This window comes from Rattus rattus, chromosome 6, assembly GCF_011064425.1.
Source record: "Rattus rattus isolate New Zealand chromosome 6, Rrattus_CSIRO_v1, whole genome shotgun sequence".
Taxonomy (NCBI): domain Eukaryota; kingdom Metazoa; phylum Chordata; class Mammalia; order Rodentia; family Muridae; genus Rattus; species Rattus rattus.
This window is the reverse complement of record NC_046159.1, coordinates 67,908,092-67,980,180: the sequence shown is the minus strand read 5'-3', so window position 1 is coordinate 67,980,180 and position 72,089 is coordinate 67,908,092. Positions and strand designations below refer to the sequence as shown.

Genomic DNA, 72,089 nt, shown 5'->3' with positions numbered 1-72,089 from the left:
TGATTTTTCCTGGATATGGACATTAAAACTGGACACAAACTTTAAGCATTACTTCTGCGCCTTTCAGTATGTTTGATTTAGTAAAAAAAAAATAATCTTGTTCTATAAAACAGAGATGAAGAAAAGATGAACTCTTGGCCAGGGAATCAGGTCTCTGATTTTTCACTGTCTTTCCTAATTTCCAATTCCAATGGTCCATTTTCCCAAGTCATGTAGCAGTCTACCTGCTGACAGCTCCTATTCTTTCTTGCCCTATTCCCAGGGGTCTACATAGATCTTGGTTATACCCATCTTTGCTCCTATTAAACACCCTTTCCTTTCTGTCCATACCTATTCCTTGGTGTCATCTACCAATATCTAGAAACATATTCTACTTAGGACTTCTAGTGACCACACATAGGAGGTTCTCAGAAGCAGGCCACCACAGCCATCACACTATCTAGAAGACACAACAAAAACCAAGGAATAGAAAATCCACCCTACAGGACAACAGACCAGATATAACTACTGAGGGCTATAATCATCCTAAACCAGATGCCTAGATGACAAGTTAAAAACACAACCAATTATATCAAGATCATAATAACTGCACTAGAGTCCATCAACCATATTTGAGTAGGCCGTGAGAAATGCAACACAAATGAAGCACAAGATGAGACCTTCAAAGTAGCATTATGAAAATACTCAAGGACTTAAAGAAGATATAAATAAATTAATAGAATCTATGAAAGCATATATAAAAAAAGAATAAAGTGGGAAACATGTTCAATATACAAAAGTAGAAGTAAATTCACTAAAAAATCCAAAACTAAGGTAAAATTGGAAAGAAAAAAATTAAAAAGAATCAATAAAATAAGTAGATGAACATTTAATAAAATAAGACTGGCCAACCCTTACCAAATTAATTAAAAGACAAAGAGAGGGGATCCAAATTAACAAAATTAGAGACTAAAAAGGAAATGAAAACAACACTTAAAGGAACTCCAGTGTGAATCATAAGGACATACTTTAAAAACCTGTACTCTCCAAAATGAAAAATCTAAAAGAAATGAATAATTTCCTTACTGTATTAATCCAACAAAGTTAAAATAAATATCACATAAACAAGTGAAGGAGATCTAGATAATATAGGGAAATAGAAGTTGTAATTTAAAATCCCTCTCCCACAAAAATGCAGGCTAGAAAGTTTTAAGTTATTAACCCAATACTCTTTCAATTATTCCACAAATTAAAAACAGATGTAACAATACCCATACCCAATTCAGCTTACAAGGCCATAGTTCACAAAACCTCATAAAAACCTAACCAAAAACAAAACAAAACAAAAAAAACTACAGACCTATTTCTCTATGAACACAGATGTAAAAATTTTTATGGGATATTTCTAATTTACACTTCAAATGTTATTCCCTTTCCCAGTTTTCCATACATAAGCCACCTATCCCATTCCCCCTCCCTCTTCTTCTGTGAGGGTGTACCCCCTCCCCAAGCACCCCCTTCCTGTCCTGACATTTCTCTACATTGGGAGGTACAGCTTTGACAGGACCAAGGGCTTCTCCTCCCATTGACGCCCAACAAGGCCATCCTCTGCTACACATGCAGCTGGTGCTATAGGTCTGTCCATGTGTAGTCTTTGGGTAAGGGGTTTAGTCCCTAGGAGCTCTGGTTGGTTGGTATTATTGTTCTTCTGGGGATACAAACCCTTTCAGTTCCTTCAGTCAGATGAAACTAAGGGGCATTTGAGGGTTAGAGTGGAAAACTAAAATCTTACATCTTCTGAAAAATATATACATATTTGTAGTCAATTTAAATAAAATCATGGAACAACACATGAAACAGAGCCTCAACAGATATTTCTTGCCACTAAAGCTTCCAGTATCCAGAATATATAATATCTAATCAAGTTGTTGGCCAATGGGGCATATGGGAACCATCAAACAATCCAGGCTATAAAAACTATTGGTTGCTCTTCAAAAAACCAACCATGAGCCTATATTACATAATACAACATCCATACAATTCGCTGAATATAGAAAAGTTAAACTAGTACCTACTTAGAGACCCACCCCTATGGATTAGCGTTCATGGTACTCTGAAGTACTCTGGATGTTACCAGAGACAAACACCAACCCAGCTACAAACCCTTTGATCTATAAAATGATCTGCTTGCAAGATGTACTAATGCAATAGTTTCATAAAGTTTGTGAGAGTAACTACCAATAACTGACTGGATTTAAGGCCACCTTATGAGATTGAACCCATACTTGATACTGCTTGGGTGGCTGAGAATCCAAGATTTGATAGGCTAGGGACCTAGAAGAAAGCCAAATAATCCTGCTAAAGAAATGCAGCAATAAAATGACTCCTAATGATGTTCTGCTAAACCTTATATATCAGTGCCTTACTCAATCATCAGAGGAGATTTCTCAAATATTGTATAGAAACAACGGAGGCCCAGAGCCAGAAAATGTGTAGAGAGTAAGAAATATTGGCACACACTGTCCTAAATGGGATATCTCTATAAAATTCCTCCCCTCAGGTTTCAGAGAACCTTGTGAAAGAGGAGGTAGAAAAAGTGTAAGACAGAGTGAATGGAAGACACCAAGGAAAGTTCGTCCAAACACACCATGTCTCATGTACGGATCAGTGCAGAGAGACTGTGACAGCACACATAGGACCTGCATGTGTCTATGATAGATGAGATACCAGAACTGTGACAAGAAATGGACACAGTTCCCATCCCTAGCCCAGGGGATAACTACAATTGATAACAACTTACAAAGGAAACATTAGAAATTAATTTATTCATATAGAGTCTTACTTGAATTAAAAACTACTCTTTTTTTCAAAATAAATTTTATTATATATTTCTTTACTTAAATTTCAAAGGTTATTCCCCTTCCTGGTTTCCTGTCCATAAACCTCCATTCCCTCCCCTCCCCTCCCCATACAGGTATTCCCCCTTTTCATCCCCATTTTGGCCCTCCCCCATATTTCCCTGCACTGGGGTCCAACCTTGGCAAGACCAAGGGCTTTCCCTTCCATTGGTGCCCAACAAGGCTATTCTCTGCTACATATGCAGTTGGAGCCCTGGGTCAGTCCATGTATAGTCTTTCGGTAGTGGTTTAGTACCTGCAAGCTCTGTTTGGTTGGCATTGTTGTTTTTATGGGGTTGCAAGCTTCTTCAACTCTTTCAGTACTTCCTCTAATTCCGCATAAAGGGGGTCCTATTCTCAGTTTGGTGATTTGCTGCTAGCATTGACCTCTGTATTGGATGTGCTCTGGATATGTCTCTCAGGAGAGGTCTATATCCAGTCCCTTTCCACATGCATTTTTTAGCTTCATCAATCTTATCTAGTTTTGGTGGTTGTATATATATGGGCCACATGTGTATCAGGCTCTGAATGGCCATTCCTTGGGTCACTGCTCTAAACTTTGATTCCATATCCCCTCCTATGGATATATTTTCCCCCTTTATGAAGGAGTGGGAGCATCAGCATTTTGGTCATCCTTCTTCTTGAGGTTCCTGTGGTCTGTAGATTGCATCTTGGGTAATTTGAGCTTTTTGGCTAATATGCACTTATCAATGAGTGCATACCAAGTATGTTTTTCTGTGATTGAGTAACCTCACTCAGGATGATATTTTCTAGTTCATTCCATTTGCCTATGAATTTCATGAAGTCATTGTTTTTGATAGCTTAGTAGTACTCCATTGTGTAGATGTACCACATTTTCTGTATCCATTCCTCTGTTGAAGGGCATCTGGGTTCTTCCCAGCTTCTAGCTATTATAAATAAGGCTGCTATGAACATAGTGGAGCATTATACCCAACAGAGGTATAACAAGGTCCTCAGATAGTGGAATGTCCAATTTTCTGAGGAACCTCCAGATTGATTTCCAGAGTGGTTGTACCAGTTTGCAATTCCACCAAAAATGGATGCAATTCCACATCCTTGTCAATATCTGCTGTTACCTGAGTTTTTTATCTTAGCCATTCTGACTGGTATGAGGTGTAATCTCAGGGTTGTTTTCATTGGCATTTCCCTGATGACTAAGGATGTTGAACATTTGCTTAGGTGCTTTTTGGCCATTTGATAATCCTCAGCTGAGAATGTTTTGTTTAGCTCTGTATCCCATTTTTGATAGGGTGATTTGGCTCTCTGGAGTCTAACTTCTTGAGTTCTTTGTATATTTTGGATATTAGCCCTCTATTAGATGTAGGATTGGTAAAGATCTTTTCCCAATCTGTTGGTTGCCTTTTTGTTGTAATGACAGTGTCTTTTGCTTTGCAAATGCTTTGTAGTTAAATGTGGTCCCATTTTTCGATTCTTGATCTTACAGCAAAAGCCATTGGTGTTTTGTTCAGGAAGTTTTCTCCAGTGCCCATGTGTTCAAGATTCTTCCCCACTTTTTCTTTTATTAGTTTGAATGTATCTGGTTTGATGTGGAGTTCCTTGATCCACTTGGACTTAATCTTTGTAAATGATGATAAGAATGGATCAATTTGCATTCTTCTACATGCTCACCTCCAGTTGAACCAGCACCATTTGTTGAAAATGCTATCTTTCTTCCATTGGATGGTTTTAGCTCCTTTTTCAAAGATCAAGTGGCTATAGGTGTGTGGGTTCATTTCTGGGTCTTCAAATCTGTTCCACTGATCTACCTGACTGTCTCTGTACCAACACTATACAGTTTTTATAACTATTGCTCTGTAATACTACTTGAAGTCAGGGATGATGATTCCCCCAGAAGTTCTTTTATTATTGAGTATAGTTTTTGCTATCCTGGGTTTTTTGTTATTCCAAATGAATTTTCGAATTGCTCTTTTTATCTCTATAAAGAATTGAGTAGGAATTTTGATGGGGACTGCATTGAATCTGTGGATTGCTTTTGGCAAAATGACAATCTTTACTAAATTAATCCTGCCAATCCACAAGCATGGATGATCTTTCCATCTTTTGAGATCTTCCTCAATTTCTTTCTTCAGAGACTTGAAGTTCTTGTCATACAGATCTTTCACTTGCTTGGTTAAAGTCACACCAAGATATTTTATGTTATTTGGGACTATTGTGAAGGGTGTCATTTCCTTAATTTCTTTCTCAGCCTGTTTATCCTTTCAGAAGAGGAAGGCTACTGATTTGTTTGAGTTAATTTTATACCCCAACACTTTGCTGAAGTTGTTTACCAGGCTAAGTAGTTCTCTGGTGCAACTTTTGAGGTCACTAAGTACACTATCATATCATCTGTAAATAGAGATATTTTGATTTCTTCCCTTCCAATTTCTATCCATTTGGCCTCCTTTAGCTGTCTGATTGCTCTAGCTAGGACTTCGAGTACTATATTGAATAAGTTGGGAGAGAGTGGGCAGCCTTGTATAGTCCCTGATTTTAGTGGGATTGCTTCAAGTTTCTCCCCATTTAGTTTGATGTTAGGTACTGGTGCTGTATATTGCTTTTACTATGTTTAGGTATGGGCCTTGAATTCCTATTCTTTCCAGGACTTTTATCATGAAGAGTTGTTGAATTTTGTCAAATGCTTTCTCAGCATCTAATGAAATTATCATGTGGTTCTTATCTTTGAGTTTGTTTATATAGTGGATTACATTGATGGCATTTTGTATATTAAACCATCCCTGCATCCCTGGCATGAAGCCTACTTTATCATGATGGATGATCATTTTGATGTGTTCTTGGATTCAATTTGCAAGAATTTTACTGAGTATTTTCGTGTCAATATTCATAAGGGAAATCGTTCTGAAGTACTCTTTCTTTTTTTGATCTTTGTATGGAGTAATTGTGGCTTCAAAGAAGGAATTTGGTAGTGCTCAGTCTGTTTCAATTTTGTGGAATAGTTTGGACAGTATTGGTATGAGGCTTTCTATGAAGGTCTGATAGAATTCTGCCCTGAACCCATGTGGACCTGGGCTCTTTTTGGTTGGGAGGATTTAATAACTGCTTCTATTTCTTTAGGAGTTATGGGGTTGTTTATTTGTACCTGATTTAATTTTGGTACCTTGTATCTGGCTAGAAAAATGTTCATTTCTTCCAGATTTTCCAGTTTTGTTGAATATAGGCTTTTGTAGTAGAATCTGATGATTTTTTTAATTTCTCAGATTCTGTTGTTATGTCTCCCTTTTCATTTCTGATTTTCTTAATTTGGATACATTTTCTGTGACCTATGGTTAGTCTGGCTAAGGGTTTATCTACCTTGTTGATTTTTTCAAAGAACGTGCTCCTGCTTTTGTTGATTCTTTGTATAGTCCTTTTTGTTTCTACTTGGTTGATTTCAGCTCTGAGTTTGATTATTACATGCCTTCTACTCCTCTTGGGTTTATTTAGTCCTTTTTTGTTCTAGAGCTTTTAGGTGTGCTGTCAAGCTGCTGACATGTGCTCTCTCCTGTTTCTTTTTGCAGGCACTCAGAGCTATGAGTTTCCCTCTTAGTACCACTTTCATTGTGTCCCATAAGTTTGGATATGTTGTTTCTTCATTTTCATTTTATTCTAAGAAGTCTTTAATTTCTTCCTTTACCAAGTTGTTGTTGAGTAGAGCATTGTTCAACCTCCATGTATATGTGGGTTTTTTGTCATCATTGTTGTTATTGAAGATCAGTCTTAGTACGTGGTAATCTGATAGGAAGAATGGTATTATTAATATGTTTTCTATGTCTCTATGTGTTGAGGACTGTTTTGTGACTGATTATATGGCCAATTTTGGAGAAGGTTCCATGAGATGCTGAGAAGAAGGTATATCCTTTGTTTTAGGGTGGAATATTCTGTAAATATCTGTTAAATCTAATGGTTCATAACTTCTGTAAGTTTCTCTACATCTCTGTTTAATTTCTGTTTCCATGATCGGTCCAGTGATGAGAGTCGGATGTTGAAATCTCCTACTATTATCATGTGAGTTGCAATGTGTGCTTTGAGCTTTAGTAAGGTTTCTTTTATGAGTGTAGGTGCCCTTGCATTTGCAGCATAGATATTTGGGATTGAGAGCTCATCTTAGTGGATTTTTCCTTTGATGAATATGAGGGGTTCTTCCTTATCTTTTTTTAATAATTCTTGTCTGAAAGTCAATTTTATTTGATATTAGAATGGCAACTCCAGCTTGTTCCTTCAGGCCATTTGCTAGGAAAATTGTTTTCCAGTCATTTACTCTGAGGTAGTGTCTTTCCTTGTCTCTGAGGTATGTTTCCTGTATGCAGCAAAATGCTGGGTCCTCTTTAAGTGTCCTGTCTGTCATTCTATGTCTTTTTATTGGGGAATTGAGTCCTTGATGTTGAGTTGTATTAAGGAATAGTGATAGTCACCTCCTGTTATTTTCCTTGTTAGAGGTGGAATTACGTTTGTCTCTCTTTACATTTCATTACAAGGAAACTATATTCTTGCTTTCTGTACAGTGTATTTTCTGTCCTTGTGTTGGAATTTTCCATCTATTATCCTTCGTAGGGCTGGATTTGTATAAAGATATTGCATAAATTTGGTTTTGTCATAGAATATTTTGGTTTATCCATCTACGTTAATTGACAGTTTTGGTGGATATAGTGACTTGGGCTGGCATTTTTGTTCTCTTAAGGTCTGTATGACATCTGTCCAGGATCTTCTGGCTTTCACAGTCTCTGGTGAGAAGTCTGGTGTAATTCTTATTGGTCTGCCTTTATATGTCACTTGACCTTTTTCTCTTACCTTTTAATATTCTTTCTTTGTTTTGTGCATTTGGTGTTTTAACTATTATGTGACAGGAGGAATTTCTCTTCTGGTCCAATCCATTCAGAGTTCTGTAGTCTTCTTGTATGTTTATGGTCATCTCTTTATTTAGGTTAGGGAAATTTTCTTCTATAATTTTATTGATTATATTTACTGGCCCCTTAAGTTGGGAGTCTTTAATTTCTTCTATACCTATTATTCTTAGTTCTGATCTTCTCATTGTGTCCTGGATTTCCTGTATATTTTGGGCTAGGAGCTTTGTGCGTTAAAAATTACTCTTAAGGTCAGACCTCATGCCTAACAGTAGATGGCCAACACTAATCAAACCCAGTGGCATCTTGTAGGTGCTTTATCTCACAATGCTTTGTTAAGGCTATTTATTTGTTTGTTTATTAATTAATTAATTTATATATTTTAATTATAATGGTCCTTTGTGAACATAGTAAGTATTCTTTTTTTTTGTTTTCATGGGACTCCTGTGTGTATGAACATATGTCTTTGCATCCATGTTTCTTGTGCTTTTTCTTTGACTCGTTTGTTTCTGTTTTGTCTTGCTGCAGTTTGTTGGTCTTTGTTTATCTTACCTTAGTTTATTATTTTACAGATGTCTACTTTCTGATGAGAATACAGAAAGGATGTGGGTATGTATGAGAGGAGATGTGGAAAGGATCTTACAGTAGCAGCAGGAGAAGAAATCCTAATCAGAATACATCATATGAAAAACATGTATTCTCAGTAAAACAAAAAGAGAAAAATTTTCAATAAAAATATGGATGTCTAAAAAAAGGAAAATAAAAAACAAAACAAAACAAAAAATGGATGTCTATTGTGTTATTTCTTACCCTTTTCCTCTTTATTTTCATTGAAAAATATGAAGATACAAGTTGGGCTAAGTGACACAGGCTTATAACCCTGCTATTGAGGACAAAAAGGCAGGGGGATCACAAATTTTTAGTCAGCCCGAGAACTGAGTGAAATTCTGCCTCAAAGGTAAATGGTAAAATGAGGACTGGGTGTTTATCTGAGTACTTATGTGCTTACTTGGCATGTGCGAGTCCCTGCGTAACTCAAGAATGGTGGTAATATTCAATCACTTATTACTTTAGATTGTTCATTGTCAAATAATTTCTAATGAAAACAAAAGCAGCATGCTCAAGGAAGTACTTATTAGGCTTACTTTTATCTCCTATGGAAAGGTTCATTTTCAGAAATACAGAGTTAGGCTGACTTGAGGAAGCTGTTTAAGTAAACATGAGATCATGAGACTGAAACATAACCTTTGTTTTTCCTGAATGATGGGCATTTAATATTAAATCTAGTTTCCCTAAAATAAAAATGAACAATGTGCAATACCATTATAAAATATGTAACTATAGGTGTTTTCCTAGCATTACAGCTAACATGATAGATACAGTATGGAACTCTCCCAGGTTCAAAATATGAGTTAGAAATCAAAAGGAGTTGCCACAATTTTCTGATATAGACTTTATTGGCTTCAATAATGGCACAGGTCATGAGATAAGCACAGTTAAATGACTGCCCGTGACTGCCCCAATTCCAGTAATGAATGTCAACATTCCAGTTATTTACTAGCTTTGCTTATTGATCTCAGAGATTTTGAAGTCTATAACTCAATCTAGTTTTACATGGCTCATATAGCCTCATTTTCTTCTCTGTCATTTGTTTCTGATCACATTAAAACGAGATGAAAAGCCAAAAGTAACACCCTGGACATAAGATTACTATATCTCAAAGCAGGGTGTTTTTACTGGCCCCTGTTCAATAAAAACCAGCTCAAGGCTATTTTTGACGTGGAGCCTTATACAACATCTTCCAGTAATTCTCCACATATGTCATGCTTGGAATAAGCATATCAGGCTCTTGGTAAAAGGATCATTTCCCACTCATATTCTAAATATAATTACATGAAGCCATCCAAATATTATTTGAAATAGGAGAGAAAATATATAAAATGTACAAAGGGGATATCTTATCTTTTGACAGAGGAGACATTAAAATCTAGCTTTGGTCATTCCAAGAGCAAGGATTCCTTCCTTGCCAAGAACTGAACTGTAAATATCCCAAGGCCAATTCAGCAAGCAAAGAAATTGAACAACTTTTCATGTCTAGCTAGTCGGCAGTGGAACAAAGGCATTAAATTGCAGTTAGAGACATTATAAACAAAAGTTTTATTACAAGTATTATATTATTTAATTAAAAACAAAATTTGACTGAGGTTTTTTAAAATTATTTGTTGTATTTTTGAGATTAATTATGGGTGAACTTAATGAGTTCACACAGAAGAATCAACTATGCATATTGTTTTGAATATGTTTATATATATATATTTATATATTTTTATTTTATATAATTCTACATATTAAATATTACTCTGATGTATGGTTATTTTATTTATCATGGTGGTAGGAAAGCTACATTTCTCATTGAATAGGAGTGTGTATAGTAAATTGGAAGATTCTCTTAGGAAAATTTTAAACATACAGTAAAGTAGAAAACAAATATAAATGCTCTCATATCTACATTTTGGACTATAACATTTTAAAATTTAGGGTATTTGTTTTGTGTGTTTATTTTCAGTCCTACTCTGTCTCTTTTGTCTTGAACTGCTTGAAAGGCAAATATATCCTTTTTACCCTGTTTCATAGGTACAAGATATTTGAGATACTATTTTAATCATAAACATTCATAGTACAGGAAATTTGCTCTCCCTTCATAGATTCATATATATATATATATATATATATATATATATACAGATATATTTATATTTAGGGGATGAAAAGATGTGGATATGTGCTAAAGTAGGTTTGTATGTTTAAGTTGGAGGACAATGTTGTATGGGATGGTCAATTATTAAGATCTAACTCATGTCATTAGGCAAACTAGCCAGTGCTTCTATATACTGAGAAGTTTTGCACACTTACCTTATTTATCCACAAATTAATCACAATAGAGAAAATTTAAATTTTTAAATAACTAAAAATTGATATAATTCATAGTTGCTCAGAAGACATCTTGTTAAATAAAAACTCGGTGAGTTTTCTTATTAGATCTTGTTTTTGTATTCTTTAAAATCTTTTTGATCATCTGTGTATATATATGTCTGTGTAGTTTTGTATGTAACTGTATGCACATGCATGTAGTGGCCATTGGATAGCCTTTGGGTTGTTTTTGTAAGTGTCACGCCATCATCAGCCTTGTTTTTCTGGTAGGGATTGGACAGGGACTCACACATGCTAAACTAGCACTTAAAGACTCAGAAAAACACTTAGTCTTCATAGTACTATTTATTTATAAGCTATGATGTCTGAATATGGGACCTCAGAGATTCAGTTGTCTCTGCCTCCTCCTTCCCAGCACTGGGCTTAAAAGGGAGGATCCTCAGTCCAGCTTTTGTTTTTAAACGTGGGTTCTTGGAATGAACTCAGGTATTCATGACTACAAGTAAGGCAAGCACTTTGCTAGACCAATTCTCACCATACTAGCCCTTTGGGTTCTTTTAATCTTAAACTATTTCTGTCCTCACTGATCATTTTTAGTTTGCAATATATTCCATTCTTGCTTCATTTGCTAGTATTCACTTGTTCCAAAACAATTCTTTTAGTTATTTTAATAATTAATTGTTATTATTTCAATAATAATTATTAATTTAATAATTATTTTAATATATAATTATCTGAAACTATTTCTTAATTTCTTCTTATTACTTTTAGTTTTTTTTGTGTATGTGTGTGTGTGTGTGTGTGTGTTTGAAAGAGAGAGATGGGGAGGGAGAGGAGGAGGAGGAAGGAGGAGAGGGAGAGGGAAAGGGAGGGGGGAGGAGGGAGGGAAGAGACAGAGAGAGAGAGAGAGAGAGAGAGAGAGAGAGAGAGAGAGAGAGAGAGAGAGAGAGAGAGAGGTGTGAAGGCTAAAATGACAAAGGATCTCTTGGAGCTGTTGTTACAGACAATTTTGAGCTGTCCAACTTGGATATTGTGAAGTGAACTGTGAATCTTTGCATGATCAGTTTATACTTTTAACTTCCAAGTCATCACTCTCACTCCGTAATTATTTTTTTTTACTTTCTGAGAATTTAATGCATATTTGCAATGAAATGATTATATCTACCACCATTTCTGAACTCCCCGCAGATCATATCCCAAAGTTTGTCTTCTGATATTTTAGATTTTAAAATATCTCGACTAAGATTCTGCAAAGTTCATGACTACATTGCCTTTTTACTTATATAGTTCTGCATTTATTTTATGAAAATGTATTTATCCAGGTCCATCCCTCCCTCTACCTCTTGTGATTGTTTTGTTCCCCATTCTATGTAGGATTGTAGCATCTAAACTTTGGTCTTTCTTCTTCTTGAACTTCATGTGATTTGTGAGTTGCACCATTAGTATCTTGAGCTTTTGGGGTAATATCCATTGATCCATCCGTACATATCATCTGTTCTTTTTTGTCTGCGTTACCTCACTTAGGATAATATTTTCTAGTTATATCCATTTGCCTGTGAATTTCATGAAGGAGGAAGAGGCAAAAAAAGGGAGGAGGGCAGGAGTAGGTATGGGATGAGTCAGAAGAGAAATACAAAATGTCGAATAAATGAACAGGAGTATGTAGTAGTGGGGAATGGGGAACTATGGTAGCCACTGGAAAGTCCCCAGATCCCAGAGGTGTGAGATGCTCCCAGGACCCAGTGAGGATTATATTATCTGAAATATTCAACAAAGGGGAGATAGACCCTATAGAGACCATCTCTAGTAGATAGGCTCAGCCCCCAGTTGAGCGATGGGGCTACACACCCATATCAAAATTTTTAACTCAGAAATATTCCTGTCTATAGGAAAGACAGGAACAAAAAATGTAACAGAGCCTGAAGGAAAGGCCATCCAGAGACGACCCCACCTAGGGATCCATCACATAAACAGACACCAAACCCAGAAACTATTGCCGATACCGAGAAGTATTTGCTGACAGGAGCCCATGACTGTTTCCTGAGAGGTTCTGCCAGCACCTGACTAATCCATATACAGATACTCACAGTCAACCATCGTAGAGGCAAAGGGGAAAAGGGATTGAGTGGAGGATTTGCAGAGGGGAAAGTTGGAAGGGGGATATCATTTGAAATTAAACAAATAAAATGAGTAACAAAGAATGAATTTCTCCTCTTAGGAAAAGAATATGATGTCTATACTTATGATTAGATAACGTGAAGAGTTTCCTTGGACTTTGCAGACTTGAGTCTATAAATTATGAGCTTAAATTTATAACATCAATACAGATGTCTACCTTCATTCACAAGTTGCATTGGGAATAACAGTATGAGGGTCAAATTTTGCAGACATTCCCGTATAATCAAACCAAACCAAATAAACCAAATAAAAAACACACACACACACCCTCTCATTTAAGCACATCTACAATTTCGTGGCTATTTTCTCAATGGAAATGAGGTGGTAATGGTTTTAATCTTAGACAAATGACCATTTTGCAAGAGAGCTCAAGAGAGACTATGTCTTACTGAGGTAGAGATGTGCTTTATAGGGATGAAGCCTTGTGTATGCTGCTGTCTCTGACATTTCTTTGGCTTATATGCATTGCTCCCTCCACATATATCATTTCATTGTAGCCCCCATAAATGTTAAGTTCTCTGGATGGCTGCCTTTTTCTCAACAGTTTGGTCATTATGCCATTATTCATCAGAGACAGCATACTTGACTCAGCATCATTAACTCATCATGCTTGCTCTAAACCTTAGTTTCTCATGTAACCTTAAATGCTGCTACTAATTCTAAATCATTTGCTCAACTACAAATGAATTAGTAGTTCATTTGTATTTAAGATACAGAATTCTACATAAAGATCGCTTATATTAACTAAATTAAATATAAGTTCTTAAAATAATTGAGAGGGCATTTTTATATGGGCTTTGAATATTTAGTATAAGAATTGATGTCACACACAGATGAACAATAAGGAAGGAGCTAAGGAAAATAAACAATAAGGAAGGAGCTAAGAAAAAAACAATCCTCCCTGACCTTGGAAAAAGCTGACAAGCTCACTGGAAAGAGGAAGTATTCCTAACAAGCCAAACCTATCAGTCATGTAAATTTTCTGGAAGCAATGACAAACCTTACCCATGGCCTTATTATATGCATTTCTCTTATGCACATCAGTGCCTTTTCCTTACATACTCATGAAATAACAATACCTATCTTTTTCCCCTTAAAATTTAATCAAGCAATAAATAGAATAATCATCCAATGTGGGCTAATCGCCTAATCCTACTTCATATGCACCTAGTACCAATTTTTCATTGTCTGTCTTTTTCCTTTTCTTTTTTTTTGAAATTGGATTTTTTTAAATTTACATTTCAAATGTTATCCCATTTCCTAGTTTCCCATCCCTAAGCCCTCTATCCCATCCCTCCTCCCCCTTCTTGTATCAGTGTGTTCCTCTACCTAACCACCTTTCTGACCTCACATTCCCCTACATTGGTGGGTCCAGCCATAGCACTACCAAGGGCTTCCTTCTCCTCCCATTGGTGTCCAACAAGGCCATCCTCTGCTATATATGCAGCCGGAGCCATGGGTCTGTCTATGTGTACTCTTCAGTTGGTGGTTTAGTCCCTGGGAGATCTGGTTGGATGGTATTGTTATTCTTACAGGGTTGCAAGCCCCTTCAGCTCATAAAATCCTTTCTCTAACTCCTCCAATGGGGACACCATTCTCAGTTCAATGGTTTACTGCTAGCATTCGCCTCTCTATTTGTCATGCTCTGGAAAAGCCTATCAGGAGACAGCTATATCAGGCTCCTGTCAGCATGCACTTCTTGAAATCAGCACATTGTCTGGGTTTGGTGGCTGTATATTTATGGGCTGGATCCACAGATGGGGCAAGCTCTGGATGACCATTCCCTTAGTCTCTCCTCCAAACTTCGTCGACCTATCACCTGCTATGGATATTTTAGTTACCCCCTTTAAGAGGGACTGAAGCATCCATACTTTGGTCATCCTTTTTCTCATCTCCTCCCAGTCTTTCCAGTCATCCTCATTCAGGATATTTTCTACTTCCATCCATTTGCCTATGAATTTCATGAAGTCATTGTTTTAATAGCTCAGTAGTACTCCATTGTATAAGCGTGCCTGATTTTCTGTATCCATTCCTCTGTTGAAGGACATCTGGGTTCATTACAGCTTCTGGCTATTATAAATAAGGCTGCTATGAAAATAGTCGAGCGTGTGTCTTTATTATATGTTGTAGCATCATTTGGGTATGTGCCCAGGAGTGGTATAGCTGGGTGCTCAAGTAGTACTATGTCCAATTTTTTGAGGAACCTCCAAACTGATTTCCAGAGTGGTTATATCACCTTGCAATCCCACCAACAATGGAGGAATGTTTCTATTTCTCCACATTCTTTCCAGCATCTGTGGCCACTTGAGTTTTTGATCTTAGCCATTCTGACTGATGTGAGGTAGAATCTCAGAGTTGTTTTGACTTGCATTCCCCTGATGCTTAAGGATGTTGAACATTTCTTTATGTACTTCTCAGCCATTCAATATTCATCAGCTGAGAAGTCTTTGTTTAGCTCTGTACCCCATTTTAATAGGGTTATTTGAATCTCTAGAGTCTAACTTCTTGAGTTCTTTGTCTATATTAGATATTAGCCCTGTATCAGATATAGGATTGGTAAAAATCTTTTCCCAATCTGTTGGTTGCCCTTTTGTTCAAATGACAGTATCCTTTGGCTTATAGAAGCTTTGCAATTTTATGAGGTCCCATTTGTAGTTTCTTGGTCTTAGAGCATAAACCATTGGTGTTCTGTTCAGGAAATTTTCCTCAATGCCTGTATGTTTGAGGTTCTTCCCCACTTTTTCTTCTATTATTTTGAGTGTATCTGGTTTTATGTTTAAGTCCTTGATTCACTTGGTCTTGAGCTTTGTACAGGGTGATAAAAATGGATTGATTTACATTCTTCTGCATCCTGAACTTGAGTTGAACGAGCATCATTTGTTGAAAATGCTATCTTTTCCCCATTGGATGGTTTTAGCTCCTTTGTCAAAGATCAAGTGATCATAGGTGTGTGGCTTCATTTCTGGGTCTTCAATTCTATTCCATTGATCTACCTGCCTGTCTTTGTACCAATACCATAAAGTCTTTATCACTATTCCTCTGTAATACAGCTTTAGGTGAGGGATGGTGATTCCCCCAGAAGTTCTTTTATTGTTGAGGATAGTTTTTGCTATCTTGGTTTTTTATATTCCTAATGAATTTGCAAATTCCTCTTTCCAGCTCTATGAAAAATTGAGTTGAAATTTTAATTGGGGTTGCATTGAATCTGTAGATTGCTTAGGGTACAATGGCTATATTAATTAATTCTGCCAATCTATGAACATGGGAGATCTTAACATCTTCCAAGATCATCTTCAGTTTCTTTCTTCAAAGACTTGAAGTTCTTGTCATACAGATCTTTCATTTGTTTGGTTAGAGTCATACCAAGGTATTTTATGTTATTTGTGACTTTTGTGAAGGGTTTCATTTCCCTAATTCCTTTCTCTGTCCGTTTATCCTTTGAGGATCCAGCTATACCTCTCTTGGGCATATACCCAAAAGATGCCCCAACATATAAAAAAGACACGTGCTCCACTATGTTCATCGCAGCCTTATTTATAATAGCCAGAAGCTGGAAAGAACCCAGATGCCCTTCAACAGAGGAATGGATACAGAAAATGTGGTACATCTACACAATGGAATATTACTCAGCTATCAAAAACAATGACTTTATGAAATTCGTAGGCAAATGGTTGGAACTGGAAAATATCATCCTGAGTGAGCTAACCCAATCACAGAAAGACATACATGGTATGCACTCATTGATAAGTGGCTATTAGCCCAAATGCTTGAATTACCCTAGATGCCTAGAACAAATGAAACTCAAGACGGATGATCAAAATGTGAATGCTTCACTCCTTCTTTAAAAGGGGAACAAGAATACCCTTGGCAGGGAAGAGAGAGGCAAAGATTAAAACAGAGACTGAAGGACACCCATTCAGAGCCTGCCCCACATGTGGCTCATATATATATACAGCCACCCAATTAGACAAGATGGATGAAGCAAAGAAGTGCAGAAGTGTAGATCGCTCCTGAGAGACACAGCCAGAATACAGCAAATACAGAGGCGAATGCCAGCAGCAAACCACTGAACTGAGAATAGGACCCCGTTGAAGGAATCAGAGAAAGAACTGGAAGAGCTTGAAGGGGCTCGAGACCCCATATGTACAACAATGCCAAGCAACCAGAGCTTCCAGGGACTAAGCCACTACCTAAAGACTATACATGGACTGACCCTGGACTCTGACCTCATAGGTAGCAATGAATATCCTAGTAAGAGCACCAGTGGAAAGGGAAGCCCTGGGTGCTGCTAAGACTGAACCCCCAGTGAACTAGACTGTTGGGGAGAGGGTGGCAATGGGGGGAGGGTTGGGAGGGGAACACCCATAAAGAAGGGGAGGGGGGAGGGGGATGTTTGCCCGGAAACCGGGAAAGGGAATAACACTCGAAATGTATATAAGAAATACTCAAATTAATAAAAAAAAAAAAGAAAGAAAGAAAGGCTACTGATTTGTTTGAATTAATTTTATAACTAGCCACTTTCCTGAAGTTCTCTGGTGGAACTTTTGGGGTCACTTAAGTACACTATCATATCATCTTCAAATAGTGATATTTTTACTTCTACTTTTCCCATTTTTATCCCTTTGTCCTCATTTAGTTGTCTGATTGCTCTGAGTAGGACTTTGAGTATTATATTGAATAAGTAGGGAGAGAGTGGGCAGCCTTGTCCAGTCCCTGATCTTAGTGGGATGGTTTCAAGTTTGCCTCCATTTAGTTTGCTGTTGGCTACTGGTTTGCTGTATATTCATCCCTGGGAATGAAGCCTACTTGATCATGATGGATGCTTGTTTTGATGTGTTCTTGGATTTGGTTTGTTGGAATTTTATTGAGTATTTTTACGTTGATATTCATAGGGAAATTGTTCTACAGTTTTCTTTCTTTGTTAGGTCTTTGTATGTTTTAGGTGTAAGCATAATTATGGCTTCATAGAAGAAATTTGGTAGTGCTCCTTCTGTTTCTATTTTGTGGAATAGTTTGTACATTATTGGTATTATGTCTTCTATGAAGGTCTGATAGAATTCTCCACTAAACCCATCTAAACTAGTGTAGATGACAACTGACAGATTCAGGTGAGATGAAGAATGATGAAAATCCTAGAAGAGGGTGTAGTTTCTGTTGTAGAGGATACAAGCCATATGTTTATCAGAGAACAGGTATAGTCTCCATTAATTCTCTAACTGCTAATTTCTAATTCTAATATAATAAATCTCTAACAACAATTGCTGATATAGGTTTACTCAGTGGAAACAGAGAGTGTAAGTACTCTACTAATACTAGGAAAATGAAAAGGAACTGGGGAGTAAGAGGTAGTAGGCAAGTAGGCAAGAGGTAGTGGGGTGTTTGAATATTTTTTTTTTTATTATCGATACCTTTTGTGACTCTGATTGTTTTCTCACAGCTAAGATACTGAATCCTATGCATTCCATGATTATTCTGAGTTTTCAAAGTTGCTTTTCTGATTTATACTTCTATGTTACAGGTAAGGTTAGGTTTCTCTGTTGTCATCACTGGCTTCCTTAAGAATGTTCAAAGCAGGTGAATGTTCTTAAGACTCCCATGTAGTTTTTATAAGAAATGTTCCATGCAAGGAAACTGCCTGAAAGTCTATCATCATGCCTTCTTATAGTTCTACATGTCCTATCAATGGGAAGTAGCATAGTGGCCTGTCATCAGAAACTTAGGTTGAAGTGATACAATGTGAAAGGGTGAAACAGGATGTGCAGTATAGCAACACTAAGATCTAGAATGAAGTAGAAGAGGGAAATGTAAAATAAAAAGATTTTCTTATGATGTAAGCCTATTTAATGAATAAGAATATTTGAGAGAGAAATATTTAAAGATGGTTAAGATTTAAACACAATTCCAAAATATGAAACCTATATAAGTTTTCTAAACTTATATCTCCACCAAATGTCCACCTTCTTTTAGACCATTCCTGTATTTTTCTCCCATCATCCTAGGTGAAGAATATGAGAAGGAATGTTCACTCCATGTATTAACTGCCCCAATGGCCCCAAGGCCTATGACTTCTACTGTTATGCTTTGTTTAGAAAAATAAATCTTACTTCACTGCAGATATTGAGGGCCAGGGAAATTGTTTATGAAATGAGCTGGGGTGGGGGGAGGGCTATTGTAAAAGTATTTATTTATGACATGGGAGGGCTCCTCTGTTCCTGTGATTAATTGGGAATCACCATAAGAACACATTTTTTTTCATATAACCCACTTCCTTTACTTACCTTTGCCCTTTCATTTGCCATGACAGGTCACTTTCTCTTATTTTCTCTTTTAAAACAAACACCTACGACATGTCCTACCTGTTCTCAATAGAGCAGAGACTTCCGTAACAGTCTTCCATGGTGACAATTGTGTTCAACTGCCAACACATCTGTATGAATCTCCATGATGCCATCCTGATGCAATTCAATCCTGTCTACTTCCTCTCAAGTGCTATTGCTGCTCAAGCACACTCTGTGCCTCCCAGAGAAGAACCACAGAAAAGAACTGAGCTCAGATTATGGGTGAAAACTTCGTTTAAAAAAGTGCCTACTGACAACTGACTTGCCCAGATGTGTGATCATCCACTTCTTTAGACAAAGTTCATGAGTTTATACTTTTTCCTATACATTTCTCATGTGAGATCTGAGAAATTTCTGCTTTAAGCTTCAATGGCTGCATGGAGGGTTCCCAGTGAACTTGTATGCAGATAATATCTATAATTTCTCTTCAGATATTAGATGTTAACTTTCCAGCTGCAAAGGAAATCATACATACAGAATGTTTATTATTTAGAGTGAAACATAAATATCAATGTCTTCCAGGTGCTTTTTGGAATTTGATAGTGATAGTGAGTAGTTTAGATTGAATTTACTTTTCGTAGCATATGGGTTAGCAGACTAAGCTCTATGCAGGTGAAGAGAGAACACATTTTTCCAGTTAAAGATATCATTGTGCAGAGAGCCTAATAGAAATTCTCTTCAGATAACTCCATCTTCTATAAGATCAAGAACAAGGAAAAGTGGATGGAAAGAGAGTAACAGGAGTGTATTGAGTTACTTCAAACAGGAGAGGAAACTTTCTATTGTCCAGACTATGGTTATTGAAGGAGTCTGTCAAAATGTTCATGTAAAGAATAGGCAATATCAGAGGGGCAGACACGCCTGGGAAGCCAGAAGAGACTACACTCTGCCCACATTTCTGACTCTAGAAGAAAACGCAAAGCGCCATCTGGGACCCCTGTGCACAGGGACCCAAGAAAAGGCAAGGCAGGCCCTTCTGGTGGCTACCCTCACTGAGAGCTGAAACGCAGCCCCGGAGGAGAGACTTCATGCCCTGGACCAGAGGTAGACCAACCTTTCTGCTCCAAGTGACCTGCCTGGTGGACTCAGGACATACACAGGAAAAATTCCTCTGGGACTGGATACTTCCAATTTCTAACTGGAGTCTGAACCTTGCTGATCCTGGCCCACAGCTCCCTGCTCCCAAACCCCGTGGGAGAGAGAGCTCATTGCCCAGACAGGTGGACACTCCTGAAACTGCAGGGTAGGAGAGACTCCTAGTACTGCCCACCCTTGCCCACATCCCTGGCCCATGAGGAAACTGTATAGGGCCTCTGGGATCAGGAAGATAGGGGCACTCAAGCAGCAGGTCCCCTGTGTCCAGACACCGCCCAGATGTGAAGGGACTCAGTCAAGGTCAAACAGCTCCCTGCACCCAAATCCCATGGGAGGGAGATCTAAACTTTTAGAGGGGCAGACATACCTGGGAAATCAGAAGAGACTACACTCTGCCCACATTTCTGACTCTAGAGAAAAACACCTAGCGCCATCTGGGCTCCCTGTGCACAGGGACCCGAGAAAAGGCAGGGCAGGCCCTTCTGGTGGCTGCCCTCACATAGAGCTGAAACGCAACTCCCGAGGAGTGACTTTAGGCATGAGACCAGAGGTAAGACCAACTTTTCTGTTCCAAGTGACCTGCGTGGTGGATTCAGGACACACGCCCTCAAGAAGAGCTAAAGACCAGTAGACAGGAAGACTACACGCCTGAAATCAAAATACTCTGTTCCCATAACAGGCTGAAAGAAATCAGGAAAACAGGTCTACAGCACTCCTGACACACAGGCCTAAGGACGGTCTAGCCACTGTTAAGAATAGCAGAACAAGATAACACCAGAGACAATCTGATGGCAAGATCTAAGTGCAGGAACCCAAGCAACAGAAACCAAGACTACATGGCATCATTGGAGCCCAATTCTCCCACCAATGCAAACACTGAATATCCAAAAACACCAGAAAGGCAAGACGGAGATTTATAATCACATTTGATCATGATGATGGAGGACTTCAAGAAAGATATAAAGAACCCCCTTAGAGAAACGCAGGAAAACATAAATAAACAAGTAGAAGTCTATAGAGAGGAATCACAAAAATCCCTGAAAGAATTATAGGAAAACACAATCAAACAGGTGAAGGTATTAAAAACGGAATTAGAAGCAATAAAGAAAGCACAAAAGGAGACAACCCTGGATGTAGAAAAACAAAGGAAGAAACATGGAGCCTTAGATACAAGCATCACCAACAGAATAGAAGAGATAGAAGAGAGAATCTCAGGAGCAGAAGATTCCATAGAAATTATCGACACAACTGTTAAAGATAATGTAAAACAGAAAAAGCTACTGGCTAAAACCAAACAGGAAATCCAGGACACAATGAGAAGAACAAACCTAAGGATAATAGGTATAGAAGAGAGTGAAGACTTCCAGCTCAAAGGAACGGTAAATATCTTCAACAAAATCGTAGAAGAAAACTTCCCTAACCTAAAGAAAGAGATGCCCATAAACATACAAGAAGCCTACAGAACTCCAAATAGATGGGACCAGAAAAGAAACTCCTCCTTTCACAAAATAGTCAAAACACCAAAGGCACAAAACAAAGAAAGAACATTAAAATCAGTAAGGGAAAAAAGTCAAGTAACATATAAAGGCAGACCTACCAGAATTATACCAGACTTCTCACCAGAGACTATGAAAGCCAGAAGATCCTGGACAGATGTCATACAGACCCTAAGAGAACACAAATGCCAGCCCAGATTAGTGTATCCAGCAAAACTCTCAATTAACATACATGGAGAAACCAAGATATTCCATGACAAAACCAAATTTACGTAATATCTTTCTACAAATCCAGCCCTACCATGGATAATAAATGGTGAAGCCCAACACAAGGAGGCAAACTACACCCTAGAAAAAGCAAGAAACTAATTGTCTTGCGACAAAACAAAGAGAAGAAAAGCACACAAACATAACCTTACATCCAAATATGAATATAACAGGAAGCAATAATCACTATTCCTTAATATCTCTCAACATCACTGGTCTCAACTCCCCAATAAAAAGGCATAGATTAACAAAGTGGATATGCAATGAGGACCCTTCATTCTGCTGCCTACAGGAAACACACCTCAGAGACAAAGACAGACACTACCTCGGAGTGAAAGGTTGGAAAACAACTTTCCAAGCAAATGGTCGGAAGAAGCAAGCTGAAGAACCAATTCTAAAATCAAAAAAAATCAATTTTCAACTAAAACTCATCAAAAAAGATAAGGAAGGACACTTCATGTTCATCAAAGGAAAAATCCACCAAGATGAACTCTCAATCCTAAATATCTATGCCCCAAATACAAGGGCACCTACATACGTAAAAGAAACCTTACTAAAGCTCAAAACACATATTGCACCTCACACAATAATAGTAGGAGATTTCAACACTCCACTCTCATCAATGGAAAGATCATGGAAACAGAAATTAAACAGAGACATAGACAGACTAAGAGAAGTCATGAAACAAATGGACTTAACAGATATTTATATAACATGTTATCCTAAAACAAAATGATTACCTTCTTCTCAACACTTCATGGTACTTTCTCTAAAATTGACCATATAATCGGTCATCAAACAAGCCTCAACAGATACAGAAAGATAGAAATAATCCCATGCATCCTATCAGACTACCACAGGCTAAAGCTGGTCTTCAATAACAATAAGGAAAGTGCGCCCACATGAACATGGAAGTGGAAAAATGCTCTACTCAATGATAACCTGGTCAAGGAAGAAATAAAGAAAGAAATTAAGGACTTCTTAGAATTTAATGAAAGTAAAGGTACAACATACCCAAACTTATGGGACACAATGAAAGCTGTGCTAAGAGGAAAACTCATAGCTCTGAGTGTCTGCAAAAAGAAAAAGGACAGATCACATATCAGCAACTTGACAGCACACCTAAAAGCTCTAGAACAAAAAGAATCAAATATACCCAGGAGGAGTAGAAGGCAGGAAATAATCAAACTCAGAGCTGAAATCAACCAAGTAGAAACAAAAAGGACCATAGAAAGAATCAAGAGAACCAAAAGCTGGTTCTTTGAGAAAATCGCCAAGATATTTAAACCCTTAGGCAGACTAACCAGTAGACATAGAGAGTGTGTCCAAATTAACAAAATCAGAAAGGAAAAGGGAGACATACTACAGAATCAGAGGAAATTCAAAAAACCAACAGATCCTACTACAAAAGCCTATATTCAACAAAACCTGAAAATCTGAAGGAAATGGACAGGTTCCTAGACAGACCAGGTACCGAAGTTAAATCAGGAACAGATAAGCCATATAAAAAAAGAATTTTCAACAAATGGTGCTAGTCTAACTAGACATACTCACTTAGAACAATATAAATAGATCCATATCTATCACCCTGCACAAAACTCAAGTAGATCGAAGACATCAAGATAAAACCTAACACACTTAATCTATTAGAAAAGTGTCTTGAACACATTGGCACTTGGGACAATTTCCTGAACAGAGTACTAAATAGCTCAGGAACTAAGATCAACAATTAAGTATCTCATGAAAATGAAAAGCTTTTGAAGGCTAACAATGCTCTCAATAGAATAAAATGATATTTTAAAATACTATTTAATCTTTGTCTTTTACAGTCCAGATTTTATTCTCCTCCCTGTCTACTCTCTGCCTGTTCCCCATCCTATACCTCCTCTCTTACTCCTGTCTCCACTAGGATGTCCCTACCCGACCCACCACCCACCATGCCACCATCCCACCGGACCTCTAAACTCCCTGGAGCCTCCAGTTTCTTGAGGGTTCGATGCATCTTCTCTGACTGTATTTCTGTTGGGGGCCTCATATCAGCTGGTGTATGCTGCCTAGTTGGTATTTCAGTGTCTGAGAGACCTTGGGGTTTCAGGTTAATAGAGATTGCTGGTCTCCCTACAATGTCTTTCTTCTCAGATTCTTCTAGATTTTCCCTAATTCAAACACTAAAAGTTAATAACATTGCAAATTACATTTTCCTAATGAAGTTCATTGTGGGGCATTATAAAGTATGTATTTACTAATTTGCATTGGTCACTTTTAATATACGTTAATAAAATTTTCACAGGTGAACAACTGATACTTGTCAACTTGTTTTTCAGGTAAGAGGCAAAATACCTCACATAAAACCATTAGCTACATTTATATTACAGTTCTTGTTTTTGTTTTTGTTTTCTTCTAGAAAGCAATAGCTGTCCTTCAGTCTGCAGATTTTCCAGTTAGTCATAAAGACTATCAAACAAGTGTACACAAGATTTGATATTTAGTTCAGTTAACTAATTTTATGCTAACCAAAGTCAAATGTATTTCAAAGCCATGATGTCTTCTTGTGCATGTGCTAATGTGGAAGCATCCCAAGGTTTTGCCCACAGCAGGGTTTATGTCTACAGACTTCTCTCTGATTTTGCTTTGAGATAGGCTGCTAATAAGATACCCAGATTGGCCTTGAACTTATTCTTCAACATAGATAGGTCGTGCTTACACTTGCAACCCTTCTACTTCAGCATCCTGAGTAGTTTGGATTGCAAATCTGTGCTACAGAGCCAGACAATTGATTAGGCTATTTGCTATTTATAAGTATACAAGAAGAACACAGGCTGGTGACCTGGAAAGCTATGGAACATTTTTGGTACCATGAGTACAAATGTCACAGTGTGAAAACAGAAAATGAACACTTACTATGAAAAGAATGGTAGACATACACAGTTATTGTAAAAGGGTCCACAAGATTCCTGGTACTGTGAGATCTCAGTCTGTAGATGATATCCAAAATAGAAAATTACCAGGCTAGACAGACGACAATGAATGAGACTTATTCTTAACCTCAGAGAAATGAATGTAAGGTAAGTTGGTTGAGATGATTTTTCTTAAGGTTTGTACAAGAATGTTTACTTAATAAAAGCTAACTTTACAAAATGATATGAAGCTTTATCAACATATCTAAAATCATCATTTCTTTTTTTAGTATGAATATATCACTTTGAATCAATTAATTTACACCTACAATTTTTACAATTTTTAATCCACTCAGTTCTTACTAATTTTTAGACTTCCAGATGAATTTCAAGCAATCTGTATAAAAGTGAGACTTTTTAAATTGATTCTAAATGCACTCAGATTTATTTTTCTTAACTAATCATGTAATAAAACTTTAAAACTATGTCACAGAAAAATGTGTTTCCCAATGCTGCCATTTTTTCCTTGTGTTTCCCAGAACAGAGTATCTGGAAAAGGGTGCGGAGGGTTCAAACTTCACTCACACCTGAGGTAAAGCAGGGCTGCTAACAGGAAAGAGGTAACATTTATGACAATTATCAGTTGTTACCAGAAAAGTCACCTGCTCTTTCTTGGAAACTCTTTGATCCCATGCCAAGTGCTTCCCACCATCCTAGGCTGCATACGCATTCCAGTTATTTACTATGATGCCCCTCCCTCAAGTCCCGTTATAAAAACACAGCCATCTCTGTCCTCACAAACCATCCAGATCTCTGCAAGACTGCTAAGGAGGAGCAGAAAGATGATGAGAGGTAGGCATTGGTTCATCTCTCACACGCAGGGCAGGTGTCTGTATCCTCAGACAACACAGAGCTTTGTAACTTTGGCTTTTTAGGAAGATCTCAGGGAGAAGAAATAAAACTGATTTCCACTTAATTCCTATATCACAGGAGAGAGACAGGGTGATATAATTTTCCATTGAGAGTTAATCAAGGAACAGGAGGGTTGGTTCTCTCTGAATGTCCTCACTAACCACAGTACCTGGAGTTACTCTTGTCTGTTCCTCCCTCACAGTTAAGATGTTGCGTCACATGGCCTTCCCAGTCATGTCCTGGATGCTGCTCTCCTGCCTGATGCTCTTATCACAGGTGCAAGGTAAGACATCTCTGTCAGAAGCAATAACTCTTGCAAGTTTATTGAGACTAGAAAGTCTTATGTGGCAGTTAGGAGGAAAATATACACAGGTAAACTGCATGCAACTGTTCTACTATCCTTTCTTTTTCCAGACCATTGTTGTAGAAGGTATCAAAGTGATTGGTCTGTCACTGTGGAAAGACAGGGTTTCTCATTTCTTCAGGATGCTGTAATTTATGTTGCTAGGATAAAAAGGAAAAATATGATGATTAATAATGAACTCTATGGGAGAAGATAGATGAACAACTGAATTTAAGACTCTCTGCCCAGAACTGGTAGAGTCATGAATTAATGTATAGGAAAGAAGAGAAATAGGCTGCTGCACCACTTACTATGTCTGTTTATCCCAGAAAACTTTTTTCAAAGACTGTGGGAAGACTTGATATTGATTTTCTTCCAAAAAATTATCTACAAAAATATCCCTATTTTGACCTTCCATCTCAATCTCACTTTTCCTCTCACCCATTGCTTTGTTTATCTTACTCCACCCCAGGAGAAGACTCTCCGAAGAAAATACCCTCTGCACGCATTAGTTGCCCCAAAGGCTCCCAGGCATATGGCTCCTACTGCTATGCCCTGTTTCAGATACCACAGACCTGGTTTGATGCAGAAGTAAGTGCTGGGAAGAAGAAGGTACATGTGGCTCATGGGGGAATGTTAGGTTCCATTCTCCCTAGTTCCTTCTGTCTGAGACGAAGAGGTGACTTTGAACTTAACCTCTCCTCTTACCTACTTCTGTCTTCCAGTGAAGAATAAATCCTCTTTCATTTTGTTCATCACATAGCTGGCTTGCCAGAAGAGACCTGAAGGACACCTTGTATCTGTGCTCAATGTAGCTGAAGCTTCATTTCTGGCATCCATGGTGAAGAACACAGGAAACAGCTACCAGTATACCTGGATTGGACTCCATGACCCCACTCTGGTATGATACCCTCTTCTCTGTTTCCTCTCAATGCTATTATCATGTCTATGCCTCCCCGGAAGAACCCTAAAAGACAGGAATCAGACACTGCATAACATTAGGACCAGGGAAACTGTTATGGACAGTTGTAGAGTTGTGTGCTATGAGAGCCCTAGACTTCAGATGAAGATCATGTGCCTATTATTGACATTTGGAGAGGTCTGCATGAGGCACTGGAATTACTCTCTGTCAGTTTTAGAGAGTCTACACACTGTATGATCAAGACATACAAAATAAAGAGACAACTTACATTTTCTCTTGATAGAATAGCCACCTTTCTTCCATTTTAGATTAAATTGCTGATTTAGCATCAATTATACTTTGAATAAACATCAATGGGTATTAATTCCATCAGTAGTTTCTGTGTTAATAAATAGAAGTGAAGACAACAACAATTTCTATTGGTGTGCTTTTGAAAGCTACATATATTAAACCAATTTCTGAGAGGTTGGGAGGGAATGTAGGATTTCATTGATGATTTCACAACTGTGGAGCTTACAGGACCCTTCTTTTTATCTGCATATCTCCTCACTAGGGTGCAGAACCCAATGGAGGTGGATGGGAGTGGAGTAACAATGACATAATGAATTATGTCAACTGGGAAAGGAACCCATCTACTGCCTTAGACCACGGATTCTGTGGCAGCTTGTCAAGATCTTCTGGTAAGAAAAAAAAAAAAAAAAAAAAAGAAAGAAAGCAAAGTGCCATGATGCCTAAATGCATGCCTGTATTCTCAAATCCCTGAGTTAGGAAATGAAATGTGTTCTTGCTCTCTTTCATCTTCTTTCTTGGCTTCCTGGCCAAGATTTTAACACTGGTGAACATGAAAGGAGTGCCTTTATTTTTCTTTCTCCATCTCTTTTTAAATTGTGTATTTCTTATTTACATTTCAAATGTTATTCCCTTTCCAGGTTTCCAAGACAACATCTCCCAAACCCTCCCCCTCCCCTTCTATGTGGGTGTTCCCCTCCCCATCCTCATCTCATTACCACCCTCCCACCAACAATCCTATTCACTGGGGGGTCCAGCCTTGGCAGGGCTAAGGGCTTCCACTTCCACTGGTGCCCCTACCAGGCTATTCATTGCTACCTATGGATTTGGAGCCCAGGGTCAGTCCATGTATAGACTTTGGGTGGTGGCTTAGTCCCTGGAAGCTCTGGTTGGTTGGCGCTGTTGTTCATATGGGGTCTCAAGCCCCTTCAACTCTTTCAGTCCTTTCTCTGATTCCTTCAGTGGGTGTCCCATTTGCAGTTCAGTGGTTTGTTGCTGGCATTCACCTATGTATTTGCCATATTCTGGCTGTGTCTCTCGGGAGAGATAAACATCCGGTTCCTGTCAGCCAGCACCTCTTTACTTCATCCATCTTATCTAGTTTAGTGGCTGTATATGTAAAGGCCACATGTGGGGCAGACTCTGAATGGCCATTCCTTCAGTCTCTGTTCTAAACTTTGCCTCCCTATCCCCTCGTAAGGGTATTCTTGTTCCCCTTTTAAAGAAGGAGTGAAGCATCTGCATTTTCATAATCAAATTCACACATTGAGGTGTATGTTATTTAAGTTTCCCAAGATTCATGGTCCTGAATAACTCAACCTGCTTTTCTTCCCAGGATTTCTAAGATGGAGAGATACTACATGTGAAGTGAAGTTGCCCTACGTCTGCAAATTTACAGGTTAAAATTACCAGACGGCAAACAGCATTAGTTTGTCCTGAAGCACATCCTGGTCAAGGGGCAAAATATGAAGACTTGCGTAGAAAAAGTGTATTCTATCTACAGTCCACATTGGAGCCCTAATCATTCTTTAGCCAATTTTTTATAAGTTGTGTCCTCATGTCTTGGAAAGCAATAATAAACCTCAGTCTCTCTTCGAACTTTGTGTTCCATTAATATTATCACTATTTGTGTTATGAGCACACATAAATGTGTATGAATGTCACAGAGTGCCCAAGAAGGTCAGAGGATAACTTTAAGAAATCAGTTGTTGCCTTCTATCTATTGAGAAAGGGACTATTATATTTGCTGCACAGTAAACTTACAATCATCAAAGAAATTGTCTTATCTGCTCTCCATTTTTCCATATCAGTAATGAATTTTTCAATAGGTATAACTACATTCAGTTAATTTTAAGTGAGTTTCCTGAGAGCAAATGAACTCAATGCTTCTGGCTTGAGAAAGAACATTTTTATCCACCAAGCCATCTTGCTAGCCCTGTGCACCATTTTTAATTGCATTTGTAAATGTGAATCAGATATACTCTGATCACAGTTTCTCCTTCCCCAACTTCAGTTCTTCCCTCATTCTTACCCACCCAATTCCATGCCCCTTATTTCTTTCTCACTTGAAAAAACCAACAACACAAACCAGATACAATCCTTGCAAAGATGAAAATTGAAACATAAATATTAAAGCAAATGACCAATGGCAAAGATTGTCAAGATGAGAGAGGAGACATGACAATTGCTTCTCAGTTCCTTGTGTATAGACAATGCCTTATGGCATGTGTTTATCACTCCACTGTAACTAAGAGTGTGATTGATCTCATTGAGTGTTGTCTTGTAATACATAAAGACATTGTGTTTTCTCAAGTCATTACTGAAGGTGGAGGCAAATTGTTGACATTTTTATCAGTTCAGTTATTATCATCCTTGATATTTGATATTAAAATACAATCTATATGATATTGAGGTTTGTTGGCAATGGGGAAAAATAAATTACCAGAGCAGTGCAGACATAAAGACTCTAGAACCTTCTTATTCCCTTTACGATGAGAAAAAAAGAAAATTTGAAAGTGTTAGAACATATTCTCTTTGGACTAATGAGAGAATTAAAGGAGTAGGGAACATCTCTTTCCTGGTGTTTTCATAAGAATAAAAGGTATAGCTCCTTCTCTCTATACCTATAAGCTGTATGGAGAAAGGCTCAATGCTCTTTCTGTGTGGGTCCTTAGGCAGAGGTCCTTACTCCTGTAAGTTCTATTTCTAGGGAGACACTAATATTTCTATAAGATATTTTTCCTCACATCCCACATCAGAGTCTTGTGATAAAAGGCAAAAGTAATCAAGACCCTGTCAGACAAAGAGAAAAAGAAGACTTTGAAGTCAACCTTAAAACACTTAAGTCTTGCAATAGCTTGAGCAAAATATATACACAGTTTCTCCATTCTTTATACTTTCTCCTTTTTCTAAAATGGAGAAACATAAGAAACCACTTTGCAAGTTTTGACTTGCTATGTAGGACCACATAAATGCTGATATTTATATTTTATTTATTTTTGTGTTTTAGTGTGCATGTTCACTTGTATGAGGGGGTGACCTTGTCTGAGTTCACAATGCCTGGGTTGAATGGTATGATCAGATCTGATCAGATCCCTGCACTGGCGTAGAGGGGGCTCCTTTAGAGTCATTTGGACCAGGGAAAGATAAACACAAATCCACCAGGAATTATATGTGAGGTGAATGCAAACTATCATTGGTAGGAGAATGTAAAGTATTTACTCTAAAACTGACAGTCTGCTATTCTAAATTTCCTGGTATAAAGGACTGATTAGTGATACTTAATTTTGCATTGGCGCCAAATGTAGGACTATCAGGATTATGGAGGAAAGATTGCTAAGAGCCTAATCTTTGTCCTGTGACATGGTGAAATCTTTGACCTTGGAACACTGAACAAAGCTGTCTTTTATGATACTTGCCCTGGGAATGTGAAACACAAAACATGAGGAGAATCTAGGGTGAATTTCATATATACAGTAGCTCCTTGTTGTGCAGAATTTCTTGTGTGACTGCAGTTGTGATGGCCCACTTAGTTTAGGATGAACTTGTTCTCACTATTATTTTCTTTTTATTTCTTTTACCTTTCTCCTGATATCATTCTTTTCCATTTAAATTTTGAGATTTTTTTCTGGTTTAAGAAAGTTCAAAACTGTTTATCTGTACCATTATGGTAATTACATGGAAGAAATTGTTTAAGCAATAATTTATAACAGATTGATTGTTCAAGTAGATTGCATTTTGCAAAATATTATTCTTCAAAGATGATATTTGCAGAGAAGGGTTTAAGTAATATCAGACTCAATGTGTCCCAGCATGAAGGACATGTACATACAGTCAGTGTAACATTATCATTGACAAGCTCTGTCCACAGATTCATCATAGTATGCCAGTAGATGCATCATAGACACTGTTTCATAGAACAATGCTTAGAACTAGGATTTCCCTTAGCACTTTCCAGATGTTCCTTTGGTAACTGCTCTGCATGACTTCGTGCTTTATTGTAAAAATGGAGCACAATATCAGAAAGTATTGACTACATCTTATTATTGGTCTCTGAATCCTAAGACCACAATCCCCAGAGAATGTACTGGTGAAAAGCAGCAGAGATGGGATGAAGAATTTGGTGTGGGAGTGTGGGAAGGACCTGCTCTTTCTGGGTGAGCCATTATACTCACTCCTTTGTCAATGGGAGCTTCAAAATATTTTTAGGCATTTGAAATCAGAACTTCCCCAACACTTGAATTTGAAGACAGGAAAATATTGTGCCACAATAATAATCTCTCCACTTTGATAACCTGCAGAGAGACAAGAGGTGAAAAGGAACGAGTCTGGTAAATTTGTGATTATAAAGAAAGGACAACTCAATCTTCTGCTCTGGACTTGGATACCACTTCTGTATACTCATCATGTTTGCATCTTCAAGGGAAGGAGACTCAGAAGGAACCATGAGAAATGGGTGGTCACTGGCCTACACTGTATTTGTCAACTCCGGGCTGTATCCTGGAGGTCAAAGTGGATGTAGGAAAATGAGTTTAGTTAGAGAAGACTTTTCTCTATCTTATCTGAGGCCTGAGACAAAGCTTCACAGTAGCCTCCATCTGCAGACAGAGAGCGGTTCCTCTCCTCTATACTAAGTTGGTTAGAGGGTCAGAGCTACTCCTTCTCCATCTACTTCCATTGGGCATTGTCCCCTGTAAGTTGTAAGCAGTGTGTGGCAAAGGTTCATTAACACTGTCCATGACATCTTCACTGAAATACCTGATTCTCTGCCAAGTCTCCCCAAATTTGTTATGATCATACACAGTTGCTTTGGGGTAGAATAGTATTTGAGAATCCCTCAATCCTATTTACAAACTCCAGAAACTATGGGATGAAATTAGGGTAACTGAAATGTATGCCTTCTTCATAAGCACAATTGGTGCTACATTTGAGAGTTCTTCAGAAACATGTGGACAAAACCTATTCTATAAAGAAATTACAAATACAGAACATTTCTTTGTCCAGCATTTCTTGACAATTGTTATGTGCTGACTCTCTGAGGCTGATGAAAAAGTCATCTAAAGTTTTAGTAAGAACTTAGGAAAAGCCAACAACAGGCATATGAATGTCGTGTGAAGTCTCAGAGAGACTTTTGAGCTGTTATTTCCCTTGTTCTAATGTTACCCAGCACTGCAGCTCTAAGGCCTATTTGGTTTTTCAGGGTGAGTCTCAGGTACTATTCCACAGGGACAAAAGGCACTAAGGGGAATAATCAAGGTAAAGATAGGATCATGTACGTGAGAGACAATGGAGTCCAATCCAGATGTATGGGTGGTAGATAAAACTCCTTTTCATCAGGGAGGACACAAAGATAATTTCCCCATAAGTGAGCAGAAATGCCAGGTATCCTGGGAAATGCTTCTGGCAGTACACCTGTGTGAAGAACAGAATGAGAGAGAGAATGAAACCTTCCTAGAAAATGATAGATAATACATAAGTTATTGTGTGCCTCTCAGTCAGCTCTGCCATAGAGATTGAAATCAAACTCCCTTTTGACCCACAAGTACTTTCTTCTATTGCTCCCAACTCTGCTCGTTTGCACTTATTTCTGCACTAGCCCAGATCTGTGGTTTCAGAAACAGTAAATAGCAATAGAAGCCACAGGCTTGGGATTCTTGGGGCAGCCGATGTGTGGAGAAGGCAAATTCATTTGGGATTGCTCACCTGGCTTAGAGAGGGATTTAGACAGTGATGGAGTGAATAGGAGAGTGGAGTGTAGAGAAGGAGGTCAACATAGAAAATGATTCTGAAGCCTTATTTGAAATTATGATTGTAATATTGAATGACCACTGTTAGTACTTTCCTAGTTGTTGATTTTTCTATGTATGTGTGTATGTTGGGGGGATGATATATGTGCTGGGCTATACAATAGCATGTAGACATGATACCAGAGGTGATTTCTTGGTCTGTATTTCTATTGTATTAAAAAGGGGTTCTCACTGATATAGCTCAGTTTATATATTTTGCTAGATTGACCATCCAGTGATACCCATAGAAATTCTTCTCCCCTCCTCCCCAGCATTTGGATTAAAACCAACCACCACCATGTCAAATTTAATTTACCTGGGGTCTAGGTATTCAACTTGGCTTCTCATGCTTGCTTAATAAGTACTTCACTGGCTGAAATACTGTATGCCCAACATTAGGTTCTTAATTTAGCAAGACATTTTAATGTGGAGAAGCATGATGATTTTTTATTTTACCCTTTCATCATAGTCATTTGTCCTCTCTTCTCTGGGATAACAGGTTGTGAACTTCATCATCTGTCCTCTGTCTCCTTCCTTAGATGTCATTACAGACCTTTAAGCTTTCTTTTTTCAACCTTCCAAATTGAGTTTGTTGATAAATGGGGAAACTTTCATCTACAACAATGAAGCACTGTGGCATATCCCCCCTCCTCCAATGATCCAGAGGAAGGAAGGATGTGGAAGATTTTTTGTGTGGATTCTCCTTGAACCTAACACACAAGACTCTTCAGAGTCCTGATATCTCCTCTGCTCTGCATACTATTGGGGGATCCAGTGCTAGACACAAAAGAACTTTACCTTGTACCCAAGACAGGAGTATCAGGCAAGACAGCAGCAACCAGGACATGTTATGGAGGGTCATGCAAGATATCATAGTATTTGTGAGGTAGAAGGAATAAGCCCCCGAAGAGAGTGTGGTCAGAAGTGAAATAAAAGGAGAACACAACGACTTTTACTCCTATTTATGCAGCTTTACAAGGAGAACCTAATTTGGGTCTAATCCCACTGTTTTCTCTGGTTCCAGAGCAAACTGGTAGGGACATGTTCACCCTTCAGTTCCTAATTCTTCTGAGTTTTAGAGATGTGTCTTGTGAGGTCAGGAAAAGTTCTACATCTCTTTCTGCAGTATGGGAGGCAGATACTTGTCAGCCTTTCATTATCTTTTAGCTCCACTTACCTATATTTACAAAGATCTACGATGGTTTGACAGGACAAAGGTGAATTCACTTTTAAAACAAGAACTGATGGAAGGGTGTCCAAATGAATAAGTATAGCTCATGCAGTTCTCTGTGGTGGGTAGTGGTTGGCAAGAGTGCCAAGAGTTTCCAGTAAGAATTCAGGACTATTCATGGCAGAGAGTGAGAACTGCCACACATGTTCCTTTCCTGTTAATCCAGCTCTGACCTCAGAGGGTGATCATGTTTCAAAACTGCTACCCTCTACCAGGTGTCAAGTTCATGGAAATTTAAGTAATAACAGGCATTCTCTTGATACCAATTATACAGTTTTATCTAAACAATCACAATTTATAAAGATTACAATGCTTGGTTTTTAAAGAAATGTGTATAGTTGTATAAAACAAAGAACTCATCTTCAGTTATATTGAAGAATTAACTGACTTCTGTAGGTATATGCTCCTTTTTTGCCTAGCTAATAAAATTTTAGGTACATCAAAAGTGCTGAATTTTGTGTGTTAAAATGATTTATTGAGTGCTGGAGAGCAAGTATATAATACAAAGTAGAATTAGCTGTTCAATGGCTGCTTCAACTTTCTGTTAGCAGGACATAAACTGTGAAGCAATCAGTGAGAGTACATTTTAGCCAGGACTTTAAGGAACTGAATAGATTTGCTTCTTAGCTACCTCCATGTGTGAACACTAAGAGAGAGTATGCTAGTTCGTGTTCAGCTCTGAATTATACTTCAGAATAGCACACTTGGCTTAGTCAGAGGCGGCTCTTCTCTGTCCTACCTGAGACTCAAAGTCACACAGTAGTTGAGTTCTGCAGCAACAGAAAGGTTACTAGTCCATCAGAGCTGCTCCAGTTCCCTAATTCATTTCCTATGATCACATATTCATAGGGACTTCAAGCATCATTCAGAAATTATTCTAGATTTATTCTTTTAAATATGCCCATGCATGTGTCTACGTGAATGTTTATCATTGTTTGAGAGTATACATGCTCGTTTAGGTGCTTAAGAAGATTGAAAGAGGGCATTATGTCTTCTGGTGCTGGATACAGATGGTTATGAAGTACCTGATTTGGATGGTAGGAACCAAACCAGTCTTCTGGAAGAACACTTTGTGCTATTAACTGTTGACCCATCTCTCCAGCCTCCTAATTTCTATAGTATATATGTTAAATGTTACTAGTTATTTTCACTGTGCTGACATTTATACACACAGAGGCAAAGGAAAGATGGCTAAACATGTAATTGTTTAATGTTAACTGGGTCAGTATCATCAGCATGGGTAAATTACATCTATGCATTTGCATTTGGCAAAAGACATTTTTCTAAGTGCTCTTGTACTTGGTGACTTCATGGAATCTATAACTGAAGTAAAGACCTGCTTATAAGCATCTCTTTTCACAGTCTGTGTGGCTGTGTAGGAAGTATAAAATTGAAACTCAGTGGTCACAACGTCTAAGACAAAAATGTTGCTCAGTTGAGTTGTAACTCACGATTTTCATGCATTTAAAAAATTAAGCAAAGAAACTTCAGTGATTTATATATAGGAAATATGGTGATAATGCTTGTGAAGTAGAAAATAGTTTAAATGTTGCCATTTTACAGTCAATTGCAGAATTTCAAACATCCACCTGCACCTGCGGATAGAGCATATTTGCTAACATTTGTGTGTTAGTTTCTGTCTTTGCCAGGAAGTCTCCTGCAGTTTTTGCTGGGAAGCTCTCTGAATGTATGCCAAGCACTACCCATTATCCTGACTTACATAAGCATTCACTTATTCACTTTGATGCCCCTCCTTCGAATCCTATCATAAAAGCAGTCAGTTTTGTCCTGGCGAACATCTCAAATCACTGCAAGACAGGTAAGTGGGAGCCGAATGATGCTGAGAGCCTAGCCGGGGATCATCCCTCATACTATAGAGAAAAGATACAGGAGAATCTCTGTCCTAATGGAAAGTAGGACTCTGAGAATTAGCAAAGTATTCCTGGATGATTTTCTGTGCAAGGGGAAATATTAGATTCTCCATTTCATTCCAGACCATAGCAAAGCAGAGACAGGGCTAAGAGTAGTGTATCCCTGAAGACCTAAGCAAAGGGAGAGAGGGCCCTCTTTTGCTTGTTCTCGCTGACTACAATCTCTGTGCCCCATTTGCTGCTTCCTTGAAGACAAGATGCTGCCTCATCTGACCTTCAACAATGTGTCCTGGATGCTGCTCTACTACCTGTTCATATTTCAGGTACGAGGTAAGTCTTCTCTGACTCCGGCACTGAATTATCTGTGAGTGTTAAGAGAAAAGGAGCAAAGGAGTGTTCTTAGAGATCTCATGTGGGAATTGGGAGGGGTCTCTGCACAGGAATATCACCTGTGCCTCATGCATCTGCTTGCCTTCATCCATGCTGCTGGCAGTGAAAAGTGTCACAGTGTTCCATCAGCACTGGAGTGAGAGGGTTTCCATTTTGTCAGGAGGCTCTCAATTATGATAGTATGTATGTTGGAGAAGGGAAGTATGAGGGCCACTAATGAGGCATACAGCTAGACCCTGCAGAGAATAGAATGTCACAGGGGAATGTGTAGAAAGTATAAAACGAAAAAAAGAAGCTCTTCTACACTGAAAATCATTTTTTTTTAAATATGAGGCACCTAGTTAGGTATAGTGGTAGGTACCTTGAAAACTAGCATTCAGGAGGGAGATGCAGGAGGGTATCTGTGAGTTCAAGGCCAACTTCTTCTGCATAGTAAATTCCAGGACATCCAAGGCTACAGAGAGAATTTGTCACAAAGAAAGCAAAAGCAAACAAATAAAAAACCAAACAGCAGGATCATGAGAAGGGAAGTTGAGTGGGGCTGTCACTGTCTTGATGTAGCCACCCACTGCACAAAACAGCCTTTGTAAACATTCCCTTGAGTTTTTCTCCCCGTCCAGCTCCCACTCTCTATCTCATGCCATCCATCTCTTTATCTCTCTCCATCCCCAGGTGAAGACTCCCAGAAGGCAGTGCCCTCTCCACGAACCAGCTGCCCCATGGGCTCCAAGGCTTATCGTTCTTACTGCTATACCTTGGTCACGACACTCAAATCCTGGTTTCAAGCAGATGTGAGTGATGAAGGGTGGGGCTGAAGATATCAACATAAAGTGCAAATTGGTGACAGGAGAAGAGATTTCATGTTCCCATGATTCCACGGTGGTGGGGTCAGAATAACTGTTCTTTCCTTCATGTAATCTTTCTACTCATGCACATCTACCCCACCACTAGACAATGGACTCTCAGTCTCTCTCTCATTCTGTTCCTTACATAGCTGGCCTGCCAGAAGAGACCCTCAGGACACCTTGTGTCTATTCTTAGTGGAGGTGAGGCTTCCTTTGTGTCTTCCCTGGTGAAAGGCAGAGTGAACAACAACCAAGACATCTGGATTGGGCTCCATGATCCAACAATGGTGAGATTCTAATTATTTCCTGTTTTATCTCTAGGAGCTAATGTCTCCCAAGCACAATTTTCCGTGTCTCCTGTCTGTGTATAATGTTCTAGCACTCATAGTGGGTGACTTTAGGGTAAGGGACATCCTCAATACCAGAGTGAAAGGCTGAGTTCTATGGAGGTTCCTAATATTTAGCTTATTTTGTTTTCCTATTTTCAACTTTTGCATTTTTCTTTTATTTAAGAAAGTCAATTGATGACTTCTTTTATCTTCAAGTAACTTTCACAAAAAATTCTGAGATCATTTTAAATTAAGATAAGATTTATATTTATTTATTAAATATTAAGCTTATTTATTTTGTGGGTATGTTTTCTCTAAATGTATGTGGGTGCATTATTCTTGTTCTTGTGATTATTGGCAAGGAGGAGCCTTATGAGATAGACTTTAAGTCAGAATTTTTAAGTGAAAAGTAGCCTGGTGAAATGGATAAAATTCCATGAGGCGCTCTTCATACCTCTACTGTGCAGGGTCAACAACCCAATGGTGGTGGATGGGAGTGGAGTAACTCCGACGTACTGAATTATCTCAACTGGGATGGGGATCCTTCCTCTACTGTCAACCGTGGTAACTGTGGCAGTCTAACAGCTACCTCGGGTAAGAAATGGAAGAAACACCATTTTTGCCCAATATATTCAGTTCTCTCCTCTACCACAGAGTCTGACCTTATGACTATACTCTGGAACTAGGGAAAGCAGTATGGATTTGTGTCTTTCTAACATTCCAGTTTCTACCTGGAGAACGACTGAAGCTGAATGAAAGGCTCTGAGCCTAGTACATATTCTAAGGTGCCCCACTGTGATAGTCCTAAGAGCCAAGGTGTCTCCGCTCTCTCCAGGGTTTCTGAAGTGGGGAGACCCTCACTGTGATGTGGAATTACCTTTTGTCTGCAAGTTCAAGCAGTAGACCTGCAGCATCCTGAGTTTATCATGAAGTCACCGTGACAAGGGATGAAATTCAAGAATTCACCCAGCAAGGCTGTACTTGCTTCACATCAGACTTGCTGTTCTGGTTTTCCATCTTCCTTCATCCATTTCCTTCCCCCTATTTCAGGCTTTTTTGGTATAGTTCCTGCTTTGCAATCTTGAAGATAAATAATACATAAAATCTTTTATTTTTTATCTTGTGTTTTACTCTCCTGATAAGACTTGGCCAAGGGTTGGAGAGTGGTTGGGAAAGAAAACTACACATTCACTACAGCTCAATGTAGACTTCCTGGTATGCTATGGAGACTATGGGCTCTAGAGTGTTCTCTTATAGATGACCATACTATCCTCTCACATCCTCCTTGCTTGGCAAAAGGAGGGTAAAACTAGCCTCCACATCTCCTCAGGGCAGTAGCAGTAGGGTAACCCAGTTAAATCCAATGCTGTGATTCCTTTAGTTTATATCCATGGAGTGAGTTCTCAGGCCCATTCCTTATGTCATTTCAGCCCTTTTGGCCTAAGTCTCCAGAAACCACTACATGTTTTAGCTCTAAGCTGTCCTTCATGATCACTAAGGATGTGTTCAGGAAGTTAAAATGTGCATGTAATCAGCTAAACCTCATCCATTTAATTTAGACTCCATCAAGCCTCACAGTCTCAATTGCTATGCCCACCGACCTCATTTTCAGGCTAGACTCTGTTGCCACAAGGCAAAGACTCACAGATACAGACTTTAGGAATGTTGATTGTCTTCCCAGTGTTTTCTCTGTCATCAGCCTTTTCCCATTCTCTACTTAACACTGTATCAGTCCTATTAAAGCCAACCTTAGTCTCTGATAGTCTCCCATGGTGCTGTCTCTAGGCTATCTCTCATGGCTACAGTGTAGTTCAGTAATGCTCACACATTTGAACTCCCATAAAGTTGTGGATCAAATAAATCCCTATAGAGCTAGATTTCCAGTCTATCAAGTGAATAGGTTATCTATTAATATGTACTGAAAGCTGTGAAAATAAAAAAACAAGGAATAAATTTATCAAGAATTGATTTAACAAAAGTTATACCCACACATATTCATATGTATTTCACATATCCACACTCTCTTAATACCTACATGCAGAAATATGAATGCTTAAACCATAGCTTAAATGATAACATAAAAATTAACTCAAAGACTCCATGGCTCTATGCATAAAGATTGTGGCTGTCAAGCTTGAAGATAGGAGTTCAATCTAGGATCCAAATGATATTAGCAGAGAAGCCCAAATCCATGTACATGCACACATATGTGCACAAAATAAAGAAAAAATAATACTTAAAACTAAATAAAGTGAAAATTAACTCAAAATAAGTGAAAGACATGATTGCATTACCAAGAGCAGGAATAAATAATTGGGAAGAATTTAATGATATATTAGTCTGGACCATAAGTTTTCATCTAAGTCCAAAAGAACAAGCAAGGGAACAAGAGAAAAATAAGAGTGCCAAAAATAAAAAGTGTCTGCCTGAAAACCTACTTACAAGTAAGGCAATAGAGTGAACAGGCTATATTTAGAAATACATATACAGAAGCAACAACAATTAGTGAAAAAGGATGCCAAAAATTGGAGGAGAATGGCGGGGGGGATTATTGGAGGATTTGGAGAGAAGAAACTGAAAGGAGAATTGCTGTACTTACATTATAAATTCAAAAAAATAAAAATATGTGAAAAAAATGTGTGTGTTGAATAATGTAGCACTTAAGAGAATAAAAAGCAGAACTACAGAACTGGAGAACTTAAGAGATTGTATATGAGGTCAGTGGCTCATACACAAAATGGACAAGGAGCACAAACAATTCAACCATGTGAGGAAAAAATGAGCCCACTTGAAAGCAGGCAAAAGCAACTGAATAGAGACCACGCAAGGGAATTTGTAAGCACCCACAGCTGTATTTGAAAGACAAGGGGTAACATCACTAATTGTCAGGCATATGCAAATTGAAAGCATTCCTTGGCCTTTCTTTGCACCTGTTACCATGACTGTTCACAGCAGACGAAAGACAAGTGCTGGGGAGGATGCAGGGAAAAGGGAATCTTTGTAGATATTTAATAGAAAGGTAATTTTATAGCCATTATGTAAAGTATGGGGCTTCCTCAAAGAGCTAGAAATAGAGCTGTCATCAGACCCCTGATGAGTAAACATGTGAAGGAAACAACATCAATATGAAATGGAACTTCTTTAGCCTAGGCATTTCTTTCAGCGTTGCTCAAAGAAGAAAACATATAGATGACCAGATTTTCAAAAATGAATGTGTTTTAATTTAATTATGTATGTGTGAGTGGGGAAGGGCAATACATATAAGAGTCATGTTGCTGTGCAGGCCAGTAGATGGTGTTAGGGACTCTGGAGCTGGAGTTCAGACATGTGAGCCAGTGGACATGGGGACTGGGAAAAGAAATTAAGTCTTCTGCAACAGCATCTCTCCCTCGATTTTCCTTATGTAGTATATTCATGGGAGAGTACCTTCAGATACTAGAAAATTCTGTCATCTTTTAGCATATCAGTAAGATTGTCTTTTTCTTCAGAGCTCAAATGCCATTTCTCTGCATTGGGATTTGCCTGAGCTCTTCCTCATCTACATCATTTTCCTGCTTACAGTTTCCTTTCACAGCTTAACATGGTGGCAAGCAGCAACTAGGACTACCCATTGTCCAGCCCTCCTCACAAAGGAAAATGCAGTCTCTTTTGTTAATTTGGGAAATTATTTATTCAAGCATTCAACAGGAATATGGTAACATGTGATGCTGTAACCAAACACAATTGAAGGGTCTATGTACTGATTTAAGCTGTTTTCATCTAGTAATCTTCCTTTTATTACTGCCTTCCAAAGAAACAGGGTGAAGGCAGGAGATGACTAGCCTCTTATCATTTGGGAAACTGAGGCAAGACAATTGCTGTGAGTTTGAGGCCATCCTTGGCTACACAGTTTGTTGTCACCCAAACCTACAAAAATAGACTCTAAAAACAAAACAAAACAAAACAAAAACTTGTCTAGTCCCTGATTTTAGTGGGATTGCTTCAAGTTTCTCTCCATGATGTTGGTTACTGGTCTTCTGTATATTGCTTTTACTATGTTTAGGTATGGGCCTCAAATGCCTGACCTTTCCAAGACTTTTATCATGAAGGGGTGTTCAATTTTGTCAAGTATTTTCTCTGCATCTAATGAAGTGATCATGTGTTTTTTTTTCTTTGAGTTTGTTTGTGTAGGGGATTACATTGATGGATTTCAGTATATTGAATGATCCTCGCATCCCTGGGATGAAGGCTACTTGATCGTGGTGAATGACTGTTTTGATATGTTCTTGGATTCCAGTAGTGAGGATCATATTGTGTATTTGGCATTGAAATTCATGAGTGAAATTGGTCTGAAGTTCTCTTTCTTTGTAAGGTCTTTGTGTAGTTTAGGTATAAGCATAATTGTTGCTTCAAAAAAGAATTGGACAGTGTTTCTTCTGTTTCTATTTTGTGGAACTGAGGAATACTGAATGGCTGAGAAGCATGTAAAGAACTGTTGGACATCCTTACTCAGCAAGGAAATGGAGATCAAAATGCACCTCACACTAGTCAGAATGGCTAAGATCAAAAACTCAGGTAGATGCTGGTGAAGATGTGGAGAAACAAACACTCTTCCATTGTTGGTGGGATTGCAAGCTGCTACAACCACTGTGGAAATAAGTCTGGTGGTTCCACAGAAAATTGGACATAGTTCTACCTGAGTGGCCAGCTATACCATTCCTGGGAATACACCCAAAAGATGCTCCAACATATATACAAAGACACATACTCCACTATGTTCATAGCAACCTTATTTATAATAGCCAGAATCTGGAAAGAACGCAGATGCCCTTCAACAGAGGAATGGATACAGAAAATGTGGTACATTTACATAACAGAGTATTATTTAGCTATTAAAAACAATGACATCCTCAAATTCTTAGGCAAATGGATGGAACTAAAAAATATCCTGAGTGAGGTAACTCAATCACAAAAGAACACACATGGTATGCACTCAAAAATGAATGTTAGCCCCAAATCCATGAATACCTAAGAAAAAATTCACAGATCATATGAAGCCCAGGAAGAAGGAAGATCAAAATTTGGATGCTTCAATTCTTTCTTTAAAGGAAGAACAAAATACTCATGGGAACAAATACAGGGACAGTTTGTGGAACAGAGACTGAAGAAAAGGTCATCCAGAGACTGCCCCACCTGGGGATCCATCCCATATTCTGCCACCAAACCCCGTCACTATTGTTCATGCCAAGACATGCTTGCTGACAGGAGCCTGATGTCTCCTGAGAGGCTTTGCCATTGTCCTACTGATACATATGAAGATGCTAGCAGTTAACCGTTGGACTGAACAAGGGGACTCCAGTTAGAGAAAAGACTGAAGGAGCTGAAGGAGCTGAAGGAGATTGTAATACCATAGGAAGAACAATATTATCAACCAACCAGGGCTCCCCGGGGACTAAACCACCAACCAATGAGTACACATGGAGGGACCCATGATTCCAGTCACATATGAAGCAGAGGATGGCATTGTCCAGCATGAGTAGGAGGAAAAGTCCTTGGTCTAGTGAAGGCTTGTTTTCCCAGTGTAGGGGAATGCCAGGGCATTGAGGTGGTAGTGGGTGGGTGGGAGTGGGCGCATGCCCATAGAACCAGGGGAAGGGGGAGGGATATGGGAGAGGGAGAAAAGGGGATAACATTTGAAATGTAAATACATAAAGTATCCAAGAAAAATAAAATTAAAAAAAATAAATAAACAAGCCCTGGATCCTGGCTGTCATTAATATTTCTGCTGTAAAACTATGGAGATCTGTGTTCAGATCCCAGTGCCCACTGAAAATCCACAGGGTGGGTTCCCGTGGGGGAGGGCCCAGGAGCAGGAGGACCCCTGCGCCTGAGACACCGCCGGAACCTGAAAGAAACAGACCAGATAAACAGTTCTCTGCACCCAAATCCCGTGGGAGGGAGAGCTAAACCTTCAGAGAGGCAGACACGCCTGGGAAACCAGAAGAGACTGCACTCTGCACACACATCTCAGACGCCAGAGGAAAACAACAAACACCATCTGGAACCCTGGTGCACTGAAGCTCCCGGAAATGGCAGCGTAGATCTTCCTGGTTGCTGCCACCGCAGAGAGCTCGTGGGCAGCACCCCACGAGCAAACTTGAGCCTCGGAACCACAGGTAAGTCCAACTTTTCTGCTGCAAGTGACCTGTCTGGTGAACTCAAGACACAGGCCCACAGGAACAGCTGAAGACCTGTAGAGAGGAAAAACTACATGCCCGAAAGCAGAACACTCTGTCCCCATAACAGGCTGAAAGAAAACAGGAAAACAGGTCTACAGCACTCCTGACACACAGGCTTATAGGACAGTCTAGTCACTGTCAGAAATAGCAGAACAAAGTAACACTAGAGATAATCTGATGGCGAGAGGCAAGCACAGGAACCCAAGCAACAGAAACCAAGACTACATGGCACCATCGGAGCCCAATTCTTCCATCAAAACAAACATGGAATATCCAAACACACCAGAAAAGCAAGATCTAGTTTCAAAATCATATTTGACCATGATACTGGAGGACTTCAAGAAAGACGTGAAGAACTCCCTTAGAGAACAAGTAGAAGCCTACAGAGAGGAATCGCAAAAATGCCTGAAAGAATTCCAGGAAACATAAATAAACAAGTAGAAGCCCATAGAGAGAAACACAGAAACCCTGAAAGAATTCCAGGAAAACACAATCAAACAGTTGAAGGAATTAAAATGGAAATAGAAGCAATCAAGAAAGAACACATGGAAACAACCCTGGATATAGAAAACCAAAAGAAGAGACAAGGAGCTGTAGATACAAGCTTCACCAACAGAATACAAGAGATGGAAGAGAGAATCTCAGGAGCAGAAGATTCCATAGAAAATCATTGACTCAACTGTCAAAGATAATGTAAAGCAGAAAAAGCTACTGGTCCATAACATAGAGGAAATCCAGGACTCAATGAGAAGATCAAACCTAAGGATAATAGGTATAGAAGAGAGTGAAGACTCCCAGCTCAAAGGACCAGTAAATATCTTCAACAAAATCATAGAAGAAAACTTCCCTAACCTAAAAAAAGAGATACCCATAGGCATACAAGAAGCCTACAGAACTCCAAATAGCTTGGACCAGAAAAGAAACACCTCCCGTCACATAATAGTCAAAACAACAAACGCACAAAATAAAGAAAGAATATTAAAAGCAGTAAGGGAAAAACAAACTGAAAGAACAAAACCACATGATCATTTCATTAGATGCTGAGAAAGCATTCGACAAAATTCAACACCCCTTCATGATAAAAGTCCTGGAAAGAATACGAATTCAAGGCCCATACCTAAACATAGTAAAAGCCATATACAGCAAACCAGTGGCTAACATTAAACTAAATGGAGAGAAACTTGAAGCAATCCCACTAAAATCAGGGACTAGACAAGGCTGCCCACTCTCTCCCTACTTATTCAATATAGTTCTTGAAGTTCTAGCCAGAGCAATCAGACAACAAAAGGAGGTCAAGGGGATACAGATCGGAAAAGAAGAAGTCAAAATATCACTACTTGCAGATGATATGACAGTATATTTAAGTGATCCCAAAAGTTCCACCAGAGAACTAGTAAAGCTGATAAACAACTTCAGCAAAGTGGCTGGGTATAAAATTAACTCAAATAACTCAGTAGCCTTCCTCTACATAAAAGAGAAACAAGCCGAGAAAGAAATTAGGGAAACGACACCCTTCATAATAGACCCAAATAATATAAAGTACCTCGGTGTGACTTTAACCAAGCAAGTATAAGATCTGTACAATAAGAACTTCAAGACACTGAAGAAAGAAATTGAAGAAGACCTCAGAAGGTGGAAAGATCTCCCATGCTCATGGATTGGCAGGATTAATATAGTAAAAATGGCCATTTTACCAAAAGCGATCTACAGATTCAATGCAATCCCCATCAAAATACCAATCCAATTCTTCAAAGAGATAGACAGAACAATTTGCAAATTCATCTGGAATAACAAAAAACCCAGGATAGCTAAAACTATCCTCAACAATCAAAGGATCAGGGGAATCACTATCCCTGAACTCAAGCAGTATTACAGAGCAATAGTGATAAAACTGCATGGTATTGGTACAGAGACAGACAGATAGACCAATGGAATAGAATTGAAGACCCAGAAATGAACCCACACACCTATGGGCACTTGATTTTTGACAAAGGAGCCAAAACCATCCAATGGAAAAAAGATAGCATTTTCAGCAAATGGTGCTGGTTCAACTGGAGGTCAACATGTAGAAGAATGCAGATCGATCCATGCTTATCACCCTGTACAAAGCTTAAGTCCAAGTGGATCAAGGACCTCCACATCAAACCAGACACACTCAAACTAATAGAAGAAAAACTAGGGAAGCATCTGGAACACATGGGCACTGGAAAAAATTTCCTGAACAAAACACCAATGGCTTATGCTCTAAGATCAAGAATCGACAAATGGTATCTCATAAAACTGCAAAGCTTCTGTAAGGCAATGGACACTGTGGTTAGACAGAACGGCAACCAACAGATTGGGAAAAGATCTTTACCAATCCTATAAACAGATAGAGGCCTTATATCCAAAATATACAAAGAACTCAAGAAGTTAGACCTAGGGGAGACAAATAACCCTATTAAAAAAATGGGGTTCAGAGCTAAACAAAGAATTCACAGCTGAGGAATGCCGAATGGCTGAGAAACACCTAAAGAAATGTTCAACACATGTAGTCATAAGGGAAATGCAAATCAAAACAACCCTGAGATTTCACCTCACACCAGTGAGAATGGCTAAGATCAAAAACTCAGGTGACAGCAGATACTGGCGGGGATGCGGAGAAAGAGGAACACTCCTCCATTGTTGGTAGGATTGCAGACTGGTACAACCATTCTGGAAATCAGTCTGGAGGTTCCTCAGAAAATTGGACATTGAACTGCCTGAGGATCCAGCTATACCTCTCTTGGGCATATACCCAAAAGATGCCCCAACATATAAAAAAGACACGTGCTCCACTATGTTCATCGCAGCCTTATTTATAATAGCCAGAAGCTGGAAAGAACCCAGATGCCCTTCAACAGAGGAATGGATACAGAAAATGTGGTACATCTACACAATGGAATATTATTCAGCTATCAAAAACAATGACTTTATGAAATTCGTAGGCAAATGGTTGGAACTGGAAAATATCATCCTGAGTGAGTTAACCCAATCACAGAAAGACATACATGGTATGCACTCATTGATAAGTGGCTATTAGCCCAAATGCTTGAATTACCCTAGATGCATAGAACACATGAAACTCAAGACAGATGATCAAAATGTGAATGCTTCACTCCTTCTTTAAAAGGGGAACAAGAACACCCTTGGCAGGGAATAGAGAGGCAAAGATTAAAACAGAGACTGAAGGAACACCCATTCAGAGCCTGCCCCACATGTGGCCCATACATATACAGCCACCCAATTAGACAAGATGGATGAAGCAAAGAAGTGCAGACTGACAGGAGCCGGACGAGATCGCTCCTGAGAGACACAGCCAGAATACAGCAAATACAGAGGCGAATGCCAGCAGCAAACCACTGAACTGAGAATAGGACCCCTGTTGAAGGAATCAGAGAAAGAACTGAAGAGCTTGAAGGGGCCTGAGACCCCTATATGTACAACAATGCCAAGCAACCAGAGCTTCCAGGACTAAGCCACTACCTAAAGACTATACATGGACTGACCCTGGACTCTGACCTCATAGGTAGCAATGAATATCTAGTAAGAGCACCAGTGGAAGGGGAAGCCCTTGGTCCAGCTAAGACTGAACCCCCAGTGAACTAGACTGTTGGGGGGAGGGTGGCAATGGGGGGAGGGTTGGGAGGGGAACATCCATAAGGAAGGGGAGGGGGGATGTTTGCCTGGAAACCGGGAAAGGGAATAACACTCGAAATGTATATAAGAAATACTCAAGTTAATAAAAAAAAAAAATCCACAGGGTGTAAGTGTTACTCCGGTAGTTCTGGGGGAGGAGGGTCCGTTAGACAGAGACAGGTGGATTCTTAAAGCTCATTGTCTTGCAAAATAAGTGAGCTTCAGGTTTATCAACAGAGTCTAAAATTAGATGAACCATGATTGAGGAAGACACCCAGAGTCAACCTTTACCATCCATACTATGAGAATGCATGCGCTCACTCATACAATGTGTATCATGTGAACAAAGCAACAAAACACTTAGGCACGCAAGTGAGCATGCACACACACACATTCACATGGAACACACACAGATTTTAAAAATAAATAATGAAAGGAATGCAAAGAGCCAATCAAAGAAGGTGCAGACATGTCCATAGGAAGCATCCCAATTCAGCAGCATCCGAATATCAAGAATTGAATTTCATACTGTCACTTCAGTACTGATACTTGGCAGCTAGAAAATACCCTCCCCGTTGCCAAGTGTGGTGGTACATAGCTTTAATTTCCCTGTATTCCCACCAGTCAGATAATGGAGTAAGGTACCATGAATTCATAGACAGCTTAGAGCTACATAGTGTTAGTCTGTCTTCAATTCCTATTTTAAAAAAAAAATTTTTTGAAATTTGTCCCTTACAATTTTTTTGGCTTGAATATTTCTGTACCTGAATCTTGAATATACTCAGTTTCCCAAATGTAGCTATGCTCAATGATATTGAAATTTGGATGATATCAGTTTCGTATCTAAAGCTGCAGATGTCCATTTTAGGAAAGGAGGTAGTAAGAGAAAAAAATTAAGTAAAAAATAATATTTTCTTGTCAGGGATATTGAGAGGTAAGAGAAGATTTGTGATATTATGGCTTAATAATATTTCAATGATTTGTCTCTCTAAGTCAGTTTCAGAATGAACACTGTTTTTCTTTGAAGAGGGAATAAATGTGAAAATACTTAACCTACAGTTACAGTGAGGTTCTGTGGAATTCTCAGTCTACAGGACAAGGGACTCTAAGTGATTCTGTAAGAAGGCAGAGAAACAACACATAATTGTATGCCACAAGGCTTTGTTAGAAACAACTGTCTCTTGTGATAATATGACAAAAAACACCATTGTTACAATCACATACACTTGAAATAATATTTTGAGTGATTGTACTTTTAGATATTTATTTAGCACATTGAATATTTGGTTTTTAAAGTTTTGTTTTTGACATGAGTGTTCAGACTAGAAAGATGGCTCAGTAGTAAAGAGTGTATATTACTTTGGGAGAGGACCCTAGTTCAGGTCCAAAAGCCTACCTTAGCAAGCTATCAACAGCTCAAGCTCCAGGGTATCTAACACCTTCTCCCGGATAGCACAGCCATGTATATTCATGGGAAAGGTGCCCCCACCGCAGACACAGAAACACATCATGAAAAATCAAATACATCATTAAAAAATGAAAAGAAAAGGTATTATCAAAATAGATGTATTTAAGAAAAAAGTCAGTGTCCATAGCTCATTTCTATAATCTATAGTAGTAATCCAGCCTGAGGCAAGAGAACCATTATGAGTTTGTGAAAAGTTCAGGATACAAAGTAAAATACAAACTGATCTTGGGAAAAGTATGAGAAACACTCCCCACCCCCTGTCTCAAGGGGAAAAATGTGGTGAAACTATTGACCTGAATAGACTTTCACCATTCTAAACAGTGATAAAATTTTTTCCTATTTCTTAAATTACAAAAGGTGCATAAAAGTGCAAAGGCAAACGCATTTCAGGAACGCTTTGTACAGTCTCATTTATGGTTCAGTTCTTACCGGGGTACACAGGAAAGACCTATTACAAATTACCCAAGGCAGAAATCGGTGCCCAGCCAATGAATGAAGCTCCTGAAGACACTGTGAAGAGGGTCACAGGGCAGCCCTGTGAAACATACACAGAGCAGCCCCCACAACACCAAGAAGAAACAGGCACGTATGTAGGTCAAGAACATTTCTGGCACACTGAGACACCCTTCCAGGCATAGGTAAGATAACCTAATCAAGCAAACATTTTTTCAGGCTATGATGCAGTTTCATTGCTTTGGAGGATGTACCCAGATGCCAAATTCCCACCGTCTTGAGATTCGGAAAGGACAAGAAAAGATCTTCCAGGAAAGTGTGCAAGTTAGTGGAGTAGTAGCCAAGAATATGGAGTATAGGGAATAATAAAGACAAACAGGGAGAGAATGGATGAAGAAGAGAGTATCAGGAAAGAGGGTACCAAATGTAGGTTATTATTCTCTTTTCCTCCAACAGAGGAAGAACGATAAGCTAAAGCTTAGGTAGAATCTGATGGCTACAGACTTCCCACCATTATGGCTCTTGAACTCTCTCTACCCCTTCTGCTGTGATGTTCTTTGAGCCACAGAAGTATGAGCCATGATGTGATGGAACAACAAAATAGACTGTACATATATAGACTACATATGCATACATATCTACACACATAACAGTAAATATCAAAGAATAAGAGGCTAGTAACTTGAGTGTGGCCTGGATTTCCAGGGAGGATATCTTGGAGGATCCTGAGGGAGAAATAATTAGTAAAAGGTAATATTAAGCTAATTTTCAATTTTCAATTAAGTCAAACAAAAGAAGATCACGTACTTCCCCACATCTTTGCTTGTGAAACCTAGGCTTTACACACACACACACACACACACACACACACACACACACACACACAAGCATACATCGAAGCTCACGTGTATAAATGCAGGTATGTGTATATGCTCATATTGACATGAAAATAGAAAAGAGACACCAGAGAAGAGAATGGAGATTAGCAGGAAAGGGAAATGAAATGGGAGCATTGTCACATTATGTAATGCAGTGACACACTAAAACAAAAAGTATCATGGGGAAATGCTTTGAACAATAAATGGTTTATTTTGTAAATGAGAGATACATATTATTTGGAGTCGGACAATATCATTTAGAAAAGTGTTGAGAAGGATGTTCTCTGAAGGATCTGCCTGCATCTTAGGCACATAAACAAAAATATCATAAGGATGATGAAAGTGTTCCGTTTGTGTAATTATTGATGTGAGCTTCACTTCTACTCCAATGTTTAACCATTTTCTATGGTTTACTCTTCACTGTCACCATCCCACAAACACTCCTCCATAATATTAGACTTCAAAGAATAATATTTTTCTAAAAATCCTATGACAAAATAGAATATTTGCCTAGAAAATATTACAAATCATAAAAGTATATTCAGGGAAAAGCCTCAAATTTGTTTCACATGACTGATAAAATCTCACAAATAAGTGGAACTCATAAGTGATTTAAAGTAAAACAACGTTTCAAGGTAGAGGTGATGGCATTTCCATCTTAAAGCAACAATTCTCAACCTGTGAGACAGAACAGTAAGATGATTAGAAAATACAAAAAATATCATCCCGAGTGAGGTAACCCAGTCACAAAAGAGCACAAATGGTATGCACTCACTGATAAGTATATATTAGCCCCAAAGCTTGGAATACCTAAGAAAAAACTCACAGATCATATGAAGCCCCAGAAGAAGGAAGACCAAAATGTGGATGCTTCAGTCTTTCTGAGAATGGAGAACAAAATATCCACTGGAGGAAATACAGGGTCAAATGGTGGAGCAGGGACTGAAAAAAAAAGGTCATCCAGAGACTTCCCCACCTCGGGATCTATCCCATATGCAGCCACCAACCAGGTCGCTATTCCTCATGCCAAGAAGTGCTTGCTGATAGGAGCCAGATATGGGTGTCTCCTGAGAGGCTCTGTCAGAGCCCTAATGATACAGACAAGGAAGCTTGCAGCTAACCATTGGACTCAACAAGGGGACCCAAATGGAGGAGTTAGAGAAAACACTGAAGGAGCTGAAGGAGTTTGCAACACCATAGGAAGAACAACAATATCAACCAATCAGACTCCCCAGAGCTCCCAGGGACTAAACCACCAACCAATGAATACACATGGAGTGACCCATGACTCTATCCAAATATATAGCAGAGGATGGCATTGTCCAGCATCAGTGGGAGGAAAAGTCCTTGGTCCTGTGAAAGCTTGTTTTCCCAATGTAGGATAATGCCAGGGCATTGAGGTTGGAGTTGGAGGGTGCAAATGGAAGCATCCTTGTAGACTTAGGGGGAGGGGAGAGAGGTTATGGGAGAGGGGAAAATGCGATAATAATTGAAATGTAAATACATAAGATATCCAAGAAAAATAAAATTATAATAAAAGAAACATATTTATATTATGATTCATAACAGTTGCAAAATTACAGTTATTAAGTAGCAAAGAAAATAAATTTATGGTTGGGGGGATCACCATAACATGAAGAACTGTATTCGAGGATTGCAGCATTGGGAAGGTTGAGGACAAGTGGTCTAGATGGTCTTTCAGAGTTTTTCAAAGTAGAGATTATGAGGTCTCCCCATCAAACAAGAGGGAAGATGTGTGCATAGTCTCCTAAAGATTAAAAGATGTTCTTTCTCTAATAAAGATTTTTGTGTAAAAGAAAAGGTTAATTTTCTTGTTGCCCATTATACTTTGTCTTGCTTTTCTCAACTAACATAGAATACACACAGGGGAAAGTTCTCCCCTGTGATGTAACCCTTGCATGAGGAGTCATCCATCTACGTGACTCTCTTGGGACAAAAGGGTTAAGAACTAAGGTTAATATGCTCCTGGTAATAACAGCACAATTTTCCTTTAATCACTAAAAACTCTAGAAGAATAACCTATGTTTAAAACTGGGTATAACCTTAGAGCTTCTCATGATTCCTGAAATGTAGGTAAGTAAATTTATCATGTAATATATTAGAAGAACAAAATCTTAACTGAAGGGACTTGAGTCATGTCTGTCAATTTCCGTGGCTGACTCCCTTGCAGTCTCCTTCCAGAAAGCTGCACATTTCTTTGTTTATTCCTTTTCTACATCTACCAGTCATGCTAGCATTTCCTGGCCCTCTGGTATCTTCATCCCATTCACCTTACCATGACATATTAGTGGCCAACAATATCTATTATTTGTCACTGTTAAAACTGAGGACATTATTGGTGTCTTCCCTAATGAACAGCTTAGAACACTAGCGCAGCTGAGCCTTACACAAACTCAATCAGGTCCAAGCAGACAGTCTGGGTAGGGAAGGGGATCCACATGCAGGAAACAGATGCAGACAACAGAAGCAGAGACAGTCTCTATTCCAATTTTTAGGGGACCCATATGAAGACCAAGCTGCACACCTGCTACAAATGCTAGGTCCAACCCATGCATACTCTTTTGTTAGTGGTTCAGTCTCTGTGACTTCCTTAACACCTTTAGATATCCTATCACCTACACTTCCACAAAAGTTCCTAAGTACCACCTAATGTTTGGCTGTGGGTCTCTGTATCTGCTGCCATCTTCTGCTGAATGAAGCCTCTCAGGACACAGCTATACTAGGCTCTGGTCTGCAAGCCTAGCAGAGTATCTTTAACAGTGCCAGGGGTTACTTATGCTCTTATTAGCCTGTTCTAAAAATATTTAAGAACAGACATTTTGGAAAATTCCTACTTTTAGAGTTTTTAAATATGTATAAAACCATGATCTGAATATTTTTATTTAAAATTTCTATTATTTGGATCATAAGATAACATATGTTAAAATGTCTTATTAAAATCTCAAACTCTTCTTGGGATGCTACAGTTCTTGCTTGTCCCTGGAGTGGTCCTATGAGAGCATCAAGAACATCTCAATCTTTGTTCATATTGCTCATTAAAAATGATTAAAAACCCGATTTCCTTAACCTTATGATTCCACTTGTTTGGGAATTCTGAAGAGTGTAATACATCAAGAGATTTATATAAGTAGCAAAGAACAGACAGTGAAGGCTTCAGAGGTACATCATTAGCAGAAACTGCAAGGCACCTGAGGAGAGACCTGATTGATCCTTCAAGAACCTGAGATGGGGAAAGTTACCAATATTATGAAAACAGTACAATGGACCAAAATGCAGGCTAATATGCAAGGCAGTGCAATAAAGCTGAAAATGTATTCAGTAACCTGAATAAGGTGTCCTGGCTTTCTCTCTGTCAGTCTCTTTAGATTTCATTTTAGTTTTTTAAGTGTATGGATGGTAGTGGTGGTGGTGGTGGTGGTGGTGGTGGTGGTGGTGGTGGTGGTGGTGGTGGTGTGTGTGTGTGTGTGTGTGTGTGTGTGTGTATGTGTATTTGTGTGTATTTACATGTGGATAAGTACATTTGAGTGCAGGGGCCCACAGAGGCCAGAGAGGACATCTGATGCCATCGAAGACATCTGATCCCATAGGGAAAGAGTTATAAGCAAATATGAGCCACTTAATATAGGTGCAGAAAACTGAATATGGACCCTCTGGAAAATCAAGTTTTGGTCCGGTACATATTAAGCCATATTTTTCTCTTCCCACATCTCCCAAAAAAATCTTTAGTTAAAATTGCTTGGCACCAGAATCTACCTAAGTACATTGCAACTTAGAAGAGGAGGATCATAACTCTATAGAATTTTATTGTGAAACATGTGTTGAGTTTCAGATATTTTTATGAATCGATGGCTTGGTTTTGTTGATTACCAGCTATAGCTTGAACAATTGGAACTTCCTTTAAATAATGTTCTGAGAATCTTTTAGAGCTGAAGTTCTTACAGATGGTTTCAGTTGTAGAACAGGGAAATAAACCAAGTGGCAAAGACCTCTCCTAATGGGGAGAAGTTCCTAGGTTAAGTGTTCTTTCACATATGTGTTATGTGAATTCTAATAGAACCTCAGAAAGTCTCAATTACATACATTGAACATTCTTTGAGTATGGACAGAACCTACTTAAAGTATGTAAGCTCTTAGTAATGCTATATCCTAAAGACAATGAAATTCTGGAAGACATAATGTCACCAGTATTCAACCGACTCTGACTTCATAACAATGGAGTGGTTGAGTGACTTGGAGATGAATCCATCTTTGTTACATGGTCTTTTTTAAACAGCAGATCTTCTCTGGTTGGCAGTATGAGGAGGCATGTATTCAAAGTACCAAAATATCCATGAAACCCTTGTCTCAGAAGATGGAAATGACCTTGTACCAAGGAATAGTGTTAAGAATGCCAGAGAGGAAATGTGCATCTCAGTGGTAGACATGTGCAACCCAGGAAGTGAGTTCACTGCCCCAGCAGAATGAAAGTAGGAATTTATCACAAAGCAGTAATCAAACAATTCACAGAGTTGCTAGAAGAAGAGTATATGAGGCACAAGCTAGAATCACTAGTCTATAGAGAGTCATAAATACTTTCTCCAAAGATCAAGTTCTAGATGTCTCCAAAAGTCTACTTTAAAAAATTATGTCTTTAATTTTTATATATGTGTATGTACTTGTATGTTTGTACACATATGTACAGGTTATCATGTAGAAAAGAAGAGTTCATAGCATCCCCTAGAGTAAGAGGTACAGGAGATTGTGAACTGCCTGATATGGATAGTAAGAACTGAACTCAGGTCTTCTGCAAGAGCACCAAGTAGTCTTAATTGCTAAGCCATTTCCTCAGCTCCTGAAAATCTTGACTGATAGATTCTACATCATGCTTAGTTGTACTTGACTGCAAGATTTAGGAAAAGAAGAAGTATAACTCTTTGTGGTACATTCTTTAACTTAAAAAGAAAATATATATTACTATGGGGGAAGACCAATCCAAAATTCAACCAGCTAGTAGAATCCAAAAGTGGGCTAGCAGATGCAATGAGGCAAGTCTAAAGGTGTGTATGAAAGCTGTATTGTATATGGAGAATTATAATCTTTTTGGTCATAAAACTCACTGCAGAGAAAGAGAGCATCATGAACCTTCTGTTTGTGAGACAGGGGAAGTGCTCTGAACAGCTTAAAGAGGAGGAATATTAAAACAGAAGTAAGTATACTACATGGGCAGCTGACATTTGGGTAAGTGTATAAAACAGCCTGAACATTAGTCCGTAAGTGGTAAATTTTAGGAAAAAAAAGAGTGTGGTATGAAGTTAAAGAAAGAGGTAGAAGAGGGAAAATTCCATAATAGAAAAAAATTGAGTTTACCTTTTCCTTACATAGTGGCATTGTAGATTGAGAATCTATGTTGTCTAAATTTTAAACTACTTTACTTGCTGTCTCAAGCAGATGTGTGCCCTGTTGTGTGTGGTTGTTTCAGACCCCACAGATTGTCTTGTTCTAGGGTCACCATCTCTTTGGGTGCTCCTGCTGTCCTCCTTCTCTCATTGGTTATCTTGAGTTCCTTAGTCAGGGACAAAGAAACTAGGAATCTGTATGCTGTTATGCAACAAAATAATTTTTTCATTGAGAAAGTTTCCAACTGGGAGTATGAAGAGTTCATCACCTGTTATTATTCCCATGATATTCCAGAAAGGCATGACTCCTACTGCCTGAATTTCTGTGTGCTATCTGTGCCAAAGGGAAGGCTTTTGAACTCCTTGCCCCTCCCTTTGCTCATTTGTCATGACCCTTCTGCCCTTTCCTGTTGCATATAAAAGACCTACCATAGTAGAGCTGGGCAAAATTTATTATTCCCATCTGACAGGTAAGAGTGCTTACAAGAGGAAGACTCCTGTAACACATGTTATTCTACTTCAACTATAGGCTTAATTTACCATAGACCTATTACTAGGTCTATGAATTTATTAAGTGTCAGGAGAAGAAATTGAGTATATGGGGGTGCAAGGGACCCTTCTCACACTAAGGATTCAGGAGACAGGGGGACTTAAGTAGGATCAAGTTTGCTGAGTTCACCTCTCCTAGAGTTTCATTCTCTTTGTTCTTCAATAGAAATTGTTGATTTGGAATTTAAATCAAAGACTGCTGATCAGCATGGCTCAGAACAAAGTACACCTCAACCTGTTCTTATGCCTGATGCTCCTGTCATATCACCAGGGTAAGCTTGTTGAACCATGACCCTTACAGACCTGAAGACTTTACTCCATCCATATACATGCTTATGTGCATTGGGAAAAGAAATGTTAAAACATTTCAGATTAACCAGTATTCTTATTGCTTCACTGATTACAGACCTCCCCAACCACCAGAGAATTTGAGGTGAAATATTAAATTACCCCACATTCATAACAAGTGATATTTTCTTATTTGATCTGGTAAATGTAGGTAACTTTATTAATGTGGGAAGGTTTATATGCAGAGATTATAAAATTATGGAGAATTTCATGTAGGGAAAGCTATAAGATACACAAAAAGGTAAGAACTTCAGAATAATAAATGAACAACTGTGGAGAAATAGCCTCAGGAATTAATAGCAAGGTCTCATCTCAAAGAAAAAAAGCCTGAAAGAGACAAACAAGAATGGAGGAGAGCCAAGCAGGCTATGCTACAGCCTTATATACCACAGAAGAGTCAGCAATATAACCTGTCTTGCAAGCTTTGTCACATCCTCATCTCCTTCACTTTCTTCTCTCCTAGGCCAAGCGGCAGAAGAAGACTTGCCTTTAGTTGAAAAAGACCTTCCTTCTCCCAAAATCAGCTGCCCAGAGGGTGCCAATGCCTATGGTTCCTACTGCTACTACTTCATTGAAGACCGTTTGACTTGGGGGGAGGCCGATGTAAGTGAACAGAGATATATGGTGAAGGGAAGGATCTGAAGATAGAGACAGTTACCATTTCCTAGTGGCTTCATAAAATATGACAGGCCATCAATTTCCCCCAACCTAAGCTTTTCCCTTTGACTTTCATTTTGAATCTTCCCAGAAGGGATCTTGATGCTGAATCACAGTATCATCGTGACCATTTCTGTACTGTCCCTTTTCTTAAACATTTCTTAGCAGGACTAGTATATTGTACAAAACTCCCTTCTCCATGGAGCTATCTATTTTCTTTCCGAAACCCCATAGCTATTTTGCCAGAACATGAATTCAGGCCACCTGGTGTCAATACTCAGCCAGGCTGAAAGCAACTTTGTGGCCTCGCTGGTTAAGGAGAGTGGAACTTCAGTTACCAATGTCTGGACTGGACTTCATGACCCCAAAAATGTGAGTGCTTGGTCTCTTTATCACTTAAAAATCAGGTGAGGGAGAAGTGAGAAAACCAAGTCTAGCCTGTGGAAATCCAACTTTGCAGCACTCATAGGAAAGCCATATGTTTTGTGGATTCCAGAATATATGCACATATTGTGGTTCATTAAATGCAATTGTAGAGAAAACCAGGGCTCAACTTCTTTATAGTTTCATGCATTCATGGTCAATTTATTGTGTTACATGAGTACCATTTTCTATACACATGTTATTACTTATTATGTATCTTGATGATTTATGAATTAGAAGAGAATCCTTTTCAAATGACAGAGAAAACAATTTATTGCTTGTTTGGGCAAACCTGTTGTTATAATGCCCCATATTGTACATCTAGTTAAGCACCAAGAAAGAGACTCGGGAATGGCTTTCTGTGATAAATGTTTATGTTTTTTTTTCATCTTTATTAACTTGGGTATTTTTTATTTACATTTCAACTGTTATTCTCTTTCCCGGTTTCAGGGCCAACATCCCCCTAACCCCTCCCCCTCCCCTTCTCTATGGGTGTTCCCCTACGGGTTTTATAAAATTCAGAGTACTTACTTTTCTGAAGGAGAATGCAAAGAGTTGGATATTTTAGGAAATATTGAATAAATATTTGGGGAAATATTTTGGTCCCCTTCTGAACATGCTCATAGTCCAGGTATTTCTGCTATCTTGATTGACATTGGCCCAATCCAACTTTTTCACTGTAGAACCGTCGTTGGCACTGGAGTAGTGGAGCTCTATTTCTCTTCAAGTCATGGGCCACTGGAGCTCCAAGCAGTGCTAATCGTGGTTATTGTGTATCACTGACTTCAAACACAGGTATGAAGCAGAGTCTCACTTTGTTTGTTTTGGCTCAGCTCTGAGGTGTACTTGGGATTGCTGATAAAGAAAGGATTACTGATGCAAGAAATGGAGTGTTCCCTTTATTTCTTGTCCCAGGGAGTCTTAGAACTAGGTGAGACCACACTCTCCCCATCTGACGTTTTTCCCTTGGACTTTTAGCATACAAGAAATGGAAGGATGAAAACTGTGAGTCACAGTACTCCTTTGTCTGCAAGTTCAAAAGCTAAAGTCACCTGAACGACAGATGCCCAGAATTCTGTTAATATGAAGTAGAAAATCAAAGAAGACTGTCTATCTGCAAATTAAATATTCTTTCCTGTAGAATTAACAACAGACTTGCAGTATGTTTTTCTCTTTTATTTATTTCATTGAAAATAATTTTCATATAATATATTCTGTTCATCGTGTCCCCTCTCATATCCTCCAAGATCTTCACCATCTTTCCAACCATTCAACTTCATGCATTCTTTCTCTCTCACTTAAAAATAATAATACTAAGAAGATATAAAAATAATAAAACCCAAGCAAACCAGAATAAGACAACAAAACATACAACAAAATATACTAAAAAATATAAAGAAAGCAAGAGACATATACAAGTGATAAAACCCCCAAATAAATGATAGATAGAAAATCAGAAACCATAGTATTTGCTATATTTTTATCTACTCCATTTTTAAAACCATGACATAATGAAGATAAGATTGTGTTCCCCATTTGTCCTTTCTTTTGTATTCATTATGTCAATTTTCAAGGGCTGGATACCTAGGATGGAGGGATTCTAGCATTTCAACCTTGCCCTGACATAGCTTGCTCTGGTGTAGCCAGTGTTAAAATTGTATCCTTCATGAACCTTTTTGATTTTACTTATGATAAGTTTAAAGTGCAGGTACTCCTTGCATTTGCTTAGACTGTGATTTGTAGAAAGTCTTAGTTGTAGGTTCATGAATGACATAGGTATTTTTGTACTCTATGGGATTTAACAAGTTTGAATCCTAAGGAAGCCATTTTCATGGTCAGGGAAACAATTTAAAGCCAGAAATGTTTTGAGATTTTAAGAAAAATTGCTAGTTCTAAAATATTGAATAAATTGATGAGAGACTAGAAACTTAAAGGCAAGAATAGTTTGATAAATGCTATTATTTGAATGAACTAAAAAATAAAACACGATGATTTAAGAAAACACAAAGTATAGAAATAGTTAATGTTCACATTAAAGATGCTATTCCCAAATGCAGTCAAGAGTTAGAATTTTTCAATAATTTATTTATTTTATATCTTGATCACAACCCCCCTCCCTCCTCTTCTACCAGTCATGCTCTTATAAATCCTTTTCATTATGTCCCCCTGCCTTCTCAGGGAAGGGGAAAAGCCCTTGGGTTCCTCATCCTGGAACATCAAGTTCCATGAGGTCTAACCATATCTCTCCAACTGAGGCCCAACCAGGTACTCCAGATAGGAGAAGAACATTCAATGGCAGGTATCAGAATCAGAGACAGCTTCCCTACCTCTGCCTCTAGGAGCAAAAAAGACTACTCAGAAATAAATCCATGTATCAATAGCCTTGGGGAAAGTGTTCAAAATATACATTGGGGAAATAAACACCATTAAGGTCAAGACGCTTATAAACTAGACATCCACATATAAAAGAATGTAGTTAGAGCTCCATGTTCCATACTGTATGAAAATAAATTTCAAATGGATCAAATACCTTAAGTTAGGACTTGAAATGTTGATCTGAAGGAAAGAAAAAGTATAGAAAACAAAGTAAGGACTTTGTAAACAGGAATATGATTGCAGAGGAAATGGTAGCAATAATTAACAAATGAGGTTTCTTGAAAATGAAAGATTAATTCACAGCAAAGGAGCATTCCATGTCAGAGGATACAGAAAACCTACATAAAAGGAGAATATTTACTAGTGAAATCTGAAATTATATAATTATTTTTATTTTTATTTCATACTTTTAAAGATATTTTCTTTATTTAAATTTCAAATGTTATCCCTTTTCCCAGTTTCGCCTCCTTCAAACCCCTATAGCATTCCCCCTCCCTCCACTTCTATGAGAGTGCTCTCCCACTCACCAACCCACTTCCTCCCTTCTCACTCTCCTGGTATTCTTCTACACTGGGGATTCAAGCCTTCACAGGACCAAAGGCCTCTCCTCCCATTGTGTCCCATAAGGCCATCCTCTACTACATGTGCAGCTAAAGTGATAGGTTACTCAATGTGTTCTCTTTGGTTGGTGTTTTAGTCTCTGAGAGCTCTAGCGGGTCTGGTTTGTCCTTCAGTCTGAACCCTGTTTTCAGTTCAGAGGCTTGAGAATCTGCCTGTCAGCATGAACTTCTTGGGATCCGCAATAGTGACTGGGTTTGGTGACTGTATATGGAATGGATCCCCAGGTGGGGCAGTCTCAGGGTGACTTTTCCTTCAGTCTCTGTTCCACACTTTGTCTCCATATTTTATCCTGTGAGTATATTGTTCCCCCTTCTAAGAAGGACTTAAGTATCCACATGTTGGTCTTCCTTTTTCTTGAGCTTGATGTGGTCTGTAAATTGAGTCTTGCTTTCTATGAGATTTTGAGCTAATATTCACATATCAGTGAGGGCATACCATGTGTGTTCTTTTGTAATTGGGTTAGCTTACTCAGAATGATATTTTCTAGTCCATCCATTTGACTAAGAATTTCATGAAGTCATTGCTTTTAATAGCTGAGTAATACTTCATTTTGTACATTTTCTGTATCCATTCCTCTGTTGAAGGACATCTGGGTTCTTGCCAGATTCTGGCTATTATAAATAAGGCTGCTATGAACACAGTGGAGCATGTGCTCTTGTTATATTTTGGATCATCTTTTGGGTATATGCCCAGGAGTTGTATAGCAGTGACCTCAGGTAGCACTATTCTACAATTTTCTGAGGAACAAACAGACTGATTTCCAGAGTGGTTGTACCAGCTTGCAATCACACCAAAAATGGAGAACTGTTCCTCTTTCTCCACATTCTCACCAGCATCTGCTGTCACCTGATTTTTTGATCTTAGCCATTCTGACTAGTATGAGGTGGAATATCAGGGTTGTTTTGATTTGCATTTCCCTGATGACTATGGATATTGAAAATTTCCCTAGGTGCTTCTCAGCCATTGGATATTCCTCACTTGAGAATTCTGTTTAGCTCTGTAGCCCAACTTTAAATATAGTTATTTGATTCTTTGGAGTCTAACTTCTTGAATTATTTTTATATATTAATATTTGCCCTCTAACAGAATGCAGGTTGGTAATGATCTTTTCTCAATCTATTGGTTGCCATTTTGTCCTATTGATGATGTCCTTTGCCTTACCGAAGTTTGGCAATTTTAAGAAGTCAAATGTGTCAATTCTTCATCTTAGAGTCTAAGACATTGGTGTTCTGTTCAGGAAAATTTCCCCTTTGCCCATGTGTTCGAGGCTCTTTACCACTTTCTCTTCTATTAGATTCAGTGTGTCTGGTTTTATGTGAATGTCTTGATTCACTTTGACTTGAGCTTGGTACAAGTAGATAATAATGGATCAATTTGCATTTTTTCTACATGCTGACCTCCAGTTGAACCAGCATCATTTGCTGAAAATGCTGTCTTTTTTCCACTGGATGTTTTTAGCTCCTTTGTCAAGGATCAAGTGACCATAGCTGTGTGGGTTCATTTCTGGTTCTTCAAATCTATTCCTTTGATTGACCTCTCTCTCTGTACCAATATCATATAGTTTTTTATCATGGATGCCTTGTAATACAGCTTGAGGTCAGGGATAGTGATTCCCTGAGATGATCCTTTATTGTTGAGAATAGTTTTTGCTTCACTTTTTTTTTGTCATTACAAATGAATTTGCAATTTGCTCTTTCCAACTCTATGAGGTGTTGAGGTGGAATTTTGATGGGGATTTCATTGAATCTGTAGATTTCTTTCAGCAAGACATATGAATCCAGCCAGTCAATGAGCATGCAAGATCTTTCCATCTTCTGAGATATTCTTTGATTTCTTCCTTCAGAGACTTGACATTCTTGACCTACAGATCTTTTCCTTGCTTGGTTAGAATCATACCAAGGTATTTTATATTATTTGGGACTATTGTGAAGAGTGTCATTTCTGTAATTTCTTTTTCAACTTGTTTACCCTTTGAGTAGAGGAAGGCTACTGATTTGTTTGAGTGTGTCCAGTCACTTTGGTGAAGTTGTTTATCACATTTAAGAGTTCCCTGGTGGAACTTATGGGGTTGCTTAAATCTTCTATCATATGATCTCCAATTAGTGAGATTTTGACTTCTTTCTTTCCAGTTTGTATCCTTTTGACCTCCTTTTGTTGTCTGATTGTTCTGGCTAGGATTTCAAGTACTCTATTGAATGGGTATAGAGAGAGTGGATAGCCCAGTCTAGTCCCTGATTTTAGTGGGATTGCTTTAAGTTTCTCTCCATTTAGTTTGATGTTGGCTACTGGTTTGCTGTATATTGCTTTTACTATGTTTAGGTATGGCCCTTGAGTTCCTCATCTTCCCAAGTCTTTTAACATGAAGGTGTGTTGAATTTTATCAAATGCTTTCTAATCATCTAATGAGATTATCGTGTTTTTTTCTTTATGTTTGTTTACATAGTGGATTATGGTAATGGATTTATGTATAGTGAATCATCACTGCATTCCTAGGATAAAGCCTACTTGATCATGATGGATGATTGTATTGATGTGTTCTTGGATTCAGTTTGCAAGAATTTTATTGAGTACTTTTGCATTGATATTCATAAGGGAAACTGGTCTATAGTTCTCTTTCTTTGTAGGGTTTTTGTGTGGTTTAGGTATAAGCATATAGAATGAATTGGGTAGTATTTTTTCTTCTTCCCTTTTTTTGGAATAGTTGGAAGAGTATTGGCATTATGTCTTTTATGAAAGTCTGATAGAACTCTGCAGTAAACCCACCTTGTCCTGGGCTTTTATAGGTTGGGAGACTTTTAATGTCTGCTTTTCTTTAATTAGTGGTTATGGGATATTTTAGATGGTTTAGATGATCCTAATTTAGCTTTGGTACCTGGTATCTGCTTGAAAATTATCAATTTAAGCTATGGCTGGCTAGGTAATAGCAATAGTGGTGTTGTGACACCCATTTGTGTCCCCAACAGGTTTTCCTCAGGTACTGGAGTTTATTCTGTCACATAACTGCTCCAAACTCTCAAGCCCCTGACCCTAGCCAGCAGAAACTGACTGTGGTTTGCTCTGATCCCTTAGCCCCAATGAAATGAAAATTCCAGAAGCTTGTAATTTGCTAGCCAGATTTATATCAGTAAATCCTCAACCACATAATGCCCACAGAAAATACTCCGAATTCAATTGATATTCACACAAACTGTACAACTAGAATAGACAAATATCCCCTACATTAATCAATCATCTATCTAAGAAAATCAGTTACTTAAGGCTTATTGCTTCTAGGACCATGTGGTTCTTGCTTATAATTCTCTCTTTTAGGTTCTATCTTGTCTTTCATGTCTCAGTCTCTGTCTCTCTATCTTTCTCTGTCCGTTCCCTAAAACTTTTAGCTTTGTCTTCTTTTCCCACTGCCCAATCACAGGCTTTAGCCTTATTTGACTAATAAGATTTTACCTGATCTCACCTGCGTACAGGCACACATCTTGAGGGGGCAGAAAAAAAATAGACAGCAACCCACAACAGTTGTATACCTAATAGAAAGGATTAATAACTACAACATGGAAAGAACTTTCCAAAACACATATACACTCACACACATGGACAGAAACTCACATCTGTTAACAAGTGGGCTAATAAAACAAGCAGAGAGTTCTTAAATGAAATACAAATAACTACACATTAGTCTTCAGAGAAATCCAAATCAAAACCTCATTCTTATTCAATCATAACCTCGTGAAAGGGAAGGTCTTGAAGAAAAATATAAACATAAATGCTAGTGTAGATTGAAGAATAAAGTTGAAGATCACCTCAATAGAATCAACATGGGTAAAATTTAATAATCCTTCATGATAAATTAGCTAGGTATAGGATGAGCCATCTTATGTCAACATAATCAAGACATACCTTATGGACTAGGAACAGATTGACAGTATCTACTGAGGTGAACAATGTGACAGGACATTCAATCCTCAAGATTATCATTAAATGTTGCAATTTTAGCCACATCCTTTGGGCAGGAAAAATAAAAAAAGAAGTTACAAATAGGAAAAGTTGAATTCAAATTATTTCTGTGAGTTGATAAGATTCAGAAAATTCTAGAAACTACACTGAAAGTATCAGGATAGAAGTGCTCAACATACAATATGACCCCATTGTAAAAGAAGAAGCAAAATCCCATTAAAATTGTAATACAGTAATGTACAGACCATGAAAGAACAATTCTCAACTTCATATGGGAAATAAAATCATGATAGCTAAAAGAATCATGAGCAATGAAAGAACTTCTGGAAGTATCACCATCCAAGATTCCAAGTTGTATACTACAGGGCTAAAGTAATAAAAACTACATGGTATTGGCATAAAGACAGACATGTTGATCACTGGATGTAAATTGGAAATCCAGACATATATCAACAAACCTATGGGCAGCTGATTTGTAGTAAAGAAGCTGAAAATACACATACAAAAAGATAACATTTTAATAAATGGAGCTGGTCAAATTTTATGTCTCCATGTAGAAGAATACAAATACATTCATATTTATCATCCTGTGCAACATGTAAGTCCAAGAGTACCAAAGGCCCCAACATAAAACCAGACACATTGAACTTGATAGAATAATAGGTGAGAAATAGCCATGAACACATTGGCACAAAAGAAAGCTTTCTGAAGAGAACACCAATAGTGAATGCACTAAGATGAACAAGTAATAAATGGGCCCTCATGAAAATTGAAAGTTTCTGTAAGGTAAAGGTCACCATCAACATGATGCAGCAGCAACCTAAAGAATGGAAAAATATATTTTTTAACACTTCTATATTTGCTAAAGGACTAATTTCCAAAATATATTAAGAACTACGGTAACTAGATATCTGAAAATCAAATAATACAGTTAATAATGATATGGAAATCTAAACAGAGTATTCTCAATAAAAGAATAAAGCCACTAATGGCTGAGAAACACTTAAAGGAATGTTCAATATTCTTAGCCACAAGTGCAATGCAAAGCAGAACTTCTTTGAGGTTTCATTTTACACCTGTCATAATGGCTCAGATAAATAACACAAGCTCATGTTGGAGAACTTGTGGAGTAAAGTGAGTATTTCTCCATTGCTGGGGTGAGTGCGAGCTTTTATAACCACTGTCATCAATAGTACAGTTCCTTATTAAATTGGAAATTGATGTACCTCATGTCTCATCTGTACCACTCTTGGGCATATACCCAAAAGACACTCCATCTCACCACAGGGACTCAACTGTGTTCATAGTGGCTTTATTCATAATAACCAGAAACTGAAAACAACTTAGGTGCCCCTCAACTCAAGAATGGGTAAAGAAAAATTGGTAATGTATGCAATGGAATATTATTTAAGTGTTAGAAAAATGACACAATGAAATTTGCAGGCAAATGGATCAAACTAGGAGGAAAACAAAAGATCCTGAGTGGGCAATCCAAACTCAGAGAGACAAGCATTTATAATCACCTATAACAGGATATTAGCTGTTAAATAATGGGTCACAACACTATAATATACAGACACAGAGAGGCTAAGTAACATGGAGGACTCTACTGGGAACACATAGATCTTGCTGGGAAGGAAAAATAGACTAGATTTTCCTGGTTGGCCAGGGATGAGTGGGAATGGGAACAAGAGAGTTCATGTGGGGAATGGGAAAAGGGAAATGAGTATGGGAAGAGACAACTGTAATTGGGGGACAGGATTCAGAGGGTGTTGTGGAAGTGTAGCGCAGTGGAAACTCTTTAGAATCTATGAGTGTGAAACTAGAAAGGACGCCTAATCATGGAGGATATAGAGTCTAAACTGACCATCGTTTGTAGGCAGGCAAGGGTTCCAAGTACAAATGGGATATATTCAGTTGGGTTCTTGGCTGGGGAGCGGGGATCCAATAGAAATCTCTAAGCAACCCAGGCTAATCTAGGACAGAAAGTGGTTCTCTGAAAATTGACAGTGGGCCGATTGCCAAGAACAACATCATCCATCCAGCTCATTGGACATAGACTGGTCAAGCTGTTAACTGCATGGAATGTTCAGCCCTATTATAGTCTAGTTTTTTGTTTTTGTTTTTGTTTTTGTTTTTGCTTTTTTTTTTGACATAAGAAAGTTCTCTTCAGACTACTGAAAGTGAAACCCATCAACCAACCCAGACACAAACACTTCACATAAACTTGTCCTGCATTCAAGTTGTGTTAGGTCAATGGTGGTACACAACTTGCAAGAGTGGCCAATCTTTATCTATTTTAACTTGAGGCTCATACCACAAGAAAGAGCCCCATGTCCTACACTGCTGCCCAGACCTGAATAGCCTTGAGAACTAGGGTAGAACTAAACATGTCTGGAAATAAAATTAATGAATCCTAATGATATTCTCCTTCCTTTGGTAACATGAGAGTGGATGCAGAGTCCCACAGGTAGACATTATGTGGAGAGAGAGTCTACATTGGAGGTCTCAATCAGGTTCCTCCCCTCAGATCTCAGGAAAATTCAAGGAAGGCATGGAAGAAGGTTTGTAAAGTCAGGTTGTGTGGAGGACAGGAGAACATGCCCATTGGTTAAACATGGCAGGGTTCACATGGGCTCACAGAGACTAAAGTGGTGCAAGCATGGGTCTGAATGGGTCTGTACCAGGTCCTCTGCATATAGTTATGGCTGTTTGCTTAGAGTTTTTGAGGGACTCCTAACAGTGGGCCAGGTGTGTCTCTGACATTTTTGTCTACTTTTGGGACTCTTTTTCTCCTATTGACTTGTCTTGTGCAGCTTCCATATGATGGCTTCTGCCTCATTTCACTCATGGTATCTTGTTTTGCTGTGTGTTTGGTTGTCGTTTTTTTCTGACAACATTTGAAATGTCAATAAAGAAAAATCCAATAAAAGAAAAGAAAAAAGAAATAGAGTAGGAATAGATCTGGGGAGAGAGGAGGGAAGGTGGGAAGAGAAGAGGGAGGTGAAACTGTGGTTGTATAAAAGAAGAATCTATCTTCAATTATAAATAGAAAGGAAGAACATATCTCCATAAGATCATGCTATATGCAGGCCTGTAGGGTATTTCCTTAATTAGGGATTAATAGGGTAGGGCCTGGGTTTTATAAGAAAGCAGGCTGAGTAAGTCATGGGACCAAGGTGACAAACAGCGCTCATTAATGTTCTTGACATCAGCTCCTGCTTCCAGGTTCCTGCTCTACTTGAGTTCCTATCCTCACTCCCCTCCTTGATGGAAGTGGAAAGTTAAAAAAAAACCTTTCTTGTTCCCTGCACCTCGTAAAATAGAAAAAAAGTAGCCGAGAATATTCATTGACACTAGTCTTTAAAAATATACAAAACCCAAACAAGCTCACTGCAATGAAAATTACAAAGCACTGAAGAAATTTGAAAATAAAATCTCTATTATCTTAGTATTAACGAGGAGAAATATTATAAATAATTACTATACTTAAAATTCCTTTTTGTTAAGAGAGTGTGCAAATATGAAATTAAATTTATTTATTTATTATCATAGATAATGTGATGTCGTATTTGTTGTTAGAAAAAGACACAGATGTGGGAAGAAGCTTCTGATAACTTTTTTTAAAAAAAAAACAGTCTTGTAGTCTACCTTGACTACAAGGTAGACTAGGGTAAAAAGAGAAAGTCCATCAGATAACCAGAGGGAAGAACCTGGAATCAATACCCAGTCAATGTCTGGCAAAGCAGCCAAATACATGGAACAGAATGTTCAAGGCAGCCCAGGCACCAAAAGGCACATAGATGGGAATTTAAGGTAGATTCTGGCACAGTGAGATGCTCTTCCAGGCAGAGACTAAGATTGTAGAAAAATAACCACTATCAGAACAAACCTTACTTTAGGCAGAGATGAATTAAATGTTCCCAGGTGTCCAATTCCCATGACCCGTAGATGCAGAGGGAGCAAAACAAGGCTTCCAGGAAAGTGTGCAAATGGAAGATAAAGTAGCCAAGAAAGGAAGAGACGGCTCACTGGAAAACAATGAAGACTTACGGGAGTGAAAAATGAGGAAAAAAAGCAGTGAAAAATAGTGAGGAGAGTTCCTTTCATTGGTGGTACACTTTAGTTCTTCATTTTGCCCCAAATAAATGAAAATAGCCAATCTTGCCTACATAGATTCTGATCGTGGCTGATGAGGATGGTAAAAAGATGATCGAATATTTCCAATTGAATGTAGAAGACATCCCTGTACAGATTTACTTTAATTCAGATACTCTATATAGGAGCTGTTACCTTTACATTTTAAAATATAGTAGGTGCAATGTGTACTCTCATTGGCTCAGCCAATTCTCCAAACACACACACACACACACACACACACACACACACACACACACACACACACACACGGTGAATACTTACATATATGTTTATATTAAAATGTTCCATAGTAAACAAATAGTAAAAAAATCGATAGTAAAAAAAGTAATAACTTTCTGATTTGTAGGCAATTCTTTCTTGAATCTCTTATTGTTTTCATGAGGTGCTTATTGCTGCATGGTGGCTCTCTTGGCCAGGACACACTTGTGACCTTGGCCCTTTTGCTGACCTCTCATGTTCTTTTAATTAGTGAGTCAGATCTCAATTCATGTCATTAATGTAGCTTAACATTTAGCCTACTAATCACTTTACAAAAGGGCTAAGGCTGAGATTTCGGTGACTCACAAACTTCTGTGTAAATTTGAGTAAAGACGTTGTATCAAGGGCAATGTTTTCTAGAAACTTTCCCAGTTCACCAGTGACACCTGTCAGTTTGGGGATTATTTCCAAATTCTGTACAGCAAAAGGAGCAATTAATAGGCTGAAAAGACATCCTAAAGAATGGCAGAAAATATTCATCATTACTTTACTGAACAGTGAATTTATATCTAAAATATATAAACATCTAAACAATTAAATCCAAGTAGTGCCTAAACTTCAATCAATACACAGACAGGTGAAAAGCCCAGAAAGTTTTCCAAAAGACCAAATGCGTTGGTCATTAGATACATTTAAAAATGTTCAACATCCCTAAGCTTTATGGAAAGGCAAAGCAAATTACATTAAGATGCCATCTCACTCCTGCCAGAATGGTTATCATCAAAAGAACAAGAGCAATGCTGACAAAACAGAATGACATTTGCAGAGTGTAATACTGGATTGACAGAACTGAGATTGATTGCTATACGCTATCAAATGCCTGTGTATACAGTAGGTGCATTGTTATCGTTTACAAAGCACATTGGTCCAGTAACACGGAAATAAAGGACAATACCTTGACATTTATCTCATTCCACGTTCAGAGATAAAAGAGCTACCCATTCTTTCCTGGAGGCTTATGGTAGAAAACTCAGATGGCAAATTTCAGGAGCTATTTTCATTAAGGATGGGAAATGATGTCTTCATAGAATGCAACCCTCTAAACAGTACCCTCTTTTATTGAGAAAATTTGTTCTACATTTTGTTGTTGCTTTTCTTATGAATTGCATTCATATCCAAACCATCTGATGGTTATCTGGAGTTATTCTATTCTTGGAAAATTCTATAATTAATTACAGATATTTAAATTATCTTATACAAACCTCTTTAGCACAAGGTGAAGCTTCTGGACAAGTGTGGTCAAAGATGTAACTGCTGAGCCCCGAATAAGAGTGTTCTTGGAACAAAGTAAACAAGTACAGCTATGATCAAACCAGAAGCAGGCTTTCCGTTCTCTTCACCATAAAATATTCCAAATGGGGTGACTATTGTAGTTGCACCCTCAAAACAACAAAATAAGCAAGAATGAAATTATTTAATTTGCAGGAAAATGTGTAGAATATGACACCAGTGTACTAAATGAAATACACTGGAGAGACAGATATTATATTCTCTGTTATATGTGGGACCTACATTTCAGATGTGTACATATGCCTGTGTGTGTGTGCCTGTGCATGTGCCCATGTGGTGTGCGGGGGTGTGTGTGTGTGTGTGTGTGTGTGTGTGTGTGTGTGTGTGTGTGTGTGTGTGTATGTATATTTGTGTGTATTTACATGTGGATAAGTACATTTGAGTGCAGGGGCCCACAGAGGCCAGAGAGGACATCTGATGCCATAGAAGACATCTGATCCCATAGGGAAAGAGTTATAAGCAAATATGAGCCACTTAATATAGGTGCAGAAAACTGAATATGGACCCTCTGGAAAATCAAGTTTTGGTCCGGTACATATTAAGCCATATTTTTCTCTTCCCACATCTCCCAAAAAATCTTTAGTTAAAATTGCTTGGCACCAGAATCTACCTAAGGACATTGCAACTTAGAAGAGGAGGATCATAAGTCTATAGAATTTTATTGTGAAACATGTGTTGAGTTTCAGATATTTTCATGAATCGATGGCTTGGTTTTGTTGATTACCAGCTATAGCTTGAACAATCGGAACTTCCTTTAAATAATGTTCTGAGAATCATTTAGAGCTGAAGGTCTTACAGATGGTTTCAGTTGTAGAACAGGGAAATAAACCAAGTGGCAAAGACCTCTCCTAATGGGGAGAAGTTCCTAGGTTAAATGTTCTTTCACATATGTGTTATGTGAATTCTAATAGAACCTCAGAAAGTCTCAATTACATACATTGAACATTCTTTGAGTATGGACAGAACCTACTTAAAGTATGTAAGCTCTTAGTAATGCTATATCCTAAAGACAATGAAATTCTGGAAGACATAATGTCACCAGCATTCAACCGACTCTGACTTCATAACAATGGAGTGGTTGGGTGACTTGGAGATGAATCCATCTTTGTTACATGGTCTTTTTTAAACAGCAGATCTTCTCTGGTTGGCAGTATGAGAAGGCATGTATTCAAAGTACCAAAATATCCATGAAACCCTTGTCTCAGAAGATGGAAATGACCTTGTACCAAGGAATAGTGTTAAGAATACCAGAGAGGAAATGTGCATCTCAGTGGTAGACATGTGCAACCCAGGAAGTGAGTTCACTGCCCCAGCAGAATGAAAGTAGGAATTTATCACAAAGCAGTAATCAAACAATTCACAGAGTTGCTAGAAGAAGAGTATATGAGGCACAAGCTAGAATCACTAGTCTATAGAGAGTCATAAATACTTTCTCCAAAGATCAAGTTCTAGATGTCTCCAAAAGTCTACTTTAAAAAATTATGTCTTTAATTTTTATATATGTGTATGTACTTGTATGTTTGTACACATA

At 38.4% G+C, this 72,089-nt stretch overlaps 3 protein-coding genes and 1 pseudogene across 3 annotated transcripts; 3 read left to right on the top strand and 1 right to left on the bottom strand.

The window, feature by feature from the left end:
* Positions 1-25,705: 25,705 nt before the first annotated feature.
* Positions 25,706-29,001, top strand: LOC116903663 (regenerating islet-derived protein 3-beta). The gene is made up of 6 exons (XM_032906319.1): positions 25,706-25,789; positions 26,052-26,132; positions 26,665-26,783; positions 26,956-27,093; positions 27,668-27,794; positions 28,739-29,001. Exons 1-6 carry the CDS (start codon positions 25,780-25,782, stop codon positions 28,804-28,806), a joined length of 543 nt encoding a protein of 180 aa, XP_032762210.1. The 5' UTR covers positions 25,706-25,779; the 3' UTR covers positions 28,807-29,001.
* A 2,620-nt stretch (positions 29,002-31,621) lies between these two features.
* Positions 31,622-34,062, bottom strand: LOC116904336 (annotated as a pseudogene).
* A 2,133-nt stretch (positions 34,063-36,195) lies between these two features.
* On the top strand, positions 36,196-38,969 carry LOC116903664 (regenerating islet-derived protein 3-alpha). The gene is made up of 6 exons (XM_032906320.1): positions 36,196-36,238; positions 36,543-36,620; positions 37,353-37,471; positions 37,675-37,812; positions 38,322-38,448; positions 38,690-38,969. The coding sequence occupies exons 2-6, from the start codon at positions 36,548-36,550 to the stop codon at positions 38,755-38,757; spliced, it is 525 nt and encodes a 174-aa protein (XP_032762211.1). The 5' UTR covers positions 36,196-36,238; positions 36,543-36,547; the 3' UTR covers positions 38,758-38,969.
* A 17,712-nt stretch (positions 38,970-56,681) lies between these two features.
* LOC116902762 (lithostathine-2) lies at positions 56,682-58,947 on the top strand. The gene is made up of 5 exons (XM_032905110.1): positions 56,682-56,745; positions 57,285-57,424; positions 57,713-57,850; positions 58,585-58,696; positions 58,880-58,947. Exons 1-5 carry the CDS (start codon positions 56,682-56,684, stop codon positions 58,945-58,947), a joined length of 522 nt encoding a protein of 173 aa, XP_032761001.1.
* The last annotated feature ends 13,142 nt before the right edge of the window (positions 58,948-72,089 follow it).

Bases quoted from the DNA above. Each gene is read 5' to 3' on its own strand.
- LOC116903663 (XM_032906319.1), top strand. The intron at 27,094-27,667 runs GTATGATACCCT...TCTCCTCACTAG, and splicing joins GACTCCATGACCCCACTCTG to GGTGCAGAACCCAATGGAGG. The intron at 27,795-28,738 runs GTAAGAAAAAAA...TTTTCTTCCCAG, and splicing joins CAGCTTGTCAAGATCTTCTG to GATTTCTAAGATGGAGAGAT.
- LOC116903664 (XM_032906320.1), top strand. From the start codon at position 36,548: ATGCTGCCTCATCTGACCTTCAACAATGTGTCCTGGATGCTGCTCTAC. The intron at 36,621-37,352 runs GTAAGTCTTCTC...CTCCATCCCCAG, and splicing joins GTTCATATTTCAGGTACGAG to GTGAAGACTCCCAGAAGGCA. The intron at 38,449-38,689 runs GTAAGAAATGGA...CGCTCTCTCCAG, and splicing joins CAGTCTAACAGCTACCTCGG to GGTTTCTGAAGTGGGGAGAC.
- LOC116902762 (XM_032905110.1), top strand. From the start codon at position 56,682: ATGGCTCAGAACAAAGTACACCTCAACCTGTTCTTATGCCTGATGCTC. The intron at 56,746-57,284 runs GTAAGCTTGTTG...CTTCTCTCCTAG, and splicing joins GCTCCTGTCATATCACCAGG to GCCAAGCGGCAGAAGAAGAC. The intron at 57,425-57,712 runs GTAAGTGAACAG...GAAACCCCATAG, and splicing joins TGACTTGGGGGGAGGCCGAT to CTATTTTGCCAGAACATGAA.